General features: G+C 35.6%; 6 protein-coding genes across 9 annotated transcripts; 5 read left to right on the top strand and 1 right to left on the bottom strand.

The window, feature by feature from the left end:
* Positions 1–5,605: 5,605 nt before the first annotated feature.
* Positions 5,606–7,454, top strand: LOC112418153 (inorganic pyrophosphatase TTM2). The gene is made up of 3 exons (XM_024774428.2): positions 5,606–5,782; positions 5,856–6,128; positions 7,068–7,454. The coding sequence occupies exons 2-3, from the start codon at positions 5,904–5,906 to the stop codon at positions 7,284–7,286; spliced, it is 444 nt and encodes a 147-aa protein (XP_024630196.1). The 5' UTR covers positions 5,606–5,782; positions 5,856–5,903; the 3' UTR covers positions 7,287–7,454.
* A 1,607-nt stretch (positions 7,455–9,061) lies between these two features.
* Positions 9,062–15,363, top strand: LOC25480681 (uncharacterized). Of its 2 annotated transcripts, none has more exons than XM_039834887.1 (7): positions 9,062–9,245; positions 9,592–9,648; positions 9,725–9,874; positions 11,505–11,578; positions 11,779–11,897; positions 13,885–13,968; positions 14,107–14,632. In XM_039834887.1, exons 2-7 carry the CDS (start codon positions 9,642–9,644, stop codon positions 14,120–14,122), a joined length of 450 nt encoding a protein of 149 aa, XP_039690821.1. In that variant the 5' UTR covers positions 9,062–9,245; positions 9,592–9,641; the 3' UTR covers positions 14,123–14,632. The 2 variants fall into 2 exon arrangements, with proteins under 2 accessions (XP_039690821.1, XP_024630193.1); XM_024774425.2 differs by lacking the exon at positions 14,107–14,632 and adding an exon at positions 15,091–15,363 and having other exon boundaries at positions 9,070–9,245.
* A 1,294-nt stretch (positions 15,364–16,657) lies between these two features.
* LOC25480680 (60S acidic ribosomal protein P2-2) lies at positions 16,658–18,139 on the top strand. Its single transcript, XM_013586854.3, has 4 exons — positions 16,658–16,813; positions 16,892–16,981; positions 17,549–17,775; positions 17,867–18,139. Exons 2-4 carry the CDS (start codon positions 16,894–16,896, stop codon positions 17,891–17,893), a joined length of 342 nt encoding a protein of 113 aa, XP_013442308.1. The 5' UTR covers positions 16,658–16,813; positions 16,892–16,893; the 3' UTR covers positions 17,894–18,139.
* A 1,417-nt stretch (positions 18,140–19,556) lies between these two features.
* Positions 19,557–22,479, top strand: LOC25480679 (F-box/FBD/LRR-repeat protein At1g13570). 3 transcript variants are annotated; one of them, XM_039834156.1, is made up of 4 exons: positions 19,557–19,925; positions 20,619–21,378; positions 21,842–21,978; positions 22,060–22,479. In XM_039834156.1, exons 2-3 carry the CDS (start codon positions 20,626–20,628, stop codon positions 21,863–21,865), a joined length of 777 nt encoding a protein of 258 aa, XP_039690090.1. In that variant the 5' UTR covers positions 19,557–19,925; positions 20,619–20,625; the 3' UTR covers positions 21,866–21,978; positions 22,060–22,479. The 3 variants fall into 3 exon arrangements, with proteins under 3 accessions (XP_039690090.1, XP_039690089.1, XP_024630194.1); XM_039834155.1 differs by having other exon boundaries at positions 19,560–19,909; positions 21,831–21,978; XM_024774426.2 differs by having other exon boundaries at positions 19,561–19,925; positions 21,831–21,978.
* A 5,049-nt stretch (positions 22,480–27,528) lies between these two features.
* LOC120580713 (uncharacterized) lies at positions 27,529–29,114 on the bottom strand. Its single transcript, XM_039834825.1, has 3 exons — positions 28,467–29,114; positions 28,085–28,376; positions 27,529–27,985 (listed from the first exon to the last, which is right to left on the bottom strand). Exons 1-3 carry the CDS (start codon positions 29,090–29,092, stop codon positions 27,596–27,598), a joined length of 1,308 nt encoding a protein of 435 aa, XP_039690759.1. The 5' UTR covers positions 29,093–29,114; the 3' UTR covers positions 27,529–27,595.
* Positions 29,115–33,307: 4,193 nt separating this feature from the next.
* LOC120580648 (F-box/FBD/LRR-repeat protein At1g13570) lies at positions 33,308–41,021 on the top strand. The gene is made up of 3 exons (XM_039834683.1): positions 33,308–34,066; positions 40,664–40,882; positions 40,954–41,021. The coding sequence occupies exons 1-3, from the start codon at positions 33,394–33,396 to the stop codon at positions 41,019–41,021; spliced, it is 960 nt and encodes a 319-aa protein (XP_039690617.1). The 5' UTR covers positions 33,308–33,393.
* Positions 41,022–71,376: the final 30,355 nt, after the last annotated feature.

The raw sequence follows: 71,376 nt of genomic DNA on the forward strand, positions 1-71,376 counted from the left end.
TTGAAATTAAAAAAGTTCAGATTTCTTTTCAATATAAAAATTATGGAATAAAAAGTTTAAACAACCTTTTTCAAATAATTTTTTTTCCAGATTTTCCTTTTTTAATTTTTTTTCAGAAAAATATATATTATTTTCCAGAATATTAAATTTTTTGAAAAAAAAAAACTGAGATTATGATTTTGATTTTGATTTAAATTCTGGAACAATATTTCAAGATAATTATGAAAAATTACAAAAAATGAATTAATTAGGAAAAAAATAATTCTTTTAGTTTAGAAAAAAATTGTTAAAAAATCTCAAATTTAATATATTTCAATAAAAATCTGAAGTTAAGATTTTAAAAATTTAAATAAAATAGATTTTTTTTTCAGATTATATAATTGGAATTTAAAAACATTTATATCCAGATTTTTAAAAATTAAATATTTTCCAGAATTTTTTTTTTAGAAAAAATTAAAATACTTTTTTATTTGTAAAAGAATCTGAATGTTTTATAATTTTTGAAAAAAAAAACTTTTTTTCGATCTTTTTAATTTAAAAAAAAAAATTCAAATTTTGAATATTAATTTTCATATTTTTTTAAAAACACATTTTCGTTTTTTTTTAATTTAATTTAATTTTTAAATTTTTTTAAATATAAATGATGTGTAAACTATTTTGTACGCGTGCATGCAAAAAAAAAATGAAAAATAAAAAGAAAAAGCCACGTAAGTGCCACCTCAGAGATTCTGCTGAGTCAATGGGCAATTGTGAAGAATCTTCATTTTATAAGGACAGAATCTAAATTTTTTTTTTACAGGGGGCAAAATCAAAAGTGTCTTATATTACATGGGGGTAAAGACCTATTAACCTTATTTGTTTTCTGCTCAATTTTGTGTGCTTCTGATTGAAATGTTTATGCTTCTGAACTTCGTTCTTGCTCTGATATATATATATATATATATATATATATATATATATATATTAATTTAATTTGCTTTTGAATATAATTATTTACAGAATTTCTCATCTCTTTCAGTTTGTCTTTATTTAAAAAAAAAAAATTAATGACAAAAGGGGGAGTAGATGTATAGTATTTATAGGCTTTGAGCCACATTAATTTAATTCTAATCAAGTTAAATTAATAGGACCTTCTTCTAATCTCTTAGTCTATTAATGTGAGATTAATCTAAGAGTTATTGCGTTTTTAAATGATGAATTTAATTAACATGGATAGAATTTAGGGGAGCTTACAAACCTTACCTTAAAATACTATTAGACTCAGGGGGAGCTTACAAACCTCATACCCTTATAGTCAACATGTTAATTAGATTAACAACAATTGCACATTTTATATACTAATGTTTGTCATCATCAAAAAGGGGGAGATTGTTGGAACAAAATATGTTTAACATTACCCTTTGAGAGTTTTGATGATAAAAAGGTATTAAAAATTGTCAATTGGATATGTTAATATTTGTTAAAGTGTACATGACCATAGACAAAAATTTGACATCTTAAAAAGGTCTTGGAAGAACAATAGAGAGCAAAAGAATCAACAAAAATGAAGCTTAAAGCGTCTGAAGAGAACTACTCCTGAAGTGATGACGTCATCAGAATCAAGTCCACCAGAAGCAAGTTCATCAGAAGCTGAAGATCACCAGAGGCTGTAGTTCATCAGGAGATGCAAGACTTAAAGCTTCAAAGGTTGTTCAATGGATTTAATCTCGTCTAAGCATTGCAGAAGACTGGAAAAGTGAAGCAACGACTATTTTGAAAGGATTTGAAGGCATTGGATGCTTATTCTTCAAAGAGTGTTGACAAAGTACAATTGTATGAAGCGTACAACCACTACCTCCACTACTCTGTTTTTGTCTCTGCTACAAGACAAGAAAAACAGCACTGCCTGCATCGTTGTTCCTTCACAATGCGAATGCATTTAAAATTGATCTTTCATAGGACAATAATCATATCAGGCAAAGGATCATTGGTGATTAATCAAAGCTTCAAACAACTCTATTTTGAATGTGCTGGTAATTCACAGCGTCTCTTTCACACCTCTATATAAAGGAATGAAGACTCAGAGATTGGTAATGCATGAAAAACGACTCAACAACAATTTACAAAGTGTCAAAACTCTGCAGAAATTGTTCTGCATTCAAAAGTTCACTTAGAATTTTTTACCAACTTTCATATCTTAGAAATTCTAGAGTTTTAAGAGTCTGTATCTGATTTGTATTGTGAACACCACTTGGAGACTTCCATTTGAACCAATTTTACACCGAGATCCAATGAGAGACTTCCATTTGTCCATGTCATGGTTTGATCACATTTTACCACTTTTGTAAGTCTGTTTTGTAGTGATAGTATGACGTAGAAAAATACAGGTCTCTCATCGAATGCCAGTGTAAAACAACACATGATGTCACACATCAGAAGATGTCGTCTTCGATCAAAAGAGTTGGTTCTACAAAAATTTACGCCGACATGCATTTTATCATAATCTCAACCTTTGATCTTTAAATTAATGATTACAACTATGCATTTTTTCTCTAAAATACACCCTCACTTCCGTATTTCTTTTTTTGGTCAGGTAGTCTAGTGGCTAGAAATTCATTTTAAAGTGAATAAGTGGGGTGTTCGGGTTCGAACCCCAACCCCTGCATATAATAATACATTGTTTCTGCCAACTGAGCTATACTCACGGGGACTCAGTTCCGTATTTCTATTGAGACGAGATATGGGGTTTAGCTATGACATGAGCTAACAAGTAAGGGCTCCTCTAGCGGTTGTGTATTGGGGATATTTGTTAGCAATTGTGTTTTTTTTCCTCCATGTTTTGTGAATTCAATTTCTTCCAATGTTGAGATTTTGCTTAGAGCATTACTACTTTATAGGTTGTTGATAATGAAACAACTAAATTGTCGATGGTTAGTATTACCTACATAACTTCTATGTTTTTACAGCAGGATAGTTAAATGAGAACTACAGTTCTTGTGTTCAAAATTACACGAGTGCTGAAAGGATAGTTAGAATATTAAGGCTACTTTCTTGATTTATGGCAGAAGACTATTGTTGTAATTAATAAACTATAATCATACTTACCTTTTACATTGCTGTAAGTATGCTATGATGTATCTGTGGCAATAACATTGATGTTGTTGTAGGTTTATTTGTTTTTCCATTTAATATATATCTTCTGTTTTTTTAAAGGAAATTAAGAGTTGTTCGATGGCGAACGATACTTCTAGTTCTGATTCCCATCATAAACGTCTTGGTCTTTTAAAAGATCAAGTTCATTTGGTTAAAAGGAAAACTCTAATCGCTATGGGATTTCTTCAATACAAGATCAACTATCATTCGAGAAGGGGTTTTTCATTGTGATTCGTGCATGCCAATTGTTAGCCCAAAATAATGATGGAATAATATTGGTTGGGGTGGCGGGTCCTTCGGGAGCTGGAAAGACTATATTTACCGAAAAGATACTCAACTTCATGCCTAGCATTGCTGTCATTTCAATGGATAATTACAAGGATGCTAGTCGAATTGTTGATGGCAACTTTGATGGTAAATCATCATCTGGTCTTAGGTGTTTCTTTTATCATTCTTTATGTGGTTCATTATCAGGATGCAGGCTTGATAGCATGATTAACAATTGTTTTTTAGCTGAGGATGCTACAAAAGTCTTAGATGTCATTTTTTTCTTCTTGATTGTAGTATTGTTTTTGAGTTTATGCTGATATACCCCAATGGCTCAGTTATATGGCGATTATAACTGGTTGTCAAGGTTCTAGTCCGATTAGTTAGAAGTTCAAACTGAATTGTTAAATCCACTTTTATACAGGAGTCAATGAATAATACAATGTTTTTCCCTCTCTGGAATCTGTCCCATCACATCTAAACTTCCCCCTTTTATAGTCCTCAAAGTGTTGGCTTAATGGGCCTTTCTCTGATCATTCTAGGCCCAGTAAGTTGTGATCCAGAGCCTCCTATTGGTTGTCTGCTGAGTACGGCCGTGCGTGGACTAGGAAGCAACTCCTCCGTACTGGGCGCGTGGAGTTGAAACGCGATGACCGTCCGTACTGGACACGTGGTATTGAGTTAAGATGAGATGAGCTGGCTGACTTGATTTGAACTATCAACCCAGTGTTGACTGAAGGCGTACTGAGCTGGCTGGCTTGACTTGAACAATCAATCCAGTATTGACTGAAGACGTGCTGAGCTGGCTGGCTTGACTTGAACAATCAATCCAGTGTTGACTGAAGACGTGCTGAGCTGGCTGGCTTGAACTATCAAATGAAAATGGTCTACCCATGCCAGTCCACAGTCCACCAAGCATCAAGCCTGTTAAGGCGTAGACGTTTGTTCTTTAATCTGGTCGATCTGTACCAGTCCACAGTCCACCAAGCGTCAAGCCTGTTAAGGCGTAGACGTTTGTTCTTTAATCCGGTCGATCTGTACTAGTCCACAGTCCACCAAGCGTCAAGCCTGTTAAGGCGTAAACGTTTGTTCTTTAATCCGGTCGATCTGTTCCAGTCCAGTAAGGCAATGTCTAGAAGTAATGCCTGCTGAGCTGTTGCTAGAAATGTCGAATATGAAGAGGAAAATGTTATTATAGATTACTCAATGATTGATAACTGAATAAATCAATTCAAAAAGATTGAACACGTTCCCATAGTAACACTATTAATATGTGAAAATTGAAAAGTAAAGTATTGTTAAGATAGTAAAATTCTAGTGAACTATTCTGCCTTTGGACTTAAAATGAAAATGTTTTTTTTTCTTCTTCTTTTTACCCTTTCCAATCATTCGATACCAGCATTCTTTACAGAGATGAGCTAGAATACATGCATATCTTTGTACATGAGTACATCTGATGGATAGATTTACCTGATCCACAAAATCTAATGTCTTGGTTTCATGTTTGTGCTTTGATTATTGGGACATTTAACCATAAGTTAACTGCTTGAAGTTAAGACATAAATCTCTTGTCAGCTCTGTTATCTCTTGTGCAGATCCACGCTTAACTGACTATGACACATTGCTCCAGAATTTACAAGATTTAAAGGAAGGGAAGACAGTCCAGGTGAATCACTGATCAAAAAGAAGATTTTGGAGATATTATTCATCGATCTAGTGGCCGGCGAATCACTGATCAAAGAGCGAGCAGCCGCCAGGTTTAATGATTTGGTGGGATCCACAGATGTAGTGGCTGGTGAACCGCTTCTTCTTCTTCTTCCACGAAGATTCAGAACTTGGATGAAACGGAACAAGATTTGGCGAACGAATACAAAGGTAAGGTAAAAAAAAGGCTTTATTATTGATAAAGTCAAAGGAGGTTATTCAGTAGCCATCGCGGGTTTCATTACTTTTATTCCATTCCGTTCTCACAACAAAAGGAATAAAAGGCAATCCTTCATTTTATTCCTTTAGAGTGGCACATTTCATACCTAGGAAGCTAGGGTCAGAACAAAAAAGCTAGATGTCCTTCTCTTGTCTGCCTTAGGCCTTGATCTGGTCGAATCTTTCAAAGTTGACGACTTTATTCTACGTACGGACTTGGCTTGAACAACAATATGACTTATAAAGTCTAATCAAGGACGGCGTGCACATAGAAAGTTGTTAATATACATCTTGGAAAACTACTTCCTATTACTTAATTCTGTGTATCATCAATAGTGGATTGTCTCAGTCATATACAAATCAAAGGGACAAAAATGCAGCCAAAGTTAATGGATATTTTTCCAACAATCGGGGGTTTGGTGAAAGAAATTCAGATTCCTCGACAACACAAGTAAATCAGGTAATTCCAATCACTTGCAATAATTCTTATTTCATGTAACTGTATTGAACTTAAATCATCACTTGTGTTGTAGGGAGCCATTAGTCAGCTTTCAGAACAGATTTCCGCCCTCAACGATAGAATGGATGAATTTACAAATCGTATTGAAGAGCTGAATTGCAAGCTAACCTTTAAGAATAATTCTCCGAGCCAACAAAATATGTCAGCTCAAGCCGAAGCCTGCAATGGTTCTGCTCCCACATCTTACTTCATTAACAGTTTGGGCAATGGTAGCTTAACTGGTTCTAAGATTCCACATTCCTCGTCTTCATCACAATTAAATACGGACTCTCCCTTAATGGATGAGGTATGTTATTCTCCTATTTTATCCATAAGGTTGTACTTTTGACCCTTTTAAGTTGATTTTTGAGAGCTGTACTTTCCTGGAGGGAAATATTTGATTGTTTGCTTTATAATGAAACAAGTATAATTTCTCTCATGTTAAGAGCCTATGATAGATTAAAAGATGAAGATTGGAGAATAAAAAAATGGTAATATAATACCTTTTATCAATAACTTGTATTGATACTAGATCACTCTACCAGAAGGATAAATTCTGTTACATAGTATATACTAAGAAACAAAAATGAAAAGTTTACTATGAATCGGAGCAGAAATCCTCATAGAATGGTAATAAAAATAAGGACGAACACAAAATGATAAACCTGCTGGAGAAGGAACCTTATGCTCACCCAAACTTGCCCTACCCAATTTTCGTCTGAATTCCTACATATCCTTCCCTCTTCCCTCTGACGGTCCAGATAAGGGGTTGTCTTGTCTCCATTAAATCACTTATAGGAGTCAGGATGGCGGAAAATGAAAGACAAGATTTCACCAAAAAAGATATGATTTTATCCACGTGTTTATTGATTTGTGTGCATGTCATTTGACATTCCTTTTATAGGGTTAGTTCATGATTTTAGCAGCGAAGTTATTTGACCTGAGGAACAGCAGTAAAGCTATGAGAATTTTCACATTTCTTGATATAGAGCTTTGCTATTAGTTTCCAATTGTCCAATAATTTCATATTAGTTGTTGGGAAACAAATCCTCTTGCTTCTAGGTAAATTATTATTGCTGAATACAAATAATTAAAGATGTTTAAAATTTTAAACTGGTTTTTTTATTTGTATTCTGTGACCAGTAACTGGTGCAAGTCCAGTGCTGTTATTATAAGCAAGGTGTATGACTTCGGAATCACTTCCGCGTTGTCTTATTTGATTCACTTAACTGCTATGTGCTATCAGATATCCGGCATTGCACGTGGTCAGCGTCAAATCATGCATCAAATGGACAATCTCAATAATCTTCTCCGGGGTAGCTTGGGGGAGAAGTCTCAGCAAACTAGAACCAACAAGAAAAACATAACAACAAATTCAAATTCCATTGCAGCTACCGTTACCGTGGTAGTCACAGTTGGTTGTTTGGGGATCTTCTTGATGAAAGGTTCGTTGACCCGAAAGTGATTCCTATATATGCAAAAAAGTTAGTTTTCCTTCACTGTGACAATCCCTTCTGGAGAGAGGTGTTGAAGCACTCATTGACAGTTAAAATACAGAATATGGAAACAGTTAATTAGGGTCAGTGAAAGTGTTATAGCCACTTGAAATTTTGTAACTTAATTGGCTTTGTTAGCCCAATTTTAAGGCATTTCTAACCTTCAATTCACAAGAAATAGATTGTTTTAGAATCTTGATCCGATGGTATACCAAAACATACTAAAATCCAATTCTTTCCTCATTTTGATTCTTCACATGATTTTGGTAATGTTGAGTTGAGTTTTGGGGCCAATTTTACAACTTGACGACTAATTGAGAAGTAGAGTATTCGAAATTTAGAGGACAATATACTTTGGTGTGACAAGCAAAATTTTACAAATGAAACATGTCATGCTGTAATTCTGTTAAACAAATTTTGACAAAAAAGTGAAGTAAAAAAGCGATAAAAATTACTTCAAGGTCTCATGAGATTTAATCTTAATTTCTATTTTCAGTAATTTTTGACTGTTCTTCACTTTTTTCCTTCACAAGCAAGCTTATAATAATTCCTTGAAGTATGTTCACTCAAAATCTCATGAGTTACTTAGATTGGTTCGGTGGTGTTAACTTGAGACCTTGAAGTATGTTGTTCACTTAAATTCTCATGTTTGATTCTCTGTGTCAATTTCAATGAGCTAGTTTAACTTAAAAAAAGTCTAAAAGAGTTAAAAAAAATTCTTGGTTTTGATTGGATCCAAAAATGGGTTCTTGTGATAGGGATTGGATTTGCCATTGACGATGAGAAAACAAAATTTGGTGATTTTGATGGGTGTTGAGGTTTGATTGGTATTGATGAATTTCATAGGCTTAATGGGTCCTGATGAATTTTTTAGTTTGATGAGTGTTATAAAACATGACATCCATTGAAAAGTAGAGAGGAAATTTACAACTCTTGTACATTGATAGTAATGAGTACTATTATCAACGATCTCAGCCGTTCTATCCGGAGGCTCGACTCTGTAAGTGAAAAAAATTCTGTAATAAAATAAAAACGTATTTCTTTTTAAAGAGAAATGTTCTATTTAAATTTTTTAAAAGATAAATACAAGGTTTTATAAAAAAATAAAAAAAATAAAAAAATACAAGATGTCGTATGTATGCGGTACATCCAAAGATGAAAATCACTACCGTATACATGAGAAACCTCAAACCACCCTAAAAAAAACACCCACCTAGCATCAAAAGCAAGATGATCCAAATTATAATAGGCCTAAAACAAGACAACAGAAAAGGAAAGTGGAAACCTGCACAAAACCGCCAGAAGGAAAGTGAGAATTTGTGGTAGCCTGGTCGAAAAACAAATCGGGGAAAAAGAAAAAGGAAGTCTGATGGAGGAGTGGTGATGATGCAACGCATGGTACGAGTATCAGAAGAGAGAAAGAGAATAAGGAAAGAAACATGGTGGTATTAGAGTTCTCATAAGGAATTTTTTTGTAATGGGATAGTACTACTGGACTATAATTTTTTTTTTAACTCATCCTTTGAAGAGGTTCAGTTCCATTGAGTTGTTTGCATCCCCAAGATCCGGCTCTCCCAACGATAAAAGTGAAGTAAAAAAGTACATTAAAATTTATTTATGGACATCTACTGACTAGCACTTCGTATGACTAACTGACTATATCTTCAATAGCCAACCGTAAGTTGGAATGTGTCAAAATGCATCCCGTGACTTGGGATTACCATTCTAGTAAGAAAGGAAGGATACTTACTATAGTGGCAAAATAGTAATTACAAGGCTGAGTAGTGGCATTTTCATGGTTAAACTATGCTGATTGGGGGTTATTGGACAGATTGGTTAGAACAAAAACCCTCACCCCAAAACCTCCATTCTTGATCCTTAAAGCTCACTCACTCCAATCTTTCAATTTAAGCTAAAAGGAACAACATGTAAGTTGTATTTTTCCCTTTTTCTCTCCAAATTTCACACTTTTCACCCAAAATCTCATTTCTCAATGTTTGTTGAATATATTGGAATCGAATGGAATGGAATGGAACCACAATGTAGTAAATACTTTGAATTTTGAGTTTATTAATATTCCCATTTACAATTATCTTCAACTTGTATTTATGTTTTGTTTTCATCTATGAAGCACAAACACTCCTCGGATAAGGCGTGTCCCCGTGTCAGTGTCCGTGTCGTGTCTGGTGTCCGTGTCCGTGTCCGTATCTGTGCTTCATAGGTTTTCATGAACCAGTAACAAATATCGAAATGACCTACTCAATTTTGTTTCAGTGATTGTCTCCCCTGTCGCATTTGTGCATAAGGATTGCCAGAAAGCAACCATGGATGGTATGTTATTACTTCATTTTTGTGTTAAGTTGTTTTGATTCGGGAATTTTATTTATATGTGTGGGTTTCATTTCAGTTGATTCGCAGCCAGGTATGGAGGAAACTATTTTGGTTGGTGATGATCTAATGATGGGTCCTCCATCACCAATAGTACCACCAGAAATAGCATCCCATGTGCTTCAAGGTGTTGATCTTTGTGATGGAATTCTAAGAAATCTATTTTTGTGTAAGTCTTTCTTATCCCCTATTTTCTTTACTTCTTTGGTTTTGAACTTAAGACTTTGTAATTAAAGAGACAGGAAAAGCGACGGTGTCACATACAGGACTATTGTAACATTTCCATTAGAAATTTGGGTACTGTTGGGTGTAGGTTTTAACATGCAATACTCTTCTACTCAATCACCTTTTAGTGTATATGTGGGTTACGACGCTATATTCTTTAAAAATGAGTTCAAAGATGGATCCTCACTATTTCTAATAAAATAGTGGATTTTATAAATTAGAGAAAGAAAGATAAAGAAAAGATGTGGCATTACTCTAAAAAAGGTGATTTAGGACCCACCTTAGACACTCTTTTGGAGGTTCATATAAAAAATATCATAGAAATCACTGAAAAAATCATGTAAATAAAATAAAAGGTATTTCTAAGTTAGTCGAGGATGTTCATCTCCCTCTGATGGAATGTCGTAGAGGATTTATTCTACCTAGCCAGATTCAGACGACACCCTTATCTTTTGTAGAGATAATAAGAGGGGACTATTTTTAAGTAGTATAAGCTTACATCTAGTTAGGTTACTAGCTTCGATAACTCCCAATTTTATTTAGGCAACATTTCTCCTAACCGGTTTGTGGGTATTGCTGAAGTGCTTGATTTCAACTCTGACAGTCTTCCCTTTGTTTAGTTAGGATATCCTTTGTTTAAAAAAGGTAGGCCTAAGGCAGTGTGTCTTCTGCCTGTTATCGATAGAATCAAGAGTAAGCTCGGTTCATGGAAGGGTTCCATGCTGTCCATCACGGGCCGAGTACAGTTGATTAAATTCGTCCTTCAAAGTATGCTTCAATTTTTATGCTTAGTCTATCTTTTTTCTCAAAAACTAGGTTAAATAGGTTAGGCACCTTTTTTGTGTGGGAGTGTCAACACTGAAAAAATGTAAATGTTGCTTGACATGTTAAAGATTTGCTGGGAGTTTCTTTCCTCAACCAACAAGTGTTCCTGCCTCCTCAGATATAGAGTTTTTCGCAATGGCACCCCTCATTATATATATATATGACTCACCATGCCAACTATAAAACAACTTATTAGAAACACAAGACAGCCAATCCAAAATGTAACAAAATCTCCCGCTCTTCGGGGATGCCCTCAGCGCCGAGGAACATGTACTAGGGTGTATGTGCGACTCGTTTAGATCATAGACTAAAATATAAAAATCTAGTCTATTAATAAGAATTATATATATAATTCTATTGTGTATAAAATTTATGGTTTCGATTGGTGCAAACCGAATCACCTTAATTTGTAATTTAAGATGAAAAATACTTTCCCATTGGTAACACAATCTAGTCTAGATTTAAACAGCATTTTTCGTAATGGCACCCCTGTGGTTCATGTGATTTTGTATGATTGAAGAAGTGGAATTAAATGTGTAAAAACTGAAAAATGAGTAACCACTTTTTGGCCTTTATAATTTATTGGGTCTGACAAGAGTGGAGAGAATAAGGTATTAAGCCAGGTTCAACCCACTGATAAATGTTAGAAGTTACATACATTACATGATTTTTGTTGTCTGTTTAAAATGTTCACATTAGATATCTATTATAGCATTGTCTTATTTATAAGCTTCATTCATATCTTTTAGGCTTACAAATCAACGACATTGAACCATTCTGTCAAGACGAGATTGCTCTATATAAACAATGTGCTGAAAGAAGGGTAAGATCATTGTTAGCTATTCATATTCTTTTATTTTGTTTTCTCTTCATCCTCCTCCTCTCTCTCTTTCTTTAACTACTTCAACATCTTGCATTACTCACCGTAATATGTGAGATAGGGACATGATAACAACAATTCAGTTTGTTAGATCTACCATCATTTTCTTTTGTTTCATTTATACTTATAAAAAAAAAATGCAGGATAAGGAGATAAGGAACCGGCTTCAAGATAGTGAATTCAAATTGGGTTCGTCAATGCCTTTAGATGCAGCCAAGGAGAGGTCTACTCAGCTTGAGGCAGAAGTTACATCATTGGAGAGGTATATTCAAATAATTGTTATGTGGTCCGTGTTTGCTAAATTGTCCAGAGAATGTTCAGCTTCTACTCAGATGATTATAATTTTTCAATAATCATATTTCTGCTTTTATTTTGAGAAGTCCAACAGCATATTGTTCTTCCAAAATTATAATTGAACGTGTCTCTGAACATGAGTTCGAATGCCACCATTAGAAGATGGTGATAGGAACTTATATCAAAATATAAACTAATAGTAATATTACAATATAATCCCAAGAAATTAGAGAGTCTTGGTTCTCTCCCCTCCAAGAGTTCAAGAGCTTGGTCTCTCCCTACCTATCCTTTATCCCAATCCCTGAATAACTTTCTTTTCCTCTGCATCTTATTTATAATACCAAGTCCTATAGCTGTTACATAGAAGTTAGTAGACAACAATTACTACACACAAGTAACAGTTACTTATTTATAATATTATTAAATAAACTACTATTATTCTATAACGGCTGCCCTTAGGAGTCCTATTACTAACAATACTCCCCCCCTGAAGATTCACCTTGTCCTCAAGGTGAAGGATAACATAAGTGTCCACCAGGGTCCCATAACTTGAAGTAGAGTGACAGAGCAAGGTGTGAAACATGATAACTAATGCATGCATCAGCACTCTCTTCTGGGGAGGAATTTTTGGCAGCAATAGGCACAGTGCCAGTTCGATCAAACCAGAGGATAATCCGCCCAACTCGAGTGAAACCCATCCCTCTCCGATAGTTTTTCTAGGCAATTTTGCCCTCGATTCGAACACACTACTCATACCATGTTCATAAAAGAGTCTGTCAATACCAAGAAATTGGTCTCTTGTTGCTTTTCCACAATGATGACATTCACGGAGGAATTTTCTGCATCCCTTTCTTCTGCGTTCTCTACCTTTTCCTCATTTTTCTCTTCTGCTGTCTGAATGAGTTCAGAATTTCCTTGATCAGTTTCTTCTGATTGAAGGCTGAATGTGTGAGGCGTCGATGACTCCCATTCCAATCCAGATTCCTCTTCTTCATCAGATATAGGTAGAACATCTCTATACTCTGGCTTAAAATGCCAAAGTAGTGCAATGTGAAATGCACGCCAACTCGCATGCAGATGGCATCGACTCCACCACTGCCACCATACGAGAGCACAGTTTCACAAGGCTTTCACCGCCTCCAGCAACTTCTCACCCTCCTGTGTTCCCACGACATCAAAATGTTTCTCAATACAAATCAACCACCAATAAGCGTCAATGCTGCCATCAAATTGTGGCATGTCCATTTTCCCTCTACTGTGAATTTCTTGCCCCGGATCAGAACTGCTTTGATACGAGTTGATAGGAACTGATATCAAAATATAAACTAATAGTAAGATTACAATATAATCCCAAGAAATTCGAGAGTCTTGGTTCTCTCCCCTCCAAGATTTCGAGAGCTTGGTCTCTCCCTACCAATCCTTTATCCCAATCCCTGAATATCTTTCTTTTCTTCTGCATCTTATTTATAATACTAACTCTCTCCTATAGCAGTTACATAGAAGTTTAGTAGACAGCAATTACTGCACATAACTAACAGTTACTACTTTATAATATATTAAATAAACAATCTACTAATATTCTATAACTGCTGCCCTTAGGAGTCCTATTACTAACAGATGGATATTTAAAAAACTATCGAAGGGCCTTACTTTCTTGAGCACAATATATTCTGTGTATTCAAAAGAATTAATTTCATAATTGCACCTGGATTTCCTTCAAAAAAAAAAATAATTGCACCTGGATTTCCTTACAGTCTTCAATATTTCGATTAGCTGACATTATGTCTCTGCCACTTTGGCTTTCACACTAATTATTTGACGCACGGATATCTTATGTTGAAATCTTTGATATCTGGTTATCATAAGGATTTTATTTTGAAATTTTCGGTGTATGGATATAAAAAAAAATTATAGCACATAATTTGGCGCTCACACTATTTATTTCAAATGTACAGGCACTTGATTCTTGCTAGTGGAGTTCAGGGCATTGAAGGTTTCCGTACAAGATGGAGCTTGCATGGCCGCCTTACTGATTCCAAGTAATGTTATCATCCATAATTGTGTTTTTGTGAAGCATGGTTTGATTTCGGAAATTTTAATCTCACTCTTTTGCATTCATGAAAATCTTTTTTTTATGGTTTAGTTGTCAATCATTAAAGTTTCTATTGGATGTCTAGGGGCTTGATCCACTGATCTCACTGGTGTCTCAGTTTCCTAGGATGTGTTTGATAAATGTAACTGATAAACTAGTTATAAGTTGAATAGTTGCTGCAAGATGAGAAGTTAATTTTTAACTGAAAGTCTATAAATTCTTGGAAAACAAAGTTGCAAGTTTACACTTGCAACAAGTTACCTTATTGCATTAGAAGTGATTGATCAAATCAACATTTAAATTAGTTTATCAATATGAAAATGACATAAAAGACGATTTTATAATATTTTTATATTTATATGTGAGTGTGTGTGTATTATTTATTTTAACTTAGTTTAGATGATAATTTTAATTAAACAACTTAAAATAGAAGAATAACATTAGAAGCTATAACCTACAAGTTCAAACACCTTTATGTGAGTCAAATAAACGTAGAGCATGTCAAGTAAGCTGCAAATTATTGCTATCAACCATGCTTTGTTTTGTTGCAATATTGAATGGTTTGAACGGGGCTTCACATACCCTTACTTAGGTGTGGCAATTGGTATTAGGGCCCATTTGTTTTAGATTTAAAAAATAAATTACAGTTGTAATGTACTAATGTTTGTGTTTAAGTTTTTTCTAAAAAAAAAATTCTTTCACAAATCATTTTGTTAAAAAAAGATTTTTATAATGAAAATGAAATCAAATGGAGTAGCTATTTTGATTAGATTTTGAAGAAAATCATTTTTAACAGAAGAGAGGGAAAAACATAGTTAGGGGGGTGTCTATGCTTTTTTAACATATTAGTGAAATACTATATGCATAGTTTTCAAACTTGAATGCTTTTGTTAAAAATTTCTAAAGAATTCTTAAAATTATTTATACAAAAAACAATTTTATTTTAATTAATTTATAGCAAACAGGTCCATGGTATGATTTACTCCTTCCATGGTAGTGCAAGCACCTGATAATGCTCTTTTTTGAACATTGAAATCTTGGTTATGTCATGTTATATGGTTCATTGCAGAAAAAGATTGGAGTCCTTAAAGCAAGGCATGGATGAAAGAAAAAGATGAATCCTTTGGGGAATCAAATATCAGAGTTAGGTTCTTGAATCTTGAGGGGAGGGTTGAACCTTCATCAGGTGGCTGCACATTGCCATGTTCCCCTCCCAATTTAAATTACAGAAATTCTATTACTATTTAACCTTCATTTTTATTATATATGTAATGGGTAATAGGTAACATGTATTAGAGTTATTGTCGGTGTGACTCTCACCGATAAACTCTTCAGAATATAAATACGTTACTTCCTTCAAAAAAAAGAATATAAATACGTTATGGAAGATGTTAACCAGTGCACGGTCCGCAGCACACTGGTTAGGGAAGCAAATATAGTACTCCCTTCGTTCCAGATAAACTGAGCCAAAAGCTCATTTCACACATATTAAGAAAAATGTATAAATGAAGAAGAGAGAAAAATAATTTTAAGTGTTTTTGTTAAGTTTTAAATGTACAAAAACACAAGAAACTACATGTGTATTTTTTTTTTTTTTAAGGGAAACTACTAGTTTACAAGTGTATTAATATATCAATAGTTGATTGTACTAATTGATATTTTTTATTTTACACCATTCACTTCAGACAACTAAATTTATTATGGTCATATTGATTAAGCAAATTTGAAACTGGCAAACAACTTATTATAATGGATTGTGAACTGCACATGAAAAAATATTTTCTATAAAGTTGTTGAGAAGGTTCATTAATTGCTTACAAAATATTATTATGTTAGTTAAATGTAATTATTGTTGGCCGATACGACGTGAACAACGATAAGTTAAAAGGGGTGAATAGATTATCCCATTTATCAAAACTTTTTCTAATGCGATCAATAACTATGTCAAATCAAACCTAACCTTAAACAAGAAATAACAACAAAAGAGACGAAACACCTTTCATATATGTAATGAAATTATCAACAAATTTTTTTTTTGAACAAACAAAAATGGAATTATATTAACCACCAAAAGCAACTCTTCTAGCACAAGACGTGCCACAAGAACTACTATACATTATCAACAAAAATTAATCTCTATATGAAAGACGATTGAATTAATAAATGTGTTAATCTCAACAGGTTTTATAAATTATTCAATCACAAAACATATACGTAATTAACTTAATTCATCATCAAATTTGCAAAAATTAAAGAGTAAAGAAAAAGAAAACTCTAGATCTTAGGTTTCCCAATCATACTCTTTGTGGGGTACATCCTATCTTCGTAAAAGAAAACACATTTATCTTCGTGAGTTTAGCTTAGTTGATATGAATATTTTATTTTATATGTAGGAGTCGGAGTTCGAACCTCGAACACTTCCACTTTTCCACTGTGCTACTTGAAAAAAAAAAACATATTGAATAATTTCTTAATAAAGTTTCTTTTCTAATTAAAATTTCTTAGGGAATTTATTCAGTGTTTAATGGTACAATCCTATAACATTTTTTTGAGCAAATAATTTGATTTTTTTTTTGGTACAAATTTGTTTTTTTTTTTAAAAAAACAAAAATGGTATAAAATGAAGGGCAAAAAAACAAGGGTATTCCTGGAAACGCAGAAAAGATAAAGGCCCAAACCCAAGCTCCAAAAACCCTAATGATATAAATTAGTTAACAATTCCGTTTCAGAGCTTCACCCTCAACATACATCGCGGTCGCAGTAGAAAAATCCCAATCTAACCAGCCAATTAAGTACGTTTTTCATTCTTTTCCAATTGTTGTTGTTGTTCTTGGTTCCTGTTGCTAATAACTATTTATGTTTTCCTTCAGAAATGAAGATCATCGCTGCTTATATGTTGGCTGTTTTGGGCGGTAACTCTGCCCCTTCCGCTGATGATATCAAAACCATCCTCTCCTCAGGTTCTTACTCCTAATTTTTTTTTTTTTTCTTTCTCTTTCTCTTTGTTCAGTCATAGAATGTAATTACTATAATGTGTCTGTTTTTTGTTTTTGATTTTGTTTGTAGAATTTATAATTAGTTGAGTGATAATCTATGAAGCACGGATACAGACACCGGACACGCCGACACAACTAATAATTTGGAAAAATCACATAATTTAGTGTAATTATAAGTGTTGGAGACTCCTCGGATTAGTCATGTCTGACACAACATATGATTACATTGAATTATTATTTGTGTTGATCTACCTGGTATCTTTATTCGTCCGGTGTCCATTCATAGATTTTGAGTATTGAAAACTTGATTTTGAAGTGTGATAAACAATGAATTTAACCTTGTCAACAATTGAATTTCGATTTGTGCAGACATTTATTTTGTTTATTGTTTATTATTTATATATTCTTGGTCACTGAACCTCTATGAAGAAGTGGCCAATGCAAAACAATTGACATTTGATGCAACTTAAAACGAAATAATTGAATTTTGAATTGTCTTGAATGAATTTGTTTTCTGTGTTATTTTTATAGTTGGAGTTGAGGCCGAGGACTCAAATATTGAGTTGCTTTTGAGTGAAGTCAAGGGAAAAGATTTTGCCGAGCTAATTGCTAGTGGCAGAGAGAAGTTGGCTTCAGTGCCTTCTGGTGGAGGTGCTGTTGCTGTTGCTGCTTCTGGTGGAGGTGCTGCAGCTGCTGCTGCACCAGCTGCCGAAGCAAAGGAGGAAAAGAAGGTTGAAGAAAAGGAAGAGTCCGATGATGTAAGTTTCTTTGTTATTTATAGTTGTTATTTAGTTAATTCATGACTCTCTACTAACATATGAATGTATCATTGTAATCTTTGTTTTGCAGGACATGGGATTTAGCTTGTTCGACTAAGTGGTCTATTGTTCTTTCTTGCGTACATTTGCAATTCCCGTTAGAGTTTAGTTGAAATACAACATTTTGTTATTTTGAGTTACAAATTAGTTTTTGTGGGTTTCACCTTTTCAATTGCAACACATTGCTATGACATTAAAGTGCTTGACCCTACTATTGGTTAATTTATTTTCTGCATTACATTGTTGCTGGTACTTTGATAACTAAGAAATTTTATTCTTATAAACGCGACATCAGGAGGATTAACAAGATGTCTAAGATTTTTTCTTGGGCGTTATAGGTCAAACAAGTATTCCTTACATTAGACAGTTAGAAGTTATAGATTTGAAGTTTTAATATGGAGCGAATATTTGGTCTAGCATCTGAAACATGCAGCTGGCGTGTTAAAATGGCTGGTAGCCAACTAGCCATTTCAACTTGTTTTGGGCTGCTTGATTCTCTGTCTTTTATGCTGGTGCTTCACTTTCACATCAAGCTATTGAACTTTGGTTTGCTTGCATTTCGGACCACCATTTGAAGTCTACGTGCTTTCATTTAATTTCAATGTCTGCTTGAAAATTGATTTAAAGTTCTCAAAACTTATTTTATGTTGTGTGATTTTAGTACATTGGAGTACAATGCTTTTATAGTTGAATGTTGTTAACATCTCTGTAACTATCAAAACATTTAAATTTAATAAAACCGAAACTGTAAGAAAGAGTTGAGTGGTTAGAATCTTGTTTGATTTAGATGATAAGAGCAGGTCAGTCCTTCTCTCAGCTGGGTCTATCTTTGTAAAAATAAAATTCCAAGAGTCAATTTTTGGGCTTCAGTTTAGGTTTTTTTTCCATAAGATGGGGGCGGAGGTGCCCGCAATGACCCTCTGTTTCAGGTCATTTTGCTGGTTGAAGTGAAATGTAGGTTAAGATGGAACCAGAGAGTGCCCACAACATGACCCTCTGTTTTAGGTTATTTTCTGGTTAAAGCGTAAAATACCGTGGAAAGGAGATGAAGGATGCAATTAACAAAATGATTTCAAACTTGGGCCACATGAAACCAAAACATTCTTTGTACCATAATTCTTGGAATATAGTTCCTTGAATCATAATCTCAATATGGAAAAAGAAGTTACTTTGGTAAAAAATGTTTCTGTGTTTATATGAAAGGAGGGATCAAGTTATACATATATAACATTAATTAACCAATGTTACACCATGCAATAATATTTTATTCAATAAATAGAGATTTTCTCTCAAAAAAAATATTATTATGATTTAATTGTGTATTGAAATATATATCATGTAGGTTTTCTATATAAAATTTGACATAAATCTAAAATAACTTGATGCATTTTTTAGGAGCATCAAAATTAACATCTTCAAAACATTTTCTATTTTTTTAAATCAGTTTTAAATATAGAGAAACGCTACCTCATTGGATGCTTTTTTTTAGGAATGATATATGAACATAAGTTTTGTACAACCAACAACTTCTTTGCAATTTTTTAATACTTTTTTAATGATTTTGATTTGCGTGTTCCTTACAATATCAAAGATTGTTGCATAAATTGTCCAATTTTAGTTGTACATATAACACAACTCTTTTTTTTAAATGTGTATTCACTATTCAATACATTAGAAAACATAATATTTTACTTTTTTTTTAAGTAATAATTTTTTAATTTAATATATTTTAAAGAGTGTCAAAAGCACCCGTTAAAGTTCAAGAAAAAATAAAAAGATAAAAGGGTCATGTTAACTTGTGCCCCGCCTCGGGGCACTGGTTAAGGAAGTTAAACGAAAAAAAATTAAATTAAAAATGTCAATTTTTATACTTTTAAAATCTTGAATGCACAAGTTTCAATGTAACATTATTACATTTGGTTTCCTTAACCGATGGGCACGGCTTAACATTTTCCAATATAAAATACCTAGATTTCTATCTACATTCCAGTGGACCAATAAGAACCTTCGATTTCTACGCTCTAATACTCCTAACATACATACACAGTTCTGTTTCCATTTCTACATCGCAAAGGTGAGCAAGCAACACTGTAAGTCTTCCCAACTCAACAATATAATATGATTATCATTATAGCGTTCAATTTAGTACACATTTTCATTTATCATTTCATCTTCCTATATCAACCATTTTAATTAGATTTCGTTCAACACTTATTAGTGATAAATTCAAAATGTTTCCATTTGGTTACTTACTCACTCAGTTATCAGAATTTGATGTGACTGTCATTTCTTAAAGCATGAATTCTTAAAGCATTATCTTGTATTTTATTTTATTTTTATAAGCAATTATCTGGTTATTTCATTTGAGTTTAGTTCTTCATATTTGTCTCGTAAATTTGGCCTTTAGTCATTTCTTAAAGCATGAATTCTTATTATACTAGTTCAATGTTGTGGGTAGTTTTCTACACATTGTTTCGGCATTTACTAAATAGATAGCTTTTGTTAGTTTTGGAAATTAGAGGTAACACTGCATTATACGTTTATATCTGGGTAAATGTATAATGCAGTGTTACCTCTAAAAATATGTGATCTTAATTGTTAAAAAACTTTATGCAAAGGAAAAATATGTGAAGAAAATGTTAGGACCAGACAAATGAAATTTGAAACTGTAAGTTGGTAAATCAGACAGCTAACGAAGGGAATCTCCTTCCGTGGTTGAATATGGGTGCATATACTTTTACTATTTTTCCCTGTACTATTTACTCTTTTGCTTGAATTTGCAGTTCACCTATGACTCTGTCCGAGAAGAGGGCCAATCATGGTGATCACATTGATCGAATCAGTGACTTACCATGTAATGTCATTGATGGCATCCTAGAACGCTTGAACATTCAAGAGCTAGTTAGTACCAGTCTTCTGTCTAGAAAGTGGAGGTATATGTGGAATTCAGTCCCACAACTTCAATTTTGTGAGGACTTCTTTTGTAGGTTCGAGGATCTTAATGACCCTGGCCCTGAGATTTCTAGAATTATCACCGAAATTCTTTTACTCCACAATGGGCCGATATATAGATTTATTCTTGATATCCCTTTGTTCTCCAATATTTTGATCACCACTGAAATCCTCAATAAGTGGGTTCTGTTTTTGTCGAGGAGGGGCATTAAAGATCTTGCGCTTGTGAATTATGCAACATTCTTCAATCAAATGCCATCCCATGTCTTCTCTTGTCAAGAATTGACGCACTTTTGGTTTTCCGGATTTAACGTGTCAGTTCCACCCAATTTCCGTGGCTTAAAAAAATTGTTGGTCCTTCAGTTAGATCATAATACATACGAGTTTGGTGCACTTGAGAGTCTTATTTCTGGCTGCCCATTGCTTGAAGAGCTCAGCATAGAACTGTTTGGAGATATGAAGTCAATTTGTCTCAAGAAAGCAAAGAATCTGACTGATCTTCTACTCACAGTTAATCAGGAGAGTGTATCTGGTTTGATCAAAAGTTTGCCAGAAATTCAGAGGCTTGCTATGGAATCATATCGCAACAAGGTTAGGAAACATCATTGCTAATATCATTCTATTTATTACGGTTCTGTTGGATAATATTCTGGTCTGTATGTTGTTTGGTAGATTTAATCTGAAAATGACTTTTATTGACATATGCACTTCTTCTCTGTGGTTACACAACTCTGCATGGCATGGTTTTTTCACAATGGGTGTAACCAAACTTTGTTGCAAAAATAAAACACAAGTTAAATAAAAGTTTAATACATGGTATAATGTTACTTTAAATTATCCAATCTCAATTTGCTTGTTTCTGGAATCACTTACTTGCAGTTTGATCTTTTAAAGTTATCTTTTATTGTGTATTTGAAAGAGAAGCAATGTTGGATTTTATTGATGGTTGAATCCAATGTTTCCGATACTTACATTGAAAACTGTGTTACTTGAAGTGTGTGTGTGGTATAATTATATTTCATTGCTTTGTTGTTTATGTGTAGACACTATGCAGATATCATTCCTCCGTCACAGTTGATTAGCTTAAAGTATCTGAAATTGAATTCGGTGAATTTGGATGAAAGAGGAGAACTATATTATATTGTTAGTGTACTCAAAAGTGCTTCTAACCTTGTTGAACTATTTATAGAGGTGACCATGAATACCCTATACTTTCTTAGCTTATCCTTTTACTGTCATATTTTGACTCTTTTATTTATTTTTATTATTTAGAGTCGTGATGAAGAAGAGCCAGACCAACCAGAGGAGTTAGAATGCACAAGTTGTTGCCTTAGTAGACTACAGACTGTGATTATCAGCACTGGAACCATCTTTAAAAATGCAATGAGTTTGGCACAATTCATACTTGCAAATTCCTCATCATTAACGACTCTTACCTTTAAAATTTATCTTGGTTATGAGAAATCAGACGCGACTTTACTGTCGAGCATTTCACGAGACTTGTCAATGATGCAACGAGCATCACTCAAAGCACGTATTAAAGTCCTTCACTGATAGATGTTCAATTGTGAAATGTATTTGATATATTAGCCTTCAACGTCACATTTCTTCATTGTCTTTCCTTTGTTTTATTTTCTAGGATTTGATATTTATGTTGAGGTTTCACACTAGTCTAACTGCACAATTTGTTTATCAAATGTTTTAAAAACTGCATCTGCTATTAAATCTTTAGACAATTATGGCTTATTAAACCTAAATGTGAGTCGGAAGAATATGATTTTAGAGATGAACCGATAATCCAAGTCTCAAGTGTAGGGATTCTAATGATTTGGAATAGAATCCGATACAAAGGAGAAAGTTTGTAAGGATTTGGAATAGAACCTGTTTCATGTGCATTTTTGTTTTCTTATTTTTTTCGTCTTTTTGAGTGTTTTCATCCTTCAAACTTGTCTTGGGACTTGAGATAGAATGTCCTCACCTTGTAATGTCTTCATAGACCTCTTGAATCTTCATTCAATGTCTTCCAAATTCTTCATGGGGTGTCTTGTTTTGCTGAATTATATGATTTTCCAATAAAATACATCAAAACCACCTAAGAAATGACTAAAATGATTGAAAAATATGCTAAAAATAATGTAAGGTAACTTGTCACCACTCCTCAAGCACCACCAAACGTCTCCCATCACATCCTATCTTTCTGATTTTGAGTCACTAGCGAATCATATGGCTTGAGTTGCTTCATTTCCAGCCTTAAATCGGAGATCCGTCCTGATGACCTCGTCTAGCAGTCTTCATTCTTCTCCCAGGAGAAGGGGTTGCTTGCCTTCAGGAGGACAAGTTGAATGCTCTAATGTGCTTAACACGTTCCAAACAATCGGCGTGGCACTAACCGTCAAATCTTTTGCACTTGACAACATATTTTTGTATATGAAACAGGTTAGTAGTTAGTAGCTAGTTTGTTAGATTAATGTGTCACGCCGGTTAGTGATTTGCACTAACGGGGAATTGGAAAATCTAACAAAATGGCAACATATTTATGTTTTAGGCTTAATTGTATTTTTGGATCTCTATCTTTCTAAAAGTTGCGGTTATGGACCTCTAACTAATTTAAATATAAAACAGCCTCCTATGTTTTGATTCTTTGACAGTTTTAGACCGCCAAGACAAAAAAAAATGACACGTGGCACCTCACTTAGGGTGCCACGTTGACCGAGTCAACAATGGACTGAAGGTATAAAACTGCCAAAAAATCAAAACATGGGGGCTGTTTTGTATTTAAATTAGTTAGGGGTCCGTAACCGCAACTTTTGGAAAGATAGGGGTCTAAAAATGCAATTAAGCCTATGTTTTATTCATCACATGAAAGAAATTTATTTGCAAATATTCTTACCAACATATTAAATATTTTATCATTGAAATTGACGATTGATGAAATGAAGTACTAATTTAAAAAAAAAAAATACATAATTGAATAAACATAAATATTAAAAACTAATCATAAATAATTAACATTTTGTTTTTATTTGAAAGGGAAAATTAATATTTAGAAAAACTGGGATTTTATATACTTATGAAAATATAATAAAAAAACTTGCAAGTATATGGAGACGGTAACCCTCGCAACTCCGTCTTAGGTTAGTATCTCTCTTCTCCTTCTTCTTCTTCTGATTAAGTGTGTATCTATTTTATTCTTTGTGTTTCTTTCTCCCCAATTTGTTTTAGAAACCCTAATGTAATGTTTGGATTGGTGGTGAGTGGTGGAATGGAATGGAATTGAGTGGGATGGAGCCACATTCCATTGTTTGGTTTTGTAAAAATGGGATGGAATGGAATGGAGTGTGATGGAACCCATTCCATCCAATACCACTCATTCCTTCAATTTTGGCTAAAGTGCACTTTTCCCCCCCTAACTTTCAAAACGTTGCGATTTTGGCCCCCCATGTATGAAAACCACAATTTTGGCCCCCTATGTTTTAGCCCCATTGCAGTTTCAGTCCTTTTGGGCAATTTTGAATTGGTCAAAGCTGATATGTCATGCCATGTGTGTATATACTAATTTTCTTTTATTTTAAATGCCATGTATTAAATTACAAGAATTAAAAAAAATAAAAAATAAAAAACAAAAGAGACTTGGCACGTGAGAAGAAAAGCAACGGTCATAATTTAGGGATTAAGAAGCCCCAAACTTGACCCCAATCTCCATTGCTCTTCTTCCTTTCTTCTTCCTTCTTCTTTCGATTCACCATAATCGATTCATCGTAACCCAATTTCCAGTGCTCTTCCTTCTTCCTTCTTCCTTCTTCCTTGCTTCTCTCGTTTATTCTCCTTCGATTTGTGTTCATCCTGTTCGATTTTTGGTAACAGAAAATGCTTGGACAATCTTCATCTTCAACTGTGAGTGGGTCATCATTCTTGGGCAAAACGAAGTTGGTATGTTACTGTGGCGTTGAATCCCCTCTAGTAACAGCTTGGACTGATGAAAATCCAGGAAGGAGATTCCATGGATGTGGGAAGTATTGGCAGAGAAGAAAGTGCAGTTTTTTCCGATGATTTGATCCAGAAGTTCCTGATAGGCAGAAGAAAGTAATTAGAGGACTGTTAAAGAAGAATGATGCATTGAAGAATAAGGAGAAATTGCTTGTGTTAACTATTGTTATTTTAGGAATGTTGTTGTTTGTAAGTGTGTTGGTAATTATCATAAAGTTTGGATAAGTTATGTAGTGATGTTAGCTTATGTTGTTATGTAATGAAAAGTTATGTACTTATGATTATGATGTAAGAAAAAAAATGAATTGAGTTCAATTGTGTTAATGAAAATTTATCAGTTATTGTTATGGTGTAAACAAACTTATTACTTCTTGGTATGATGTAATAAAACTTATGTATTGTTGGTATGATGTAAACTTATAAAAACTTAAGCATTAAGAAATGATATAACATATGTAACGCCCACTTTCGTTTAATCGTTATTTAATTGAGTTTAGGCAATTATATTATAATTATATAGTATATGCATGATTTTGTTATGTTTTGGTGATTCACGATGAATTTAGTGATTTGATTGATGACGTGATAAGTTATGAGTTTTGGAGGATTTGATTATGATATGAGATTTATTTTATTGTTAAATAGAATAAAGATTTGAAAATAATATAAAATATTTAGTTGAGGGCTGTTTTGATATTTTAGATAGTTTTGGGGGAGAAAGTGAGATAAGATAAGTTATTAGAAAGAGGTATAAATAGGAGAAGACCTAATATTTTAGAAACTCATTGTACGTGAAAACTTTTGAAAAAGGGAGAAAAGCTTAGAAGGGAGAAGAGCATAGAGAGGGCTGCGATTTCTTCATAACCAGGTAAGGGTGAGACTAATAACTCAGTATTGTTAATTGAATGTGATTCTGATGATTAGTTAACAAGAATTAGGAGTGATTTGGAGAAAACGAAAACTAGGTCAAAACCTTAGAATTGATGATCAAACGGTGAGAATTGGTTTAATTGATGTAGAAAGTGTTCCTAGACCTTAGATAATGTTTAGGACGAACTTTGGGATCAAAAACAAGCTTAGAACCATGTGAAACGTCGAGTTTTTGTGAATTTAGGAAGTCTGGCCGTAGCGACATTCATCGCTCGCCACGGCGAGCTATGAATCTCGCCTCGCGAGTGATGAACATTCATCGCTCGCCTCGCGAACCCTGTTTCCTCGCCTCGCGAGTTGTGCAATGCAGCTCGCCATAGCGAGCGACCTTACTCGCCATAGCGAGTTAAGGAAGAGTGCATGTTAGATTTTGTGTTTCGACCTTTTTAGTTGGACCTTGAATGCCTTAGTGTGCCTGAACATACCTAGTAATGATTAGGAATGAATGTAAGGCAAGATTAGACCCAGAACAACTTTAGTTTGGGAATTGTTTAGTACTCGCCATGGCAAGCAGGAACCCTCGCCTCGCGAGCACCTCCAGCCTTGAGTGTTGTGAGTGTTCGTGCGATTTGTGTCGCACGTTTTGATCAAGAGCGAACCCCCTTATGATAATAAGACCTAATGATGACGTTAAATGCAGTCTGTAAGCTGTTTAAGATATGTTGATATTGATTGAGTATGATTAAGGTATTGTATATTTATGTAAGATATAGAAGTTTAATTATGAAATAATTGATGTGCTATTGATATAATGATATCATCCTGTTATGTGACTTGATTATGCTGCTGCTGTTATTTAACTAAGTGCATTGTATGTATTTATATATGATGAAATGATGACGTTTAGCTCCAAGTTGTTGGATGCATGTTGATATGTTGATTACGATGTTTTGTTCATAAGAGTCCATGCATAGCATCTCATTGAGCTTAGTCCTCACCACGTTTATTAGGAGCTTTGTCCTCCGCACGATTATTAGGAGCTTTGTCCTCCGCACGATTAAAGTATATTAATACTTATGATGACGATTGGTACCACATGCATATAAGGAGTCTAAGAGCATTGTCACATTGTCATGTCCATAATGCTATGTTGTTGATGACGATTGAATAAGTGAATACGTGATATTTGTTGAATATATGAATACGTGATACTTGTTATTTGAATATGCAAAGTTATCCAAGAATGATTATGATGTTAATGTTAATTATGATCCGAATTACTTTGATTAGCATTATTTTGTTATGAAATCTCACCCCTTCTGCTTGAAAATGTTGCCCTTCGTATGGGTAACTTGCAGGTGATCGTGCTTAGTGTACAGTTGCTTCTGTGAGTGGCCTTGCCTCACTGTGTCGTCTAGGTCGCTCTGATACGTAACGGGATGGGGTTTATGTTTATGCATGCTTCGTTCTCTTACGTGACTAATATGTTATTTTTATAATGTTATGGATTATGATTATGAACTTTTGATGGGGCCTGCGTGCCAAAACGTTTTATGAATTATGATTATGATTTTCCGCTGCAATGTTTAAGATATTGGTTAAATTATTATTTAACTGTTTTGGATTATGTTTTATGTGATATCCCGTTGTTTATGATGCTTACTCTGATAAATGTTTTTAAGAATTTTTATGTTGGGAAAACGGGGTGTTACAACATACTTGTCATAAACATAATAAAAGTACTTGTCATTGACAAAGTAAATTAAGAGTACATTACCAAAAGTGCATTACTAGAGTATCAAAGCACTTAACATTCAGAGTGCATAACCAAAAGATACTCTTTTGAGTACTTAAACTAAAACAAGCAAAATATAAATAAGAGTACTTGACATTACATAACATGACCAAAACCAAAACATCAGTATCATCATTCTCCTTCCTAGCTTCTAGCTTATGTCTTGTTCATAGACTGTTGAGTACCAACAATTCTACCCCCTGTTGTTCTAGATTTTCTAGGCACAAAGAAAGCTACCTCACCAACAACATGGTTGCCACCTCTCATTGTACCAGATATGTTGTTTGCATCAGGGAAAACAGTTGTAACATTTTCAATTGCAACTTGTGTACCAGATGCAATGTTGTTGTTAACAGAAGTTGTAGCAGGTCCATAAATGTTGTTGACAGAAGTTGTACCATTTGCAGCACCAGCAGGTGTACCAGCAGCAGGTGTACCAGCAGCAGTTGATTGCACATTAGATGTGTTAGCTTGTGCAGATTCATTGTTGTTAGGCTGTCCAGCTTGTGCATCAATACCAGTTTGTGCAGATTGTGTAGTAATATCCTATCAATTGTTACATAACAAAGTTATTTTAGGGACATTACATAACAAAGTTTATATAATGAATGAAAGTTTAAAAAGAAAATTATATAACAAAGTTACCTTGTTCCCTCCAACAGGAATCCTTCTGTCAGCACCTGTCTTTCCACCACATGTCCTGGTATTATGTCCAAGCTCTTTACACCTTCTGCACCTCAAAGTTACCTGATTTCTTTTGCCCTTTTTGCTTGCTGTTTTGGGCTCATCATTCTCCTTCCTTCTTGCCTTTTTAGGCCTCCCAGGTGCCCTTCTGGCACCAGGTGGGAGTATTGGTTCTGTGTTAACTTCTGGCCATAGTTTTGGGCCATTAGAAGGAAGGATCAAATGATCATAAGTATCCAGAAATTTTTGTTTCCTACCAATTTTATACAAACAATTCAAATATTCAGAAAAAATGTAATGAATAACAATAAAGAAACAATAAAAACTTATAAATAAAACTAACCTATACCAGTGTGCCACATAATCATCAACATTAGCTTGATTGTAATAAATTCCAGCAATGGCATGAGGACAAGGGATACCACTTAAATCCCATTTTCTGCATGCACATGTTTTGTCTTTGAGATTGACAGCATATGTGTCAGTTCCATCAGTCACAGAGAACATAGAAGACTCCCTATCACCACACCAAATTGGTGTCCAACCAATTGTATCTTTCTTAGCCTTTTCCACAATCTTTCTTATCATTGGACAAATTTCCCCTTCATACCTTAACATGTAATCTCTTAACTTAACTATCCTATTTGTGATATAGAACTTCAATCCCTCAACAAGTGATATAATTGGTAAATCCCTTAACTCTAAGATTGCAGAGTTAAATGCCTCACACATATTATTGACTTGCAAGTCACAATTTGTGTGAGTGCTATATCCTGCCCTAGACCACATACCTGCTGCATACTGCCTCATTTCCTCCCAAGCTGGCACACTTAATCTTTTCAGATCCTCCATAGCTTTGTTGAACTCAGGCATTGTGTAGGTCCTGGCAGCTTTCCACAAAGCTTCTTTCAATTTCTCTCCAGCATGCCTTTTCCTCCAGTTTCCATACAAATGTCTGACACATAACATGTGTTCAACATGCTCCCCAATAGCAGCTATGGTATTCACCAAACCCTTGACAAAACAATTTATCAATGTAAATCAAAACTAAATTTAATATAACTAAAATTAACTGCATAAATGAAATAAATATTACCTTTTGTTGGTCTGATATGAAAGACCATCTTTTGAATTCTACTCCATTCAAGTCTGATAGAAGCAGATCCATAAACCAATCCCATGAATCTTTTGATTCAGCTTCCACAACAGCAAAGGCAATGGGTATCATTTGATTGTTACCATCTTTACCAACAGCTGATAACAGATGTCCACCATACCTCCCTTTCAGAAAACATCCATCAAGTCCTATCAATGGCCTACAATTACTCACAAATGCCCTTTTACAAGCATTGAAACAGACATACATTCTCTGAAAAAATACCCCCCCAACACCAGGCTTGCATTGAATCTTAACACTACTCCCAGGATTGCTTCTAAGCAACTCTTCAGCATAGTTTCTTAGATGAGCATATTGTTCATCACAAGCACCATGAATCATTTCTAAAGCACTTAATTTTGCCCTATACACCTGGAAAGAGCTCAACATCACATTCCACCTATTCTTACACTCATCTTTTAGACCCTTAAGGGTCATAGTAGGTGTATGCTTAAGTAGTGGAACCAGTTTTTTTGCCAACAACTGTCCAGATAACACCCTAATTTTACCAGTTGGATAGCATTTGTGCACAGACTTCAAACTAGAGAGAACATAATGACTTTGAGGAGGAACCCTACTAAATCTAATATGATATGGACAACCTTGCATACACTTCACCACAATTCTTTTCTTCTCATTTTTCTCTAGGTACACATTTGTCTTGCTTTGCAAACCAATACTCTTTCACAGCAGTTTTAACTAAAACACCACTTGCAAATATCTGACCCTCCTCAAATACTACAGGGTCATTGTTATTGCCCAACTTAAACCTATTCAGCTTCCTCTTTCTTGATCCCTCTTCTTCCTCAGATGCATCAGGACTCTCTAAGAAATCTGAGTCTTCATTCTCATCTTCAAAGTCTTCCAAACCAGTCACTTTAGGGTTCCTAGACACTTCAACTCCAAGTACAGCTTGATTAGAGTTATCTGCTTGACTAGCAAGGGTGGGGTTCAAAGTCTGGTTAGGCAAAATAGTAGTCCAATCAAAGTCTTCATCAAAGTCACTATCATCAACTGAAACATCACCAACACTTCCCTCCTCATCTTCTACTTCATAGTCAGGAATATTTCCTTCATCACCATCACCATTGAAATCAGGATCAGATTCATCCCCTTCATCACTCTCAGCTGGTTGCTTGCCATTGTCAACTACAACAACCTCTTCAACATCACTATCATACCTGCAATCTTCAACTTCAACATCTTTGGCTTCAACATAAAACTCAGCTCCTGATACATTCCTATGCTCATTTATGAACCTAACCACATCCCTATCACTATTCAGCAACCTTAGGCCATCAACTATGTCAAAACCTAGACATTTATACCACAACTTGTACTCCCCTACCACCCCAATATCTCTGATCAGATTGTTCAGATCTTTTAAGTTCACCTCATCAATGTCCCACTCACCACCATATTCATGTATTTCACCTTTCTTATAAGATACCACAGGGTCAGAAATGAAGTAACCCTTGTAGTGAAACCTTATCTTCAAATAGTGGTTCTCATAAGACCTAAAAGGAAACAATAAATGTTGTATGATTATTTAATTAATTCAAAGTGTATTTGTACTCATGCATTATATTGTATTCAACTATATACATAATGTATTTATATACACAATATACATACGGTATGTACATACTATATACATACTGACATTTTCAATTTCTTAAACAGTCTTCAATACATCCACCAATTCACAAACAAACAACAAGCATGTGCTTTCAGGTATAAAACAGACAAAAAGGTCACTTACTTTGAAACATTATTGTCACCTCCATTAAGCACGTTTTGTTGATAAACCACGTTTCCTTTAGATGTAGAACTCGTCTTCTCTGTACCCTTCTTCGTCTTCGCTGCTACTGTCTTCGACTGAATCGTCTTCTCCGAGCACATACTCACCTTCGAGCTTCCATTTTCGACCCACTTCATTTTCGCAATGCAAAACAACCCTACAATCTGGATTTCGTTTTTGGTAAGAACAATCAAATTTGGTAACGATTTTGTTGTGATTAAGAGTTGGATTTGGTCGAATTTTTGATTGATGAAGATAATGCGAATTTAGGGGACCAAAATCGCACTCCCAAAGTTAACCCTAGCTTTTGATTCAATTGCTTTTCTTCTCACGTGCCAAGTCTCTTTTGTTTTTCATTTTTTATTTTTTTTAATTCTTGTAATTTAATACATGGCATTTAAAATAAAAGAAAATTAGTATATACACACATGGCATGATATATCAGCTTTGACCAATTCAAAATTGCCCAAAAGGACTGAAACTGCAATGGGGCTAAAACATAGGGGGCCAAAATTGTGGTTTTCATACATGGGGGGCCAAAATCGCAACGTTTTGAAAGTTAGGGGGGAAAGTGCACTTTAGCCTTCAATTTTCCATTCCACCCAATTTGGGGTGTATCCAATGGAATGGAACCACATTAATAATATAATTACCATTTTGTCCTCACTTTTCATTCCCCAATTTCAAGGGCGCGCATCTTTCCCTCATTTTTTTCACATCAGCCTTTTTATTGGTTCTGCTATAGGCTTCTGTTGTGTTTGTTTTAGCTGTTATGGAAGGGTTTTTCTTATTGCGCATCAGTCCTGTATGTTGGGTGGGTTCCTTTGTATTGGTGTATTCATTATTGGCTTGCATATGTTTTCTGTCATGTACAACTGGTGCGCTAATTGATATGTCCCTTGTAACAGTTTGGCTGTTTGCACATCTTGTGCTAGCCTTTTTGCAATATTAATGTGCTGATTCAAAAAAATAAAAAGCTATGCATATGTTTTTTTTTACTTTAAAGCTATGCATATGTTGAATACAAAATAAACCTGCATTTCTTGTGTTCACGAGAATTGAATAGTATTGCAGAATAATTAAGTATCTTGAGTTATAAATTCAACATAGTGAAGTTTTCTAAGGAAAGGGTAAAAATGGAATAAAAAAGTTATAACTAATTCCATTCCGTCCACTTTTCAAACAATGGAGTGGGAAATTAGTTTCATTCCGCCGTATAATATCCAAACAATGGAATGGAATCTTTGTTCCACTCCATTCCGTTCCGCTGCGTTAGTTTTAGGTTATCCAAAAATAAAATTGTTTCCGTTAACATCGACTTATGGTTTTGTTTGGATTCCTAATTAACATCACGATGAACAATTTTTTCAATCCACCAACTCATTCGATTAGTGATATGAATAGACTAATAAACTAAAATATCAAGGCTTGAAAGCAGTTTTGATACCTATTTTGGTCCCATTTAAAAATATTTGATCATGATTTTTACTATCCTATTTGATGACGTGTCAATATATTGTTCACTTCCATCCTTTTGTATCATTTTAATTTTAATTAATACTTCTATTATTTTGGCTATGTATGCTTGGTCACTACATAATTTAACACCCATATTTTAAGACTATCAACAAATAGGCCCTTCGTTTTCATTTCAAGTATATTGTCATCTCATCACTAGAGGATCACTAGAGGATACTCAGATCACTAGAGGTAAGGAAGACCTAGAAAACTATCAGAGGAATTATTATGCAAATTTGAAAATTAACGAGTTGGACAGAATTATAGTGTATGATAGAACATTATGGCATAACTTTATCTATGTAGCTAACCCCATTTAGTAGGAAAAAGTTTGGTTGTAGTTGTTGTTTATTGTCACATCATCAAGTTGAATAGTCAAAATCATATATGCGTTAAGATTTTTGAAATGGGGACCAAAATTGCGCAATTAAAAATGGGAGGACAAAAATTGTGGTTTTTCCAAAATAGGGGACCAAAACAGCATTTAAGAGAAATATCAACAATGTGAACTATTCCTGTTCCTATCAACCTTTTCCAATTATCTCACCGTCATTTTTGTGTTTGGCATTTGGGTAGTTTTCTATTTACCAGTTGAATGTTGTGTGTAGTTTTCTACACTTGAATTCCCATTACATAGTTGAATAAGGATAGCACTTGTGTACCATAATGGTATATACTTTAACGTGCATTTAATCTTTTTTTCTATGGGTCCGTATACTTTAACGTGCATTTAATCTTTTTTCTATTTCTCTTCAGAATATTTACTCTTTTGCATGAATTTGTAGTTCACTTATTATGACTCTGTCCAGCAAGAAGGCCAATTGTGGTGATCACCTTGATCGAATCAGTGACTTCCCATGTAATGTCATTGATGGTATCCTAGAACACTTAAACATCCGAGACATAGTTAGGACCAGTATTTTGTCTAAAAAGTGGAGGTATACATGGATTTCATTCCCACGACTTGAGTTTGACAAAGAATTTTTCAATCAGTATGACTCCGAGGGTCATGTCGACCGTGGCCCTGAGGTTTCGAGCATTATCACGGAAGTTCTTCTTGTCCACAATGAGCCAATATATAAATTTACACTTTTCATCCCTTATGACTTCAACATCACATTTGGAAACCTCAGTAAGTGGATTCTGTTTTTGGCAGGGAAAGGTGTTAACTCTATTAAGCTTTTGAACGATAAACTGGATTTCTATCGAATGCCATCTCATTTCTTCTCTTGTCAAGAATTGACTCATGTTCGAATTTGCAGATTTAACTTGTCAGTTCCGCCTAGTTTTTGTGGTTTTAAAAATTTGTTGTACCTTCACGTAGAACGTATTAAATTTGAGTCTGGTGCACTTGAGAATCTTATTTCCAGCTCCTCATCACTTGAAGAGCTCTACATTGTACGATGTTTTGGTTATAAATGTATTGATTTATCTTCTTCTACTCTCAAGGTTTTCCAAATAGAATATTGTTATACCCTAATTTTGGACCTAAAAATACTCATTCAAATTTCTTTTTTTAACACTGATATTTGTCAATTCTCTGTTATTTTACTCTGAACCTTTACTCTCTTTTCAAGCGTATTTTACTGCCTCTGTCTGTCTTTTCTTGCATTACAAGTCATTTAAAAACTCTCAGAAACATCGCATTACTTTTCTTGCATTTTATTTCAAAAATCATACAAAAGGGTATTTGGTCATTTCCTGCAGTGGAACCCATTTTAGTCCCTGTGTTTGCCTCTGAGTCTTTTCAATTTGTCTGTACAAATCATTGTTGAGTCTTTGTTTAAAAAAAATCATTTCAAAAAATTGCATCTGAGTCAGTTTGGGTCAGTTTAGTCCCCAGGGGCATTTTGGTCTTTTCCCATCAAAATTTTGACAGGGAGGTATTTTAAAATACCTCATGTCAGTAACTGGTTCATTTTAGTCATTTTGTTGATTTTATTTTTAGTTTCACTTTACGTTTTGTCAAATTTACCTTTTTAGTCCAATTTTATTTTAATTAGTATTTTAGTCCAAAACTTTTTAAAATTGCATTTAGGTCCTTTTTTTTTATTGCAGTCCAGTCCTCCAATTTTCTTATTTTTGCAGGAAGGTCCCTAAGTCCAAAAACAGGTGGCAGTGTCCCATTGGGTCTCAGGTACAAGTGGCAGCCTATAAATAGCATTAATCTGCACAGATCCACACAATCATATTGACACATCATCACAAACAGATCCAGATTTTCTCTCTCTTTTCTGTTAGATCAAAACAGAAAAATCACCAAGAACAAACCAAAAACCCTAGAAATTTCCAGAACCAAAATCCATTGAAATGGCTTCGATTCTCAGAGATTCATCATGGAATCATCATCATTGAATCGTTGCTCTGCAATTCGAGTGCGAATTCACCACTGAAAGCGGAAAACTCAAGCACGATCGCAGAGACTTGCTCGGAGACGAAGAAGAGGGACGAAAATGAAGGTGTCGAACCTGTGAGAAAGAAGAGAGGATCGGAACAGCAAGAACTCAAGCCAGAATCAACAGAACAAGAACCAATTCAAGTTTTCCTGAAGGTTCGGTTCGAAATCACCAAGAAAATCACAGGTAAGACTCAAACTTCATCTTTTTTTTCCAAGAACATCAACAAAGACGAATCCAACGTAGATCCGTGAAGTTCTAAAAGCTTTCATTCAAAAAGAACTAAAAAAAAACTAAAAAAGATTTCGTAAACCGCAAAAAAGGAATTCCAGATCTACGTTGATTCGAACCTTGCATGCAAAATCCAGTGCCATGTTCGTGTTTAGGACAAAAAAGGATATCTAAAAATGTAAAAAATTTTGAAAACGGAGAAGTTCGTTCAACTCCGGCGGCGGCGCCGCCACCCTAGGGCGGCCTTAAGTTTGAAAAGAAAAAGAGGAATTTTGAAGAATGGAGATGAGAGGCCTCACTACAACAAATAACATATATCTCTTCATCAAATTATATATATTTCTAAATCAAATAGCATATATATTTCTAAATAACATATACATATTTCTAAATCAAATAACATATATATTTCTAAATAACATATATATATATATATATATATATATATATATTTCTAAATCAAATAACATATATATTTCTAAATCAAATAACATATACATATTTCTAAATCAAATAACATATATATTATACTAATAAACACCAACATATAATCATAACAAAATATCACTCATCAAAATAAATCATATAAATCATATAAGTATATTCTAAACTCATTAAAATAATCAAATAATTAGAGAGGGCGTTACACAACTCACCAACAACGACTTTGACTCGACAATGCAACTTCGACTTCTTAATCATGCATGTGGTACCAATCCAGGGCATCAAGCCCCCAACATTTTGAGCATAAATACACTCTCAAGGCATCAAACCCTCAACCTAAAGAGAAAAAGCTCACAGGGCATCAAGCCATCAATGTATTGAGCATAAATACACTCCAAGGGCATCAAGCCATCAACGTATTGAGCATAAATACACTCCCAGGGCATCAAGCCCTCAACTTAAAGAGCAGAAGCTCACAGGGCATCAAGCCCTCAACGTATTGAGCATAAATACACTCTCAGGGCATCAAGTCCTCAACGTAAATGAGTATGCATGGACTCAACAACTAATGCAACGACAACCAACAACTTCAACGACATCGGAAACAACTTACAACTTTAAAGACATTGGCAACAACTTACAACTTGACCAACATATGCAACTTAATGATTTAATAATCCATACAGCAGAGACAGCAACATACAACAACTTCAACACAAAGCATCATTAATAATAACAACTTGAATGGTATAACAACATTATTTTCTATATCATACCTTTTCCACATAAATATATGTAACTCAAATTATTCAACAACAACATTCACATAATATATGTATTTCAAATTATCCAACAAAGATATTCATGTCAAACCAAATTAGATCCTTCACAACATAGGTTAAATACTCTTAAACACCCTAGTTGAACTCATAGTACTTCTAGTTTTGAGGTTTGAAATTATTCCTTAAGTTTTGGATTAACTTAGAAACGGTTATGCTGAATTTTCATAAGATTTCACTAATACATCCTTGGAGTATTTTCATCATATCTCAAGAACCAAAAATCATTTTCACTTCAAACCAAAGCCACTGGAAAGCTATCTCAATTATCAACAACTTTCATGTTTACACCAAAGGCCAATTCAAAAAGAAACGTGTGAAAAAGACGCAATAACATGAAACAGAACGTGCTGTCAGAGAGCAACTCGGTAAAAACCCACTTTTCACCCCCAAAATCCCAATTTTAACTTCCCTATGCCCAAATTTGATCCAAAAACTTGTCTAACCATTTCTATACATGTTAAGGCACTCAAAACCATATAAAACATTGCACTAAAAATAACTCATGATCTGAACATCAATTCTACACAAATTCAACGAATTTTCTACTATATTAACAACCAATTACAACTTCAAAACCTAATTCCCATAACTACAACCTACAAGATGCTAAATTCAATTTCAGAATTATACAACTTTGAATTAGAGAAAGTTAGTCCCACCCTTACTTTAAACCTAGTTCACGAAATCCTTATTTTCTAATTCTAACTCTCCCCTTTTATATAAATCTTTAACCTACTTATTTTCTCTTATTTCCAAATCTGCCCTCCAAGTATATATTATACTAATAAATACCAACATATAACATAACAAAATATCACTCATCAAAATAAATCGACTAAATTATAAAAAAGACATCTAAACTCAATTAAATAAATAAATAATAAAATAGGGCGTTGCAACTCTACCCCCCTTAAAAGAATTTCGTTCTCGAAATTCAAAGCACAAGAGAAAAATGAATTTAATTATTGCTTAAATATCTTAAACTATATATAACAAAATAGAAACTTCAACCAATACACAAAAATCACATTAAAATTAGTCAGTCAAACATGATCACATAAAAAAAACATAACCATTAATTAGAAAAACACAACGACAGTATTCAACTGTCACACGACACAAACGACTCAACTACTTGGCCGGACGGACCGACCTGCTCTGATACTAATTGTAACACCCCGTTTTCCCAACTTGAATTTTTTTGCATAAATCAGAGTAAAATCTGAATATAGTAAAATTACTAATTATCTCAATCATCAATTAAATATCAATTACGTAACACATGGAAAACAAGCAAATCCCCATCCCGTTACGTATCAGAGCGACCCTAAGACGACGACACGTGAGAGAGTCATCTCACTTCTGTTGGAACAAAATGTGTTTTACAATAAACCATAATGAGTTTTGATGATAACAAGGTATTAAAAATTGTCAATTGGTTATTGCTAATATTTGTTCAAGTGTACAAGACCATAGTCAAAGTTAATCAATTTCAATAGGTCTTGGAAGAACAATAGAGATCAAAGGAATCTAAAGCATCTGAAGAAAACTGCGTCTGAAGCTATGAAGTGCTTCTGAAGTTTCAAGTGCCTCTGAAGTGATGATGTCATCGGAAGCAGAAGTTCATCAGAAGAAAAAGTCCATCAGAAGCAAGATTTCATCAGAAGCTATATCATCACCAGAAGCTACAGTTGATCAGTATATTCAAACTGAAGTTTCAAAGGAGCTGTTTTTCGTTATATCCTCGTTTGAGAGAACGAAGAATAAAAAGGGAGGTACCAACGTTCATTTGAAAAGCACTGGGTGCTTGTCCTTCATTGAAGAGTTGACAAAGTACAAGTGTACAACCACTACCTCCACTACTCTGTTTTTGTCTACGCTACAAGACAAGACAACAGCTCTGCCTCCAGAAATGTTCCTTTAAGATAGGAATGAATTTGAAGTTAATCCTTCACAGGACTACACCCAAATCAGGCAAAAGATTAATGGTGGATGATCAAAGGAACTCAACGACTCTTTAGACGTGCTAAAAATCTCAACGTGTCTTTACTCACCTCTATATAAAGGAGTGAAGACTTGAAGATTGGAAGAGAAATCAACACAAGTTAAAAGCGCTAAAACTCTGCACTGATTTGATATATCTTAGAAATTCTTAAGTCTAGAGTCTTTATTGCATTGTATTGTGAACACCGCTGATTGTATATCAAGTGTTCAGAGTCAAACAATTTTCTATGTAGTTCTGTTTGATTAGAAGTCTCTCGCCTGCGTGCTTGAGCATTAGAAGACTCTTGCTTTAGTGCTTGAGCATTGGAAGTCTCTCGCCTGCGTGCTTGAGCATTTGAGAAGTCTCATACTAGAGAGTATTGAGCATTTGTAATCTGTGTGATTATTAGTGGAAATCTCCTTGCAAGTGCAAGGGGGACTGGACTACTTCCGGTTTGTGGAAGGAACCAGGATAATTGCTTGTGTCTCTCTTTCTTTTCTCTGCTCTGTTTTATTCCGCTGCATATCTGATTCTGAACATTACATCAGAAGCACTCCCAACTAGCTTCTGAAGTCATACCAGAAGAAGATTTCTTTAAGAGAAAAAGAAAACACAATTCAACCCCCCCTTCTTGTGTTTTTCTCACCTTCAATTGGTATCAGAGCTTGCTCTGTTATCAAAGCACTTAACCGTGTGACAAATCAAGATCCGAGAAAAACATGTCTACTGAGGAACCTGAATCTTCTACATCTACAAGGTACAATAATGTTAGTCATGACTATGGTACATCTGACAAGAAATTAGATTCTGGAAAAGCTCCAAAGTTCAATGGAGATCCAGAAGAGTTTTCTTGGTGGAAAACCAACATGTACAGCTACATCATGGGATTAGATGAAGAGCTGTGGGATATTCTTGAAGATGGAGTTGATGATTTGGTTTTGGATGAAGAAGGAGCTTCTATTGACAGGAAGATTCACACTCCTGCTCAGAAGAAGCTATACAAAAAGCATCACAAGATCAGAGGGATCATTGTTGCTTCTATACCACGCACTGAATATATGAAGATGAGTTATAAATCCACTGCTAAGGCAATGTTTGCATCACTCTGTGCTAACTACAAAGGTAGCAAGAAGGTTAAAGAAGCAAATGCACTAATGCTAGTTCATCAGTATGAGCTGTTCAAGATGAAGGATGATGAGAGTATAGAGGAGATGTACTCAAGATTTCAAACTTTAGTATCTGGACTGCAAATATTGAAGAAGAGTTATGTTGCTTCTGATCATGTAAGCAAGATTCTGAGAAGTTTGCCTTCTAGATGGAGACCCAAAGTAACTGCCATTGAGGAAGCTAAGGATCTAAACACTTTGAGTGTTGAAGATCTTGTCAGTTCCCTCAAGGTACATGAAATGAGTCTGAATGAGCATGAATCCTCTAAGAAGAATAGATCTATTGCTCTACCATCTAAAGGAAAGTCTTCCAAAGCTTACAAGGCCAGTGAATCTGAAGAAGAGTCACCAGATGAAGATTCTGATGAAGATCAATCTGTGAAGATGGCTATGCTGTCTAACAAGCTTGAATATCTGGCAAGGAAGCAGAAGAAGTTTTTGAGCAAGAGGGGTGGTTATAAGAACTCCAAGAGAGAAGGTCAAAAGGGATGCTTCAACTGTAAGAAGCTTGGACATTTCATTGCTGATTGCCCTGATCTTTAGAAGGAGAAGTCAAAGAGCAGACCTAAGAAACCAAGTTTCAGCTCTAACAAATTCAGAAAGCAAATCAAGAAGAGTTTGATGGCGACCTGGGAAGATCTGGATAGTGAATCTGGTTCTGATAAAGAAGAAGCAGATGTTGATGCAAAAGCAGCCATGGGGTTAGTGGCAACAGTGTCATCAGAAGCTGTATCAGAAGCTGAATCAGATTCAGAAGATGAAAATGAGGTATATTCCAAATATGAAACAACAAGAAACAACTCTATGTTGATTTAAAAGAAAAATATGTTGATTTAATGAAACAACAAGAAACAACTCTATTGGAACTGAAAGCTTCTGAAGAAGAACTCAGAGGGTTTAACTTCATATCTACCAAATATGAAGACAGACTCAAGATTCTTTGTCAGAAGCTACAAGAAAAGTGTGATAAAGGTTCTGGCAACAAACATGAAATTGCCTTAGATGATTTTATTATGGCGGGCATTGACAAAAGCAAGGTAGCTTCTATGATCTACAGCATATACAAAAACAATGGCAAAGGGATCGGATACTCTGAGGAGAAATCCAAAGAGTACAGTCTCAAAAGCTATTGCGATTGTATTAAGGATGGATTGAAATCCACCTTTGTGCTTGAGGGTACTGATGCTGTAACTGCTGTTCAGTCAGAACCTGAAGCCTCTGGTTCTAAGACTAAGATTACATCAAAGCCAGAAAACCTCAAGACTAAGGTTATGACAAAATTTGATCCTAAGACTACAAGGATCAAAATTCTGAAAAGATCAGAACCTGTTCCTCAGAGTCTGATCAAACCAGAACCTAGAATCCTAAAGTCAAAGGGTCAGAAGAACAAAACTGTAACGCCCACTTTCGTTTAATCGTTATTTAATCGAGTTTAGGCCATTATATTATAATTATATAGTATATGCATGATTTTGATATGTTTTGATGATTTGTGGTGAATTTAGTGATTTGATTGATGACGTGATAAGTTATGAGTTTTGGAGGATTTGATTATGATATGAGAATTATTTTATTGATAAATAGAATAAAGATTTGAAAATAATATAAAATATTTAGTTGAGGGCTGTTTTGATATTTTAGATAGTTTTGGGGGAGAAAGTGAGATAAGATAAGTATTTTAAGAGGAGATATAAAAGAATAGACCTAGGTTTAGAAAAAACACTTTGTACGTGAAAACTTTTGGAAAAGGGAGAAAAAGCTTAGAGAGGAGCAAGAGACCAAAGAGGGCTGCGATTTCTTCATAACCAGGTAAGGGTGGGACTAATAACTCAGTAACATTAATCTCTGTAATTCTGATGATTAGTTGACAAAGTTAGGATTGATTTAGAGAAGTTTTGGAATTAGGTCAAAACCCTAAAATTTGAGAATAAACGGTAAAACTTGTTTAGATTGATGAAAGAACCGTCCTTTAACCTTAGAATATGTTTAGGAAGAATTCTGGAATCAAAACCAAGCTTAGAACCATGTGAATCGACGGATTTTTGTGTTTTTAGGAAGCCTGGCCGTAGCGACATTCATCGCTCGCCACGGCGAGCTATGATCCTTGCCTCGCGAGTGATGAAGTTCATCGCTCGCCACGCGAGCCTTTTCCCTTCGCCTCGCGAGTTGTTTGGTGCAACTCGCCATGGCGAGCAACCCTTCCTCGCCTCGCGAGCTTAGGCAGAGTGCATGTCATATTTTGTAGTTTCGACTTTTTAGTTAGACCTTGAGTGCCTTTAAGTGCCTAAACATACCTAGAGATGATTAGGAATGATTTTAGGACAGGATTGAACCCAAAACAACATTAGTTGGGAATTTGAGTGGTACTCGCCATGGCGAGTGAGAACTCTCGCCTCGCGAGCAAGTCCAGAATGTAGCTGTTTGAGTGATTGTGCGATCTGTGTCGCACCTTTTGATCAGGAGTGAACCCCTAATTGGTAATGAAACCTTATGATAACGTTTAATGCAGTCTGTAAAGCTATTAAGATATGTTGATATTAATTGAGCATGATTAATGTATTATGCAATATGTGAGATATAATGAAACGATTATGATTCTATTGAATTGCTGTTGATATATTGATATCTCCCTGCTGATATGTGACTTGACTACGTTGTTGTTGTTATTTAACTGAGTATGCAATGTTTATTTATGAATATAATGAAAATGATGACGTTTCGCTTCAAGTTATTGAATGCACATGATTACGATGTTTTGTTGTTAAGAGTCCATGCATAGCATATCATTGAGCTTAGTCCTCACCACGTTTTATTAGGAGCTTTGTCCTCCGCACGATTATTAGGAGCTTTGTCCTCCGCACGATTAAAGTATATTTATACTTATGATGACGATTGGTACCACATGCATATACGGAGTCTAGGAGCATTGTCACATTGTCATGTCTATTATGCTTTGTTGATGATGATTGATTATGTGACTACATGATAATGTTATGTTGCTGATGATGATTGATTATGTGATTACGTGATAAATGCTTATTAAGGATACAATGATGATTATGTTTAAGATGATTATGATCAAGATTGATTAGGATGTTAATTTATGATTCTTAATTGCATTGATTAACGCTATTCTGTTATGAAATCTCACCCCTTCTGTTTGAATGTTACCTCGACCGTGGGTAACGTGCAGGTGATCGAGCTTAGTGTGCTGTTTCCGTCGTGAGTGGCCTTGCCTTCACTGTGTCGTCTAGGTCGCTCTGATATGTAACGGGATGGGGCTTTATGATTATGCATGCTTCATTCTATTACGTGACTTTTATGCTGTTTATGATTTTGAACTAATTTCTTTTAAGATTTAAGATGAGGCCTGCGTGCCAAAACGTTTTATGACTATGACATAATTTCCGCTGCGATGTTTAAGATATTTGGTTAAATCATTATTTAACTGTTTTGGATTACGTTTATGTGATATCCCGTTGTTTACGATGCTTACTCTGATAAATGTTTTGAGAAAATTTCATATTGGGAAAACGGGGTGTTACAAAAACAGTTGTTTCTTCTGAGAAAACAATATCCAAAGGTGTTAAACCTAAAGTATTGAATGATCAGAAGCTACTCAGCACTCAGCCCAAGGTACAAGGGAGGAAAAGTAAAACCTCCAGAACTAACCCAAAAGGACCCATGAAGATATGGTTACCTAAGTCTGAATTGATCAAAACTGCAGGTATGCCTAAGGGCAAGAGAGAAACAAAGGTCATGGTACCTAGACAGCAGGTGTTCAAGGCATATGACAGGAGAGAAAGCTTTGTTCCTCACCCTTACCATGAAAGATGGAGGAGAAGTGAAGTTTGGTGGCAACCAAACTGGAAAAATCATTGGTACAGGTACTCTTGGTAATTCCTCCATTTCAATAAATAATGTTTGTCTAGTAGATGGTCTGAAGCATAACCTATTGAGCATCAGTCAATTTTGTGACAATGGGTATGATGTTATGTTCAGTAAGACCAACTGCACTCTAGTCAACAAGGATGACAAATCCATTACCTTTAAGGGAAAGAGAGTTGAGAATGTCTATAAGATTAATTTCTCTGATCTGGCTGATCAGAAGGTAGTTTGCCTTCTGTCAATGAATGATAAAAAGTGGGTATGGCATAGAAGGTTGGGACATGCTAATTGGAGATTAATTTCTAAAATCAGCAAGTTACAGCTTGTCAAAGGTTTGCCTAACATTGATTATCGTTCAGATGCACTCTGTGGTGCATGTCAGAAAGGAAAAATTGTTAAAACTTCTTTCAAATCCAAAGACATTGTATCAACCTCTAGACTCTTAGAATTACTCCATATTGATCTGCTTGGACCAGTTAATACTGCATCCTTATATGGAAGTAAACATGGATTGGTCATTGTAGATGATTACAGCAGGTGGACTTGGGTAAAATTCCTAAGAAGTAAAGATTATGCTTGTGAGGTGTTTAGCAGCTTCTGCACTCAAATACAATCTGAAAAGGAAATGAAAATTTTGAAAGTCAGAAGTGATCATGGTGGAGAATTTGAAAACGAGCCATTTGAATCTTTTTGTGAAGAACATGGAATTATCCATGAATTCTCTTCTCCTAGAACTCCACAACAAAATGGGGTTGTAGAGAGAAAGAACAGAACTTTACAAGAAATGGCCAGAACCATGATCCATGAAAATAATCTAGCTAAACATTTCTGGGCAGAAGCAGTTAATATTTCATGTTATGTCCAAAATAGGATCTATATCAGACCTATGTTGGAGAAAACTGCATATGAACTCTTCAAAGGAAGAAGACCCAATATCTCTTACTTTCATCAATTTGGATGTACTTGTTACATTCTAAATACTAAAGACTATCTAAAGAAATTTGATGCCAAGGCTCAAAGAGGAATCTTTTTAGGTTACTCTGAAAGGTCAAAGGCATACAGAGTGTATAATTCAGATACACATTGTGTTGAAGAATCTATGCATGTTAAATTTGATGATAGAGAGCCTGGAAGTGAAACTCCAGAGCAAGTTGAAAGTAATGCAGGTGCAAATGATTCTGAAGATGCATCAGAATCTGATCAACCTTCTGATACTGAAAAGAATTCAGAAGATGAATCAAGTCCAGAGGCTGAATCAAATCCAGAAGCTGAGTCAAGTTCAGAAGTTGAACCTAATCCAGAAGCACAAAATGAAAATGCTTCTGAGGATATTCAAGATAACACTCAGCATGTGGTTCAACCAAAATTCAAGCACAAATCTTCACATCCCGAGGAGCTAATAATTGGAAGCAAAGACAGTCCTAGAAGAACAAGATCTCATTTCAGACAAGAAGAATCTTTGATAGGAGTGCTGTCAATAATTGAGCCAAAGACTATTGATGAAGCTCTCTCAGATGATGGATGGATATTAGCTATGCAAGAAGAGCTAAATTAGTTTCAAAGGAATGATGTGTGGGATCTGATACCCAAACCTAATCAGAAGAACATTATTGGAACAAAATGGGTATTCAGAAACAAGTTGAATGAACAAGGAGAGGTAACCAGAAACAAAGCTAGACTTGTTGCACAAGGTTATAGTCAACAAGAAGGCATTGATTACACTGAAACATTTGCTCCAGTTGCAAGATTGGAAGCAATCAGGTTACTTCTATCCTATGCAGTTAATCATGGCATAATATTATATCAAATGGATGTCAAGAGTGCTTTTCTTAATGGTGTCATCGAAGAAGAAGTGTATGTCAAACAACCTCCTGGGTTTGAGGATCTTAAGCATCCTGACTATGTTTACAAACTTAAGAAATCACTATATGGCTTGAAACAAGCTCCCAGAGCTTGGTATGATAGACTAAGTAATTTCTTCATCAAAAATGATTTTAAGAGAGGTCAAGTTGACACAACACTCTTCAGAAGGACTCTTAAGAATGACATTCTGATTGTGCAGATATATGTTGATGATATAATATTTGGTTCTACTAATGCAACTCTTTGCAAGGAATTCTCTAAGTTAATGCAGGATGAATTTGAAATGAGCATGATGGGAGAATTAAAGTTCTTTCTTGGAATTCAAAGTAATCAAAGCAAAGAAAGAGTATATGTTCATCAAAAAAAATATACAAAGGAGCTTCTGAAGAAGTTCAAGCTATAAGATTGTAAAGTGATGAACACTCCAATGCATCCAACCTACACCTTGTGCAAAGAAGATACTGGAACTAAAGTAGACCAGAAGCTATAGTGAGGTATGATTGGTTCTCTGTTATACCTCACTGCATTTAGACCAGATATTTTATTCAATGTATGCTTGTGTGCAAGATTTCAATCAGATCCTGGAGAATCTCATTTAACTGTTGTTAAGAGAATCTTCAGGTATCTGAAGGGAACAACTAATCTTGGACTCCTGTATAGGAAATCCCTAGATTATCAATTGGTTGGATTCTGTGATGCTGACTATGCTGGTGACAGGATTGAAAGAAAATCAACCAGTGGAAATTGCCAATTCCTGGGAGAAAATCTGATATCCTGGGCTAGCAAAAGACAAGCAACAATTGCCATGTCTACAGCAGAAGCAAAATACATTTCAGCTGCAAGTTGTTGTACACAACTACTTTGGATGAAACATCAGTTAGAAGACTATCAGATTAATGCTAACAGTATTCCCATCTTTTGTGATAATACTGCTGCTATTTGTTTGTCAAAGAATCCAATTCTACATTCAAGAGCCAAGCATATTGAAATCAAACACCATTTTATCAGAGATTATGTTCAAAAAGGAGTTTTAGATATACAATTCATTGATACTGAGCATCAATGGGCTGATATATTTACAAAGCCTTTAACTGTTGAAAGATTTGATTTTATCAAGAAAAACTTGAACATGCACTTTGTGTCTGATTAAAATTTGCTTGCCTCTGATTAAGAAGTTTGGTTCTGAAGTTTATTCAGAAGCTATGGTCCATTAGAAGCTCTTAACTGAGGTTATGAGGAAAATGCGCTTCTGAAGATGACGTCAGCACTAAAACTTCAGAAGCTGTGTTCTTTACTTCTGAATAACAGGGTTAGTTGAAGCGTTGGCAGTTACGTATCAGTAACACCTGTGCCACTAACCAAGGTTGTAAGTCTGATAAGTCTCTGACGTGGTGTACTTGTATTGGAGTATAACAAAAAGGGCAATGATGACTTTATATGCTTTTAAATGTACTTTCACGCGCCCCCAATTTGTCATTAATGCTATGTTTGTTTGTCCCCTTTTCTGAATTGCAATCGTTTTTACTAAAAACACTTAGACAAACACACACTACTCACTTCACAACTCACACTTTCTTTTCTAAACCTGTTCGTTACGAAATAAGCTCTCTCAGTTTATCAAAACCTAAAACCCAAACTTCATCTTCTTAAAATCAAATGGCATCTTCAAGCTCAGTTCCTTCTATCATAATCAACACCAACAAATCATATGTTCTTAAGGAAAGAACTGTGACTGTACCACTGGACAGATTGGATGTTCAAGTGGAATCCTCCATCGACTTTGGTTCGTTGAAAAGGAATGGAATGGATATCTTAGCCTATTTTGCTTCTCAACACTTGACTCAGTACATCAGCATGTTGAATGGTCCATCCTACATGAATCTAGTGAAAGATTTCTGGGTAAGAGCAGAAGTATTTGATAGGAAAGATGCTGAAGAAGAAGAAATTAAGCTGGTGAAGGAGAACCCTAAGCTTAAAGGAAAATCTAGAACGGAAATGGGTTTGAAACCGTTCAATGGTACTGAAATAAGGTCTGCTGTGATGGGAATGGAGATCACCATCACTGCAGAAACTATTGCTAGAGTATGCAGATGTGAAAACACCGGTTTATATCAGGTGGATGCTGTTAAAAGCCAGTGGGAAGACAAGGTTAATGAAGTTTTGTATCAGGGAAATGCTAAGGGAAAATCTTCAGAGTTGTCACCTGTTCATAAGCTTCTGAAGAAAATTGTTTCAGAATGCATTTTCCAGAAGGGAGGAGGTACTAATTATCCTTCTTTGAATCACAAGGTAGTTCTATATTGCCTTGCAACATTTCAAAGGATAAATCTGCCAAAGTACATCCTACATCATATGTGCTGGGCTCTGAGGGAAAGCCAAAGAAATGGAAGGAGACAGATTCCTTTTGGAAGGCTTTTATCCGAGATTTTTGTTCAAGGAAAGCTTCTGAGGTATCTCAAGGAATCAGGAGTATCTTCAGATGAAGAGCTGGGGATAGTGGCTGGGAAGATCATCAGTGGAAAGACTCTGAAGTCTATGAAGCTAATTGAAAATCTAATCACTTCTGAAGAGGATATGATTGTAGAAACTGTACAATCAGATCTAATGACGGATTTCCCCTCAATCTCAAAAGAGGATAATCCTGAGGTTCTGTACCAGTTCATAAAAGCTCACTTCAATGAAACTGGGGAAATTATCAGCCTTGCATCTATTCCTGACAAGATAGGAGGAGCACCTCTCAAGGTTAAAAGGAATAGATCAAAGAATGCTGAGAAGGAGACTGCTCCAGCACCCAAGAAAGCTAAAACTGTTAAGGCTGCAGGCTCAACAGCTTCTGAATGTGCTTCTGACGAAGTCATTCAAAAGAAAAGAGACAAAAAGCCAGAAGTTCGAGATGCTGCTAGGGAAGCTGCTCTTCGTGAAGAAGTCGCTAGAAGGGAAGCTGCTATTCGTGAAGAAGCTATTAGAAGAAAAAGATCTAAAGGAGAAAGAAGTTATCAAGAACGTGTCATGGAAGCTTCTGAACAGTTAGAAAGGGAAGAAAAGGAGCCACATTTGAAGAAGACTAAGAAGCCTTTGCCAAAGGAGACACCTTGTTTTGAAGTCACTCCAGCAATGGAACGCATGGTGTAACGCCCTAGTTGTTATTTATTTTATTTTGAATTATTTGGAGTCTCACATGTGATTTTATATGATTTTTGGTGATTTATGTGGTGTGTGCATTTTAATATATGGTTTAATAAAATAATAATTAAAATTAGTGGGAATTATTATTATTTTAGAAATTAGGGAGTTAATTAGGATTTAATAGAATTAAGGGGAGTTAATGAAATAAAGGGGAGTTATGTATTGGGGAGTTAGGAAAAGAAATAGTCAGAAAAGCAGTTTCACGTACAACAGACAAGTTTTGGGAAAAGGGAGAAGAAGAGCAAGAACAAGAGGGGAGGGTTTAGGAACCGATTGTGCTGTTTAATCTTTCTGCAAAACTAAGGTAAGGGTGAGATTTACTTTCAATAGTATAGATTGTAATTCTGATTTTGATTTAACATGTTTCTGGTAGAAATTGAGAAATTTGGGATTAGGTTTTGATTATTGGTTTTGAATGAAAAAGTGTAGAAACCATAGAATTGAATGGTGGAAAGAGTGGTTAATCAGGTAGGTTAGTGATGGGTTAACGTTTTAATGATAGGGTAATCATATGGTGATGTTTATGGATGATTTTGGAGAGTTTAGGGTTAAGAGATGGAGCCAAGGAGGTTCCCATGGTAGAAAATCGCAGAAAATGTGTAATTTTAGGATGTCTGATACTGTCGAAATCATGAGGCGATTCTGGTGATCATGAGGCGATTTTGACAGAAAATGTGTAATTTTAGTATGTCTGATACTGTCGAAATCATGAGGCGATTCTGGTGATCATGAGGCGATTTTGACAGAAAATGTGTAATTTTAGTATGTCTGATACTGTCGAGATCATGAGGCGATTCTAGTGATCATGAGGCGATTTTGACAGAAAATCTGTAATTTTAGTATGACTGATGCTGTCTTACCATAAACCCTAAAATGCAATTTTCTTCACTCCAAATGCTTCCAAACTTCTTCCTAAGTGTAGGGAATTTATCCTAAACGTATAGAGATGTTTTTAGGAAAGATATAACGTTGTATAAGGGTCTAATGAGTTCATGAGTGGTCCTTGGGGTAGGGATGGAAGTTGTCTACAAGGGTATAGCCTCTCAATGTATCTAAGCTAATATAATTGATGTTGTTGATTACTAATATCCTTGAGTTGTTGAATCCTGTTTGAACGTTTTGAATGGAGCTTGATGTATGAGCATGATTAAGATAAATTGTGCATTTTTCTGGATTGTTGGATTGATTAATGATGAACCATTGATGACTGTGTTGTATGTTTACATTCATTAAATCATACAAGTGTGGAGTTATGGAGAGTTGAGTCATATACATATATATGCATTTGTTGAGTTGTATGTAGATATACACAGGTTGGGTAGTTGCATAACATCAAAGTGGGAGAGCTTCGGCTCTGGAACGCCTTGTCGTTCAAAGCGGTGGAACACTAGTTGTTCAAAAGCGGTGTTGAGCGGTGAGGACTTAGGTCCTGATGAGAATGCTTTAACCATTCGACAGCGGTGTGGGTCACGGCCCTGAATATGGTACCACATGCATATTTGCATTTATCAAGGAGTCTAGGGTGTTGTTTTAGCGGTGTGGTCATGACCTTTGCATGAGTCGGTGTTGTTGGTTGTAGTTGCCATATTGACGATGATGATGTTGTTTGTTAGATGAAGTATATATTTATACATATATGATGATGATTTGATTTGATGATGATGATGTTGTTTTATGAAGTATATATTTATGAATATATGATGATGAACTGATTATATTTAGGGTGTTAGATTCAATTGACGAATTTTAATATCTATATCTTATTGTTGTGAATCTCACCCCTTCTGCTTGAAAATGTTGCCCTTCCTATGGGTAACTTGCAGGTGATCCTGAGTAGTTGGTGGTGGCTCAAGTGTCGTGTCTAGGGCTCTGATACGTGGGATGGGAATTATTATTGTTTTTCTTTCCTATGTATCTTATTTTGGAACTTGATGTTGTGGCCCTATGTTGGTTGAATTATGTTGTTAAGGCTTTATGCCAAGATATTATTTTGGAGGTTTAAACAGTTGTTGATGTTTTGATGATAATATTCCGCTGCTAATTAAATGATGATTTCATTGGATGTTTATTAAATAGTTTTATATTCTATTTAAGAAAAATTTGAAAATGTAGTGTGACATGCCCGTTGGGTTTTACTCTGATGTTGAATTAATTATTATTTAATTACTTTTGGGTAACGGGGTGTTACAATTGGTATCAAAGCAGGTTGGTCCGTCCGGCCAAGTAGTAGAGTCGTGTTGAGCCACCTAGGATAGAGTGTCAACTCTAATGTTGTCTTTGTTGTTGTTGTTGTGTCCTTGGTATGAACTGGTTAGAGTATAACCGAGTTCATATCAATTGTTTTAGTAAGACGGTGCATTTTTCTTCTGCTGAAGAAGAAAATGGAGTTGAAATTTTGACTACGAAAGAGATGAAGCAGCTAGAATGAGATGGGATTCTGATGTATTCTTTAATGGCATATTTGTCGTTAGAAAACCAAGCTGTGATTGGAAGGTTACCAGTGGTGAACGAGTTTCCTGAAGTTTTTCCGGATGAGATTCCAGATGTATCACCAGAAAGGGAGGTTGAGTTCTCAATCGATCTGGTGCCAGGAACGAAGCCGGTGTCGATGGCACCTTATTGTATGTCGGCATCCGAACTTGCTGAGTTGAAGAAACAGTTAGAGGACTTGCTCGACAAGAAGTTTGTAAGACCAAGTGTTCCACCGTGGGGAGCGCCTGTGTTGTTGGTAAAGAAGAAAGATGGTAGTATGAGGTTATGCATTGACTACCGTCAGTTGAATAAAGTTACGGTAAAGAATAGATATCCGCTTCCGAGAATTGACGACCTGATGGATCAGTTGGTTGGTGCAAAGATTTTTAGTAAAATTGACTTGAGGTCAGGTTACCATCAGATCAAGGTGAAAGATGAGGACTGTAACACTCTAATTTTTATTTAATTATTTTTTTATTGTGTGGTGTCTTTTATTTGATTTTGGTGATTTATGTGGTGTATATATAATTATTATATGATTATTTTATTAAATAATTAAAATAGGAGAATAATAGGATTAATTAGAATTTGGGGGTTATGAAATAATTAGTATAGTTAGTAGGGAGTTAATTGCTAATTGAGGAGTGGGGGAGGTTACACATTGGGAGTTAAGGAAAGAAAAACAGAGAAAACGTTTTATGTGAAAACAGTCAAGTTTTGGGAGAAAAGCTAGTGCAAGGGAGAGGAGCTTAGGAACCATTTTCTGCTGTGTTTATTCTGCAATTCCAAGGTAAGGGTGAGGTTTACCGCAATTATATAGATTCTGAATGTTGATTTTGTTCTAACAGGTTTATGTGAGGATTGGGAGAAATTAGGTTTTTGTTGATTAAGGAGTTTTGGGTGTAGGAATCATGAAATTGAGGGTCGAAATGGGTTCTGGGTGCATAAAACCTTTCATTGCATATCTGTAAACTAATTTGGGGAGTGAATGGAGGAAAAATGGGATTTTTGGGAAAAACCTGCATTCTGCCCGTACAGAAGTTCATCGCTCGCCCGCGAGTAGCCATTGCTCGCCATAGCGAGTGAACAACTTCATCGCTCGCCTCGCGAGTGATACAGCTCGCCATGGCGAGTAGCCTTGTGAAAATCTGGATTTTGGAAATGTTGTTATAAGCCGTATTTTGGGTAGTTTCGTGTACCTAGATGATTTTTAAGAGGACTAGAGCAAGTTTTAAGTTTAAAAGATGATTAGGGAGCTTAGAATTGAGGTTTGAGTGAGAAAAATGTCATTTTTCCCGAGAGCACCATATTTTTGTTCGCCTCGAGTTCGCCTCCAACTCGCCATGGCGAGTACCTGTTTTTCTGAGCTCGCCATAGCGAGTAGATGAGCTCGCGAGGCGAGCTGCCCAGTATTTTTGTTTGTTGATTTCTGTTGTTGTCTGGGTGGTTTATTTTGTTGAATTATTGCATGGCTTGTATGCTGATATATATTTCCCTGGATGTTTTGGTTGGTTTTGATGAATGGATGCTGACTGAATGAATGTTGTATTTAATTAAATTCCTTAACGTTGTAAGTTGGTTGGTGAATCATATATATGTATATGTCTAGGTTGGTTGGTATGTAGATATACTCAATGGGGATTAGTTGCATAAACATAACAGTGGGAGAGCTTCGGCTCTGGAATGCTTAGTCGTTCAAAGTGGTGGAGTACTAGTTACTCAAAGTGGTGTAGTGGTGAGGACTTATGTCCTGTTGAGAATGCTTTAACCATTCGACAGCGGTGTGGGTCACGGCCCTGATTTTTGGTACCACATGCATGGGTATTAGAGGAGTCTTAGTGGAGTGGTGATAAGTTGCATTTGTTGTTGAGAGGTTTATGAATTAATATTGTTGATAAATTGTGAAAATGATGTTATGTAAATAATAATGTGGACGAGTTATATGATAGGGTGTTAGATTCAATTGATGTATTCTTTATCTATATTTTGTTGTGAATCTCACCCCTTCTGCTTGAAAATGTTGCCCTTCCTATGGGTAACTTGCAGGTGATCCTGAGTAGTTGGTGGTGGCTCAAAGTGTCTAGGACTCTGATACGTGGGATGGGATTTATAGTTTAATTTCTACCTATGTATCAAATTTTGGAACAAATTAATGTAGTCCATGTTTTATGTTGAATTTTCATGTTGAGGCCTAGTGCCAAGATTATTTTGGATATTGGAGTTTAATTTAAAGAATATTCCGCTGCAGTTTAATGAAGGATGTTGTTAAATAGTTTTAATCTATTTAAGAATTTATATTTTGTAGTGTGACATGCCGTTTAATGTGGAACTCTGATTTTATAACTATAATTAAATTGATTTTGGGAAACGGGGTGTTACAAGGACATGCAGAAGACTGCCTTTAGGACACGATATGGTCATTACGGATATAAGGTGATGCCTTTCGGTGTTACTAATGCGCCTGGTGTGTTCATGGAGTATATGAACAGAATTTTTCATGTTTACCTAGATAAATTTGTGGTTGTATTCATTGATGACATTTTGATCTATTCGAGAACTGAGGAAGAGCATGCAGAACATCCGAGGATTGTATTGCAAGTATTGAAAGAGAAGAAGTTGTATGCCAAATTGTCAAAGTGCGAGTTTTGGTTAAGTGAAGTGAGTTTTCTTGGCCATATTATTTCTGGTAGTGGTATTGCAGTGGATCCTTCAAAAGTTGATGCAGTATCACAATGGGAGACTCCGAAGTCGGTGACAGAGATCAGAAGTTTCTTGGGTTTGGCTGGTTATTACCGCAGGTTTATTGAGGGATTCTCAAAGTTAGCTTTACCGTTGACTCAGTTAACCTGTAAGGGTAAGTCTTTTGTATGGGATGCTCAATGTGAGAGTAGCTTCAATGAGTTGAAGAGAAAGTTGACAACTGCGCCTGTTTTAATTTTGCCTAAGCCAGAAGAACCGTTTGTTGTTTACTGTGATGCGTCTAAGCTGGGTCTAGGGGGTGTTTTGATGCAAGATGGTAAGGTGGTAGCGTATGCTTCTAGGCAGCTGAGAGTGCATGAAAAGAATTATCCTACTCACGATTTAGAGTTGGCTGCGGTGGTTTTTGTTTTAAAGATTTGGAGGCAGTACTTGTATGGTTCCAGATTCGAAGTGTTTAGTGACCATAAGAGCTTGAAATATTTATTTGATCAGAAGGAGTTGAACATGAGGCAGAGGAGATGGTTAGAGCTATTGAAGGATTATGATTTTGGGTTGAACTATCATCCGGGTAAAGCCAATGTAGTTGCAGATGCTTTGAGTAGGAAGACGTTACACATGTCGGCCATGATGGTAAAGGAATTCGAGTTGCTTGAACAGTTTAGAGACTTGAGTCTTGTTTGCGAATTGTCACCCCAGAGTGTGCAGTTGGGTATGATGAAAATCAATAGTGAATTCTTGAATAGTATCAGAGAAGCGCAACAGGTTGATGTCAAGTTTGTGGATTTAATAGTTAATAGTAATCAAGCTGAGGATAGTGATTTCAAAGTTGATGAACAAGGTGTGTTGAAGTTCAGAGGCAGAATTTGCATTCCTGACAACGATGAGATAAAAAGGTTGATTTTGGAAGAAAGTCACAAGAGCAGCTTGAGTATCCATCCGGGAGCTACGAAGATGTATCACGATTTGAAAAAGCTGTTTTGGTGGCCTGGTTTGAAGCGTGATGTTGCTCAATTTGTGTATGCATGTTTGACTTGCCAGAAGTCTAAGGTTGAACATCAGAAACCTGCAGGGTTGTTGACACCATTGGATGTACCGGAGTGGAAATGGGATAGTCACCTACCGTTGATAGAGTTTACGTACAACAATAGTTACCATTCGAGTATTGGTATGGCACCACTTCTAAAGGCTTGATCATTTGTTTTAATCCAATTATAAAACCATTTTATTTTCTGTTATTTACTTTTTATTGCATCCAAATCGACTGCCTAGGGCAACCCATAAATTTAGTACATCCTTTATTTTAACGAACTTGCTAAGTAGAAATTAACAACGGTCCTCGTGGATACAAACTTTATTACTACTTCGATAGTTTTGGTACACTTGCCAAATATCTATCAGTGGCCATGGCGACAGATTGCTTGTTTTTGCTCCTTTTTGTGTTTCTTTCATTTGTTCAAGTCTTGATCACTTCTTTTCTGCACAAAATGGGCTAAGTAAGATATAAAAAACACAATGAGGCATTTGTTGAGGCAAAATCCCTAATTAATTTTAAAGATAATAAACTTTAATGATTAAGGATTAAATGGACTTTGATTAATTCCTTGGTATTTAACTTGTGCTCTTGAGTGTTTTCACTAAGACAGGAACAAGGTTTGAATCATACCAAGATGCATAAAATCAAAGGACATTGAATCCATGAACTAATTCTGAAGTTCAGAAAGTTAGTTCAGAATGTTGATCAGAGAGTTTGATCAGAACGTTCTGATGAGAGCTCAGAAGGTTGTTCAGAAGCAACTCTGTTCAGAAGCAACCCAGTTCAGAAGGTTGTTCAGAACCCAGTTCAGAAGGTTGTTCAGAAGCAACCCAGTTCAGAAGGTTGTTCAGAACCCTGTTCAGAAGGTTGTTCAGAAGCAACCTAAATTCATCAAGAACATGCAAGACATGAATAAAAGGTTCAGAAAAGTACATCTGCATGGATCTATCAACAAATAAAGGCATGGACAAGGAACTATGTCAAAAGGATCTTTAATGTTCATCCAAGACTATGAACATTAAAGTACTAGGAATATTCCAAAGAGAACATTGTCCTAGATGATGCATTCACTGCACTTCAGTTGTATCTTACTATTAGGTTTGATTACATTAAAAGTTAAGTCTTACAAATCAACCTAAAGTAAGAACAAATGGAACATTCTGAGATCAGAATGTTCACTTCTGCACATGCTTCCAGCCATGAACAATGTAGTTGGTGGAAAGATGGAAAAGCTAGCAAAAGGAGATCTTGCATCAGAGATAACGTGTACTCTGAGATGAATCAAGCAAATCTCCTTGAAGCATGGGCCTGAAGATTGCAGATCCACTATCCTCTCTCTCTCTTTTGCACCAAATCCAAGACAGATTTGATTCAACTTTATCCTACTTTTTCAAGCAACTTTTGATGCATATGGAGAAGTAACTTTTGAAGGATAACACTTGAACAAATCTCATGTCACGTATGGAATGGATCCAGAAACTCATCTGACATTCATCCTTGATGAACCCAGATGAAGAACATCATGAATATCAAACATTCTGATGATCAGAATGTTCAAGCTCAGCTCATGCTTACTTTATGAACAGTACAGTAGGTGAAAAGCAAAAAGCAAAAGCAAAGCAAATCTTTCTTCTTCAACAAGAGATAGACACGTCTGAGAGTTGGTACTGAACAAGGACAACACAATCTCTCAAAGCATGGGCATGAAGATGCAGAATCCCACAAAATCCTCCTGCACCGGTTCCAAGACAAAATCTGGGAAAGGAACATTCTGATGTATGAAGAAAAGTCCATACATTGGTTATTGTCCAGAAATTCATATGAAAAGCATATGCATAGCCCAGAACTTCATGTGTTCATTCATACATGATGAACCCAGATGAAGAACATGATGAACCCAGATGAAGATCATCATGGACACAACAACATTCTGATGTTCATCAGAGATCAGAATGTTTGCCCAGAATTTCAAGTTAAAGCTTGTGGGACCCAGGACACATGGCATAACACCATTGGACACCCTACAACGGCTATATGAGCCCAAAGACTCTATAAATAGAGGACTTGGCATTAGCAAAACTTGCACCATTGCAAAACATACAAGAAAACAACTTGATTTTGTTTGAAGCTCTTGCAATTGAAATTAATCAATCTCTAAGGCTCTTGTTTCCTTAGTGCACATCAATACTCTTTGTTATCTCATGCAAAGATAACTTTCTTCCTCCTCCTCCTCTGTTTGGTTCTCAAACATTCAAACTCCACACAAATTGCAAAGCATACAAGAAAAACAACTTGAGGTTGTTTTGAAGCTTTAGCATCTGAATTGATCATCACTGAAGATTCTTTAATATCTTCTTGTAGTGTAAATCAATTCTTTCTGTTATCTCTTTAAAGATAACACTTCCTTCCTTTCTTCTCTTGTCTGATTTCATTCATTCAAGCTCCATACAAATTGTAACAAAGTCTCATCTAACTTTTAGAAATCCTAAAGTGTTAGGTTGAGCAAAGGTTGTAAAAGTCTAAGTGGTTAACTTAGCAAGAAGGTGCAAGCCTGTTGAGGCTTAGAGAATACAGGATTGTAATTGTTCAGGTGAACAAGATTGTAAGGTGCAGGATTTGAGAGGTTATCTCAAGCATCATAGTGGAAACTCTCACAAGATTGTGAGGAGTGGACTAACCCACATTGGGTGAACCACTATAAATTTCTGTGTGTTCTTTCTCTCTTCCCTATACTCTTTAATTACAGTATACACAACACACACTTACACATTACTTTATTAAACTGTTTATGTGTATGAACTTCAGAACGTTCTGAAGTCAGAATATTAACTTAACTATTCCAAGTAAACTACTTGAGAATCACTTTTAAGTTTCAGGTTAATTTTTAAAGGGTCACAATTCAAACCCCCCCTTCCTTGTGACTATTTTATCTACTTCAGCATTTTCTTACTACTTCATAACTTTTCCTCAAATAACTTGTAAAACAAGTAATGAAAAGTGCTTAAAATACACCATGGATTTAACACTTTCTAGCACTTATCAATTCATTCATGCAAATATTTCCGCCTTCCACACTTTAATGCATTGTTCATATGTGCAATCATTGCCTTGTCATTTTCTAGAAGTAGGCACTTTGGTGCAGAAGTTGTTAGGTGCCTAAAATCTAGACTGAGGTTAAGTGATTTTGAGGTTGGAACGTCATCATTACTTTATGTTTATTTTTCTCTTATATTATTTTTTTTTTTTCTAATCATATTATTGTTTTTCTTTTTATCTTTCTCTGTCATTAAATAGACAAAATTACGGTAAAGTTACATTGACTTTTCCGTCTTAAATCATTGAATATTAATCCCAATACCTCTGGTGTCTTGTTGTTTTATGGAATTCGAATTAAGTCTACAATGACTATATCAATAATGTACGTAACTTCATCATGGTAGTGTTAAAACCTACTAAATCATACATAGTCAGAGTTTAAAGCAAGAAAACTTGCTGCGGCAAATATATGCTGGAATTGGAAAGTACCAACTTGATATTAAAGCAAGAAAACTGAAAGTAGTATTACCTAATTCATTACACTAGAATATCACAATTGTATTGAATTCTCACATTGTCCAATGTATTTAGAATTTGAATCTAAGAAATGGATGCATCTTTTCTAATCCATTGTGCAATGTATTCACGGGAGATTTTGCTTTATGAACCAAGCAGAAGAGAATTCAATAAGTTGATTAAGTTCATAAGTTCTATTCCAAGCCGTTGTTGGCCATCCGTTTCTTTTTGGGATATGTATAGCCCAAATAGTAACACTTGGAGGACAATTGACGTTGATATGCTTCGTTCTAGTGACAATGTAGACGTGCACATGGATGGAGTGTGTCATTCGTGGGCTCAAAGAGAAGCATATGCATATTTGGTGTCATTTGATTTAGCAGCTGTTGCGAATTCGATGAAAATCACACCAATAACAACTTGATGTGTGGAGCAAGGGATAATCAAGCAATCAAAACAAAGTGTATGGAACAATTAAATAAAAGCCAAAAGTAGAAAACAACGGAGAGAAGAACACAAAAAAGAGAAGAACACAAACGAATTTGTTGACCCAGTTCGGTCCAAATTGACCTAGTCTGGGGGAGAGAGCAGCCCTCCGATCCACTATATGATGAGTATTGTTACAAAGAGAAATCAATGAGTTACAAGAATAAGTCTCCTGCCTAATTCTACTCAAAGCCCCAACCTCTTCCCGTAACCAAGAGACTCAATCCTAATAGTGTATCCCAAGGCGAATCAACCCATAAACCCTAGTGTTTGTTCCGAAGAGACAAACTCTATACAAACCCTAGTTTTGTTGTTGCCTTTTTAAACCCTTGTTTCAGCCCCCTCTATCTCTCTCTCTCTCAAAGTTTAGCCTGATACAAGGTCTATATTTATAGTAAAAGTTTTGCTTAAAATTTGTAACAAATCTGCACTCAAAAATATGTTTCTGTTTTTCGCTGCCAGCGCACCATCGTGCCACGATGCGACCCCATCGTGCCACGATTTTTCCAGTGCCACGTTGCCCAGCCATCGTGCCACGATTCTGCAGAAACCTGATTTTAAGTTAACTCTCACAACAGCGAATCTTCCATTACAACACTCATACCCTCTCACGTTGATGATTTTTATTTGGTATGGAGGGAGATGCTTGGTGCTGCTGAATGGGTCTATTGCTTTCATCTTACATTTCACAGAGACATGATCTATACTTCAGATTTCAATTTTGCCTTGAGTTTCCAATTGGAGCGGGTAAGAAGGGAAGGATATTGTTCAGAAAAAAAGACGGTGAGCTCGCGTGGTTTGATTTAAGTAACAAGATGATTGAGGAGATTGATGTAAAACAGTATTCCATAAAGAAAGCATTCTTCCGATTGAGGAATAAATAGTTGAATTAATTTTTTTCTTCTCGTTTTCACTCATGAGTTATGCCTTCTTGTTACCGACTATGCCAAATTAAGAAACCATTTGATAATATGAATGCTCTTTTGCCAAATTTTAAGTAGAAATACCTTATACTTGAGAAGCTTGATTGTCTGATTAGCAATATATCTTTGTTTAAAGCTGGATTTAACAGTTAACAGTATTCCATCAATGACATTGCTTCGATTTCTACTTGTGATCAATTTATTTCCTCTTCTCCAAAAAGCACTTTTTTTCTGTTTTACTTTTTGAAATAACAGCAGTATATGTCATTGGATGGAACTCAAAAGCCAAAAGAGAGCAATCTGAAGATATGGACATGACTGACGTTTAGTGCCAATTGATGTTGCTAATGATATTTCTTTTAGTGCTGTTGAATCATTTTATATAGATGTGATCAATTTATGCATTGAACAAATGAGAAAAATATGTGATTTGATGGGACATCTTAAGGCATTCTTAGAAGTATATGGTTGGTATAGGCTGCTTAAAGATGATGACTCACCTGAAAAAAATGCTATCAAAATGTCTGCATTAAAATGTTAGAATATAATTTGTGATTTCGATTGCATTTAAGCATTTATCTATAACTTATAGCAATCCTTATAATTTCTGCAACGATCATGTTCTTATTAATCGTCTACATTTTGAGGTTGAATTGTTCAGAAATCTTAGTAACAAGTACATCATTGTTTGTTATAGTGTTTGCAAAGACGATGATCACGGTAATATCAATTTTATTACTGAGGTTTGTACTTCTGGGAATCTAAGGAATTATAGGAAGAAACGTCGACATGTTTTGATTAAGGCATTTAAGAAATGGTCGAAGCAAGTTCTTGAGGGATTGGACTATCTTCATGCACATGACCATCAAGGCATCTAAAAAGTAATTTTGGCCGACTTCTAGATCATCTTTCAACCAATCAAGGTATCTCAGAAGTAATTTCGATTGGCTTTTAGACACCTATCATTTCCTTCATTTACACATATTAATTTGTTACCACTCTCGTGTCCAACTATACACTTTTTATTTATTTGTAGATTTGTTTCCTCTAAAAAGAGTAAAGTGCAGAGAGTAAAGTAAGAAAGTGAAGAATTAATATTTCACCATATCGGAGATTTGTTTTGCATGTGTATATAATATGATTTAATCATTAATAATAAATATTACTTATTTTATAGTCTATAGCTATTTTCTCACATTAGAATGGTTGAGATTTTTCCACTTAGTTTGAAAGGGATAAAATAAGATTTGACTTCTCTAAAAGACTGAAACGAATAGTTAGTAAAGGAAAAAAAATTAAGAGTTAATATTATAAAAATAAAAAATTTATTGTGCATATACATGTAATATTAACCATCATTGCTTACTTTTGAGATGTCTTGACTGTCAAGTCATCTCAAAAATCATTTCGGTTGACTTCTAAATCATCTTTCAACCGGTCAGAGAACCAGAAGTGAAAGCATTCATTGAGAAATGCATTGCACAGCCAAGGGCAAGACCTTCAGCCACTGATCTTCTTAAGGATCCTTTATTTTTTGAACTCAACAATGATGAAGAATCACACCTATCACTTGATTGATTTCCTTCATTCACATGTATTCATTTGTCCAACTATATACTTTTTACTTGATTTGTTAGTATGTGCATTTGAACCACTCTAGTTTCACTATATCAATAATGTACATAACTTCATCAATTAACTGAATTATAGACTACTTCAGTTTCACTATATCAACAATGTACATAACTTCATTATAGTAGAATCTAAGAAATGTATGTATCTTTTCTAATACATTGTCCAATGTATTCAGGAGATTGCTCTTTATGCACCAAACAATTGCTCACATGTACCTAACTTGAACCACTATCGTTCGTTGTTAAATGGTAGTTAACTACCGTTTAACACTTTTTAAATTGAATTATCCGATTTAAAAAACGTCAAAAGGGTACTAACTACTGGTGGGGAGCGTTTTAGGTGTTGTGAGCAATTGCTAAGTTTCTAAAGAGCAATCTTCGTATTCATGATGATAATTTTTTAGTAAATTCTACTCCCTCCTCTCAAAGATGCTTGAATTACCCTCTCATTCTCTCTTATGTTAAAATATACACCCCTCCCCTCTTATTTAAAATATATTATAAAACATTTCATTACCCTTCTGTAAGAGAAGCTTGAATTGCATCCCCCTCTCCTCTTATGTTAAAATCTAGACTTTACTCCCTCAATATTTTAATAATTTATGATATTCTAGCAAAAAAATAATATTATAACACACTTCGAAAAAAGATAGTATTGCGGGTCTATTTTAATATAATCAAAATTTGAATACATATTTTTCGCTATATTTTATTCACACTTTCATTAACATATAGTTATAAACCCTATCATAAAATATGAAACAGCCCGAAATAAAATTAAAATATGTGAAAAGTTAATAAACACGATAAAGTATGGTTATTTAAAAGTTTATTTTATACTCTAAATTATAAAAGTAATAGCAAAATATTTAAATTTAATTATTATTGACATTTAAATTATAAAAAAATTAATTTATTTTTCTTAAATGGTGGTTCAAAATTAATATATATCATAAAAATATTTATTTATGTTATAATATATTAAAGCGTAGTGCATATTTAATTATTAAGGGAGGATGTTGTAATTCAAGCATCTTATAGGGAGAGGATTATAAAATTTATTTTTCAAGGATGAAGAGTGTAATTCAAGCATCTTTAAAAGGAGATTGGTGTAATTTACTCTAATTTTTTTAAAAATGTTGTGGGGAATAGTATTTGGCTTTGAGTCGAAAGGATTTTCTTTGTTATTTTAATTGTATGTGTCATACCCCAATTTTTGACCTAAGGTCCCACTGACACACGTCTCCGAACTCGGACCAGACTCACATTTCAGTGAAAAATTCGGCAGGGAGGTATTTTGAAATACCTCATAAAATTCCGAATCGGGCCCTCTTCTCTCAGTCTAAAATTTATTTCCATCTTTTAAATTTTAATTTTAATTTTAGTCCAATTTAGATTAAATTTCTTTTATTCCTTTTTTAAATTTCCCTTTTTATCCTTTTTAAAACCAAAAATATAGATATTATCCTTTTATTATTAATTTTCTTTTAATTAAAATCCCAAAATTGTCCAAAGTCCTAAAAATGTCCATGAGTCCCAAGAACAGTCCAGGTTCATGCGTAACAAATCGTAAACCATCATCCTCATCCTCATCCAGTCTGTTACGCGCCTATCTCCGTCTCAATCTCCTAAAATCTGCAATTTTTGTAACAAATCCTTGTCCCCAAACAGCACTATAAATACATAACCTGCACAACAATAAAAAACACAAGAAAAAACAGAGAAGCTACACACAACAGAACGCAGCAGAACACACGAGAAACAGAGGGCGACATCGCACAAACAAACACACGCGCACAGGAAGCCACACCACAACACAGGGAAAGGCGCGCAGAACAACAAACACACACGCACAGGAAGCCGCACCACGCACACTGAATCACACGCAGCGGCCGTACACATACAGAGTCAAACCGAACCACAGCAAAGGCGAAACGCGCAGTTTAAGCCAAATCCAAAGGTAGTATTTCGTTAAACTTTAGATCTAGACTCATATAACCATCTTTTGGGATTTTTGGGTTTAGTATCACGAAAAGGGGGAAAAGAAGAAGAGAAAGAGCGAAAAAAATAAAAAAAAAGGGAGCTTTTTAGCTCCGGCGCGGCGGCGCAGCCGCGATGGCTCGCCGGCCACCGCGCCGGAACTCCTCCCGGCCACCCCATCTCCAACCGGAGAAGAAGAAAGAAGTAGAGAGAGAAGAGAGGATTTGAGGGATAAGAGAGAGAAAGAAAATGAAAAATGAGAGAAAAAAAACCCTACAACCCTTATATATCCCCCAAACGGGTCAACCCATGACCCGTGACCCACGACCCGGTTCGTTTCCTTAAGCCCAGTTCTTTTTTTTCTGCTTTCTGCACACCCCTGTTTACTACTGCACCCCACCTTGTGTTTGGACCATTTTTTTTATTTTTCCTTATTCCTTTTCATATTTGTTTATTTATTTTTAGCATTTTAATTTTATTGCAGACCTTAGAATGTAAATAGGCTTTTTATGTAATAGTCATAGATTTTATATTTCTAACTTAGGGTAGCCGCGCTTTTATTCTTTATGCTCCGTTAGTTTATATATTTATTCAAAAATCACAAAAACATGCAAATAACCAAAAAATCACAAAAAAAACATTTTTCCATAATAAACCTTGATCCTAAATCAAGTGATCGTCCTTTTTTTCATTTTATTTTCTCAATCAAATATCAATCAATTTAATCATACTTCGAGTTATCTTTTTTTTTAATAAAAAACACAAACAAATTCTTATTTGCCACTTGGCTTTTATCTTTAAAACCTTTTTCAAAAACTAATAAAAAAACACAAAACCAATCAAACGTTGTTTTCTACCCCGAACTACGAGGTTTTGATCCTTCACGGGTACGTAGGCAGAGGACACTCGTCCTTCCAAACAATAAAAAATGTAGATAAATTAGGTCTCACTTTCTTTTTCTTTTAATCATCACATTAACTTCTTTTTCAAAAGCAAGCAAGTTATAGCACATTAAATTAAATAAAACCAAGAGGTTCCCGTAGAGTACTACGGACGTAAAGGGTGCTAATACCTTCCCTTTATGTAACTAACCCCCGAACCCTAAATCTTTTCAATATGGGGTGTTTTGAACTTTTTTCCCCTTTTCCTTAAAAATTAAATGTTCAGTCGTGAAATAATTAGTGAGTCAAAAGCTAATTAAATAGCCTTGATCTCCGAAAAATGACGCGACAGAAATGGCGACTTCACTGGGGATTCCCCACTAAGAGGGTTGAACCTAACTTGGCTTTATTTAATTCTTTGTGCTATAACTTGCTTAAAACAAAAACAAAAAAATAAAGATGGAAATAATTGTATATATCTTTTACCTTCTCTTTTCTCTCTTTCTTCCCTTCTTCTTAAATATGAGTGGTGAGATAAAGCCCTACACCCGGGCTTGAGAGAAACATAAGATAGGACGGTGGTATAACCAAAGTGCCTTTCCGAGAGTCAAGTCTCGTGTTTAGGTTCATGTGGTACAACCCCACTCAATGGAGGGATCTTGAAAGTAACTTATGTTGGCATGAATAGTCGTGTTGGCATTATATTTTCAAGTGACCGTCAAAGTTGAGGACCTTTAGTTACCTTAAACCCATCTTGGCCTTTTAGGACGTAGTGCGGTGGCTAATCAAGAGTAGTCTTGAATTAGTTGATACGCGATACTACACTCAAACGAAACTTTCATACGAATCTTATTGGATCAAGAGTAGTCTTGTAACCCGATAATATTCGGAAGTGGTTAATGACTTTGGGAACTTGGTAGAACCCGTGATACAGGTACAAATGAAACCATAGTCCTTACCAAATGGCATTGTTACCCTAAGCTCCAACATTGTGGACTTAACCTCACCATGCATGATCATGCATACATGCATTCATCCATAAAAAAACTTTTTTTCATCAAAATGTCGAAGGACTTAGATAAGTTTTCGTAAACATCAAAGATATGGTCCTTGTAAGAAGGAACACCAAGAAACCCAAAACTTCAAAAAAGCTTTAGCTTTTGTTAAGAACTTTTTCCTTGGTTTCGTTCTTACTTTTGAAAAAGGAACCAATAGCAATATCTTCACAAATTTCAAATAAAACAATGTTCCTTATCAAGTTCACAATTACTTTGACAAGTCCTTCAAAAAAAAAAAAAAAAAAAAAACGTGTCTATTTTTTGCATAAGCATATCATACATCATTTTGCATTCAAGTCTGAGTCTTACACTGTGTCTTTTCTGCTAAAGGTCAATCCATCTCCAAAGTATCCTGACTATCCTCGTCCAAAGCCAACTCGCATCTACAACACTCGTGCAAACAAAAAGAAAGAACATATCAGTTTGAACAAGAAATCCACGAGCATTCGTGAAGAGGTAACAACACTTCAGGCCGAGTTAGAGAGACTAAGTACCTTGGTAGCTTCACTGGTAGCTTCGCACAAATCAACTGCAGTTCCAGCAAGGGCCCGAACGCCAACATCAACAGAAGCCTCAACAACAGGCTCCAAAGATGCCGTTTGACCCAATCCCGATGACATATGCGGAGCTACTTCCCATTTTGCTCAAGAAGAACCTTGTCAACACCAGAACGCCTCCTCAGGTGCCTAAAGAGTTGCCAGTATGGTACCAAGCTGACCTCTCCTATGCCTTCCATTAAGAAGCTCCTGACCATGAAACCGAGCACTATTTCTCTCTGAAAACGGAAGTCCAGAAGCTTATTGAAGCTAACATGTTGTTTTTCAAAGATTGAATTCAGACGCGCAAGATGGAGTGGTTAACCGTAACTGGGTCGCTGTTGACGTTCCTTCCGATACTTTTTGTTCAAATAATGTTTGTCTGTTGCTTTTCGCTTTTAAAAAAAAAACATCCTTTCGTCCTGCCCTAGATGAAAGTGAACTGGTGTAGGGCTTTTTGCTTAAAGAATTGTCATCATTAATAAAAAGGTCGTTTTGATCCCGACTTTGTTTTCACTTTGTGCTTCTTCTTGGAAAATGGTAATACAAAAAACCAAAAAATTCTTCTTTAATCATTCTCAAATATCTGCATAATCATAACTTGTACTTACTTGTCAAAATCAATAATCAAATCATGCATTAATAAACCCTTTGAACACAACAACCATGTACTCTCTACCAACTTTGAGTTCCTTGTATCCGAAGCTGAAGAAGAGGAAAGTGAAGAGGCTCCCGATGAGATCTCTCACATGCTGGGGCATCATAGCCGTCAAAGCTACAAACAAAAATCATGAAGATGGCAATCGCTTACAAAGACTGGCTCGAGGTGCCACCGTTCTCTTTGCTCAGATCTCATGCTTTTCAACAGGGGCAATCCCCCTCCTTCCCTCAAGTATATAACATGAAGGTCGTGCTTCTCGTGGAGGTCGAAGTCCCGACAATAGGAGTTCTGCCGAAGTCTAAGCTTTATTAAACTTAAAATGCATGACGACCTTGTACAATCATGTCAAAAGAGGTTGAAACAAACTTCCAACAAGAAGGTTCGTCCCCGCAAATTTCAAGAAAGAGACTTTGTGCCCAAAAAGGTACTACCCTTCCAATCGTACTCAAGGGGCAAGTGGACGCCTAACTATGAAGGTTCATGTGCAATGACTTTTACAACTATGGATGGTGACAAACTTGCACTTCCTATGAATGTCGGTGCAGTCAAGAAATACTCTGTCAAAAATAAAAGCTCGATAAGTCGCAAACCTGAAAAGGCGGCTTAGGCAAAAATGAGCGTCTCGGTGGACTGAAAACCCGAAAGGGCGGTCCAGGCAAAAGTTAGAGATATGAACAAAAATGGTTATCCTGATAGATTGAAAACCCCAAAGGGCGATCTATGCAAAAGTTAAGGATCAAAAGACAAAGTAACTGCATCCGGTCAAGCACAATCCACTTGGGGCGTCCAGCTATCAAAAGACCTCCGATTCGAAGCATCTGCAGATCAAAGACTCGGAACAGGGGCATTCAAAGTTGTTAGGAAGAATAGCGGTTATTTGTGTTCAATGTACCCTTCCCATTACATTTACCATTATTCCAAAATTTTCAAAATCGGTGGAGCCATGCCCTTGGCAGGTCACCACTCAATTCATCAAATTTGAGCATGTGCCCATTTATTTGGAACTCTCATTTATTCTATTTGCATAATTTCTTCTATTTTTTATGGCAATACTTAAAGCAAAAATTTCAAAATACAAAAACTTGTTTTACCTCTTTTGAAAAGTGTGAACAATAAACACACTCTCTTTGAACTCGTGAGTAGGTGAAGCGTACATCAACATTCGCCTCGAGAACGGTTACACTCCGGAAGAGAAACATGGCTAAGCACTATGGAGAGGACCTCTACTTTGAGCAAGATGCTGTCACAGTCAAAAAATACAAAAAAAAATACAAAAAAAATTAAGGCTCGCTAAGTTGAAAACCTGAAAAGGCGACTTAGGCAATAGAGAGCGTACCGGTGGACTGAAAACCCTAAAGGGCGGTCCAGGCAAAAATTAGGGGGCAGAAAAAAGAATATTCCCGGTGGACTGAAAACCCGAAAGGGCGGTCCAGGCAAAAATTAGGGATTTTTCAATAAAACAAAAGGCATGACTGCTGAAGCATACCAATGGAAGGACACTCTGTGCCGGTTTACAAATGGCGACTTCTTCCAGACTTCTTTCATCAACAATGGGCTCACCCCCCAGGAGGCATCGGTGGCTACCTAGTGCCAGGTTCTTACACCATCAACGGCTCGATTTGCTCACAATAATATCATCTCCAAGGAAGGTTGCCGAGTGTTTGTAATGCAATGTCGGTCCGACTCCCATCTTACCTGTCTTGTCTCGGTTCATCGAGTCATCTGGCATATACGGTCTATACAGTCATGTAGTCACACATCCATACAATCATACAATCACGCATTCATCAATCTTCTCACATATTCATACGTTTATACGTACATAGCATATGCACAACATCAATTCACACATAATTGCATCAATCATCCAGAATTTCGTTTTGGTTGTGTCTCTTCAGTTCGGTCTTAACTTATCGTTTTGTGAACCCGCAAGTTTCTAACAAATGAACGTCTTGTTTTACTTTCTTTATCAAAAGTGTCATCCCCAGCGTAGCTGTTCCAGAGATGTCACCAATCAAACATTTCAAGTGGCAAGTCCCAACCAACGGACAACTTGCATCTCACTTTTACCTTATTTCAAGTGACAAGTCCCAACCAACGAACAGCTTGCATTTATCTCTTTACTTTATGACAAGTGACAAGTTCCAACCAACGAACAGCTTGCATTTATCTCTTTACCTTATAACAAGTCACCAAGTCCACCAGCGGATGCTTAAGTTCACCCTTTTATCTCGTTTCAAACTATCAAAGTCCACCAACGGACCACTTGAGGTTACCCTTTTATCTTGTTTTTTCCTTTTGTCTTCGTACGACTATCTTACGGATAGTAGACAACGTCTGGTTTCGTCTTACCTTTTTACGACTACCATACGAGTAGTAGGTAATCTATGTCATTTGTCTTCCTACGACTATCTTACGGATAGTAGACAATGTCTTGTTTCGTCTTACCTTTTTACGACTACCATACGAGTAGTAGGTAATCTATGTCATTTGTCTTCCTACGACTATCTTACGGATAGTAGACAATGTCTTGTTTCGTCTTACCTTTTTACGACTACCATACGAGTAGTAGGTAATCTATGTCATTTGTCTTCCTACGACTATCTTACGGATAGTAGACAATGTCTTGTTTCGTCTTACCTTCATACGACTATCATACGGGTAGTAGGTAATCTATGTCATTTGTCTTCATACGACTATGTTACGGATAGTAGACAATGTTTTCTGTGTCTTACCTTCATACGACTATCTTACGAGTGGTAGGTAATCTCATTTATTCGCCTTTATACGGCTATCTTACAGATAGTGGACAATGTTTTATTTCATCTTGCCTTCATACAACTATCATACGGGTAGTAAGGTAATACAACTCTTGTCTTCTTACATCTACCATACAGATAGTAGACAACCTTTTTCCCCCAGTAAAACTACAATGTTCCCCTAGCAGAGTCGGATCCCTTTCTCAAAGAATTTGGATATCCGTTATCATTTCTCATTCGAGTCAAATTATCTTGCATTCATCACATCAACGCTTCCATGCACTCATACAACCACAAACTCATAACAATCATGCATTTACTGATAATCATGCATTCGTGCGTACACAACATGTGCACGACATCAATTCATACATAAACTCATCAATCGATTCGGTCATGTCACTTCGGTTCAGTCTTAGTTTACCATGGCATCGAGCCGCAAGTTTCTACGAGTAAAGCGTCTTCCATTTCAAATTTCAAAGGTGTCATGCCCGGTGAAAAACCGTGCTAGGTCATGTCACTAATCAACGTCAATTTCAACTTTAGTTTCGAAGTGTCATCCCCGGCGGAAAGCCGTACTAGTCATGGCGCTAGTTAATCTCGATGTCAACTTCAACTTCAAGTATCATCCCCAGCATAGCTGTTCCAGAGATGTCACCAATCCAACTTTTCGAGCAACTAGTTCCAACAAACGAACAACTCATGTCAATCTTTTATCTTTATGCCCAGCGACCGATTCCAACAAACGAATAGCCTATGCCAATGTTTTTACTTTCAGAGCAACTAGTTCCAACAAACGAACAACTCATGTCAATCTTTTATCCTTATGCTCAGCGACCAGTTCCAACCAACGAACAGCCTGTAACAAGTGGCCAATTTCAACCAACAAATAGCTTGTATCCTTCTATTATTTCATTTTCAAAACCAAGTCCACAAATGGACATTGAAGTCTGAACCATTGCACTTTGTTTCGAGATGTCGAGACAATGAGGGACAACCATCTTCCCCAGCGAAACCAGATTCCCCAGTAAAGTCGGATCCCTTTCTTCGAAAATTTGGGTATCCTAGTGTCTTTTCATTCCAGTCGAGCCGTCATTGTCATCATGCATTCATAATTAAATCATGAACATTCATAGTATCTTAGGTCAAAATTGGTGCACTTTTGTATTTAAGTCTCTTCGGCTCATCGAATCAAAGATTCCATCTTCAAATCTCTGAACGAAGAAACTTAAATAGGGGCATCTGTCATACCCCAATTTTTGACCTAAGGTCCCACTGACACACGTCTCCGAACTCGGACCAGACTCACATTTCAGTGAAAAATTCGGCAGGGAGGTATTTTGAAATACCTCATAAAATTCCGAATCGGGCCCTCTTCTCTCAGTCTAAAATTTATTTCCATCTTTTAAATTTTAATTTTAATTTTAGTCCAATTTAGATTAAATTTCTTTTATTCCTTTTTTAAATTTCCCTTTTTATCCTTTTTAAAACCAAAAATATAGATATTATCCTTTTATTATTAATTTTCTTTTAATTAAAATCCCAAAATTGTCCAAAGTCCTAAAAATGTCCATGAGTCCCAAGAACAGTCCAGGTTCATGCGTAACAAATCGTAAACCATCATCCTCATCCTCATCCAGTCTGTTACGCGCCTATCTCCGTCTCAATCTCCTAAAATCTGCAATTTTTGTAACAAATCCTTGTCCCCAAACAGCACTATAAATACATAACCTGCACAACAATAAAAAACACAAGAAAAAACAGAGAAGCTACACACAACAGAACGCAGCAGAACACACGAGAAACAGAGGGCGACATCGCACAAACAAACACACGCGCACAGGAAGCCACACCACAACACAGGGAAAGGCGCGCAGAACAACAAACACACACGCACAGGAAGCCGCACCACGCACACTGAATCACACGCAGCGGCCGTACACATACAGAGTCAAACCGAACCACAGCAAAGGCGAAACGCGCAGTTTAAGCCAAATCCAAAGGTAGTATTTCGTTAAACTTTAGATCTAGACTCATATAACCATCTTTTGGGATTTTTGGGTTTAGTATCACGAAAAGGGGGAAAAGAAGAAGAGAAAGAGC

This window comes from Medicago truncatula, chromosome 5 (assembly GCF_003473485.1).
Source record: "Medicago truncatula cultivar Jemalong A17 chromosome 5, MtrunA17r5.0-ANR, whole genome shotgun sequence".
In the NCBI taxonomy this organism is placed as follows: domain Eukaryota; kingdom Viridiplantae; phylum Streptophyta; class Magnoliopsida; order Fabales; family Fabaceae; genus Medicago; species Medicago truncatula.

Excerpts from the sequence above, each read along its gene's own strand:
- LOC112418153 (XM_024774428.2), top strand. The coding sequence starts at position 5,904 with ATGGATGAATTTACAAATCGTATTGAAGAGCTGAATTGCAAGCTAACC. Across the intron at positions 6,129-7,067 it reads ACTCTCCCTTAATGGATGAG|ATATCCGGCATTGCACGTGG; the intron begins GTATGTTATTCT and ends ATGTGCTATCAG.
- LOC25480681 (XM_024774425.2), top strand. Across the intron at positions 11,579-11,778 it reads AACAATGTGCTGAAAGAAGG|GATAAGGAGATAAGGAACCG; the intron begins GTAAGATCATTG and ends AAAAAAATGCAG. Across the intron at positions 11,898-13,884 it reads GAAGTTACATCATTGGAGAG|GCACTTGATTCTTGCTAGTG; the intron begins GTATATTCAAAT and ends TCAAATGTACAG.
- LOC25480680 (XM_013586854.3), top strand. The coding sequence starts at position 16,894 with ATGAAGATCATCGCTGCTTATATGTTGGCTGTTTTGGGCGGTAACTCT. Across the intron at positions 16,982-17,548 it reads CAAAACCATCCTCTCCTCAG|TTGGAGTTGAGGCCGAGGAC; the intron begins GTTCTTACTCCT and ends TTATTTTTATAG. Across the intron at positions 17,776-17,866 it reads AAAAGGAAGAGTCCGATGAT|GACATGGGATTTAGCTTGTT; the intron begins GTAAGTTTCTTT and ends TTTGTTTTGCAG.
- LOC25480679 (XM_039834155.1), top strand. The coding sequence starts at position 20,626 with ATGACTCTGTCCGAGAAGAGGGCCAATCATGGTGATCACATTGATCGA. Across the intron at positions 21,379-21,830 it reads TGGAATCATATCGCAACAAG|ACACTATGCAGATATCATTC; the intron begins GTTAGGAAACAT and ends GTTTATGTGTAG.
- LOC120580713 (XM_039834825.1), bottom strand. The coding sequence starts at position 29,092 with ATGTTATGTGTCAGACATTTGTATGGAAACTGGAGGAAAAGGCATGCT. Across the intron at positions 28,377-28,466 it reads TATGTGGCACACTGGTATAG|GAAACAAAAATTTCTGGATA; the intron begins GTTAGTTTTATT and ends TAAAATTGGTAG. Across the intron at positions 27,986-28,084 it reads TTCCTGTTGGAGGGAACAAG|GATATTACTACACAATCTGC; the intron begins GTAACTTTGTTA and ends AACAATTGATAG.
- LOC120580648 (XM_039834683.1), top strand. The coding sequence starts at position 33,394 with ATGACTCTGTCCAGCAAGAAGGCCAATTGTGGTGATCACCTTGATCGA. Across the intron at positions 34,067-40,663 it reads GGTTTTCCAAATAGAATATT|ATGATTTTATTATGGCGGGC; the intron begins GTTATACCCTAA and ends AAATTGCCTTAG. Across the intron at positions 40,883-40,953 it reads GTCAGAACCTGAAGCCTCTG|ACTACAAGGATCAAAATTCT; the intron begins GTTCTAAGACTA and ends TTTGATCCTAAG.